Source organism: Lampetra fluviatilis, chromosome 1 (genome assembly GCF_964198595.1).
Source record: "Lampetra fluviatilis chromosome 1, kcLamFluv1.1, whole genome shotgun sequence".
Classification (NCBI taxonomy): domain Eukaryota; kingdom Metazoa; phylum Chordata; class Hyperoartia; order Petromyzontiformes; family Petromyzontidae; genus Lampetra; species Lampetra fluviatilis.
In genome coordinates, this window is record NC_136275.1 from 26,779,308 (window position 1) to 26,851,396 (window position 72,089).

The window sequence follows — 72,089 nt, forward strand, 5'->3', positions numbered from 1 at the left end:
GGTGACTGGGTGGTTGCGTGAGCTGGTGAGTGAATGGGTGAGTGGGCGAGTAAGTGGGTGAGTAGGCGAGTTGGTGGGTGGGTGAGTGGGTGGTTGGATTAGTTGGTGAGTGAAGGGGTGAGTGATTGAGTGAGTGGGTGAGTGAGTGGGTGAGTAGGCGAGTTGGTGGGTGGGTGAGTGGGTGGTTGGATAAGTTGGTGAGTAAAGGGGTGAGTGATTGAGTGAGTGGGTGAGTAGGCGAGTTGGTGGGTGGGTGAGTGGGTGGTTGGATGAGTTGGTGAGTGGGTACGTGAAGGGGTGAGTGATTGAGTCAGTGGGTGCTCAAGTTAGAGGGTGAGTAGGAGGGTGGTTGATTAAGTGGGTGAGTGGTTGAGTGAGTGGGTGGGTGTTTTGGTGGTTGAGTGGGTGAGTGGGTAGGTGAGTGGGTGTATCTGCATTTCACAAACTCTCAGACGGTGCAATCGAATGTCTAAATCACTTCCAATTGATTCTCAAACGGTTGCTCTTCTTTTTGCCGTCAACAAGGTCGGCTGTTGTGCCATCGACTGTCGTGTCAGTGGCTGTTGCGTCATCAGCGGTGGTGTCGTCGCCAGCTGTCACGTCATCGTCGGCTGTCACGCCATGACGTCATCCTGCTTCGGCTTCCGCTCACACGGAACGCGCCTCGGTCAACCGAACATTTGACCGAACATTTCACCAGCAGCGAGATGTTAACTACCTCGACTGGTATGCAGGAGGTCGTGGGCTCGATCCCGACCCTGACGCCTGCTGTATACTTGGAGTTTGCGTGTCTCTCTCTCCGTGGTCGCGTGGATTTTTCTCTGGGTCCTCCGGTTTTCCCCTCCACATTTAGAATCAACATCAACTCGTTTAGAGTATTTTGGCTGCGAAAATATTCGAACGCGACAAGCCACTTCGTTGGGCTATCATTTGTGGCCAGGACGCCTCTGAACAAGAGCTATGTAAGAGCTCAGTGCGCCTTACCTGATAAAAAAATAAGAAAAATGATTTGAACGTACATTTTGAATGCACATTTGACACCGAACCCCACAGTTTCGTCACGTCACCAGTGCGCAACGAACGAGTGGAGCTGTGTGACAGCCGAGCGCGGCTCTGGAGGGATAATTTAAACGCAGCGGTCCCCAACATTTTTGGCACCAGGGACCGGTTTCGTGGAAGACAATTTTTTCACGGACCGGGGGAGGGGGGGTTCATCATTGGGTCTTCCCCCCTTTTCAAAGAAGCTCTCCAGCGACGTTTGTTTTTAAATCTTTTATATTAAGTTCGCTTGCTTGCTTGCGTGCTTGCTTGCGTGCTTGCTTGCGTGCTTGCTTGCTTGCTTACGACCGTGCAAATCTTTCGGTCGTTTTTTAACCCACTTCCCGTGATCCAATCGAGCTGATATTTTCCACACAGACTCGTTGTGCGAGACAATTACTGTTCGTGAAAAAAAATTCCCAAAATTTTACACTTTTTAGGCAAAAAAAAATTATTTTACATATATTCAAATAGAACTCATTCACACTATAAGAGCCCAGAGCGTAACCCCTCCACAGGCCGTGGCGGAGTAGCGCAGTTGGTATCGCCCTCGCTTCCCATGCCCAAGGTCGCGGGATCGATCCCCGTGTCCTCCACAGGCGAATATATTTTTAAATCCTTTATATTAAGTTCGCTGCCACGCATATGAAGGATTTATAGTGAACAACTTTGTTTTTACGGGTTATACTTATTAAATCCATTATATTAAGTTCGCTTGCTTGCTTAGGACCGTGCACATCTTTCGGTCGTTTTTAACCCACTTCCCGTGATCCAATCGAGCTGACATTTTCCACACAGACTCGTTGTGCGTGACAATTAATGTTCGTGAAATTTTTTTCAAAAATCGTACACTTTTTAGGACAAAAATATTATATTTAATTACCAATTGCTTAATGGTGCAATGCAATCATCTGACTCATAGGTGGCAGCCATCTCAAGCCAGAGGACGAGAGGACTCTAGCCGCCACGCATATAAAGGATTTATAGTGAAAAACTTTGTTTTTACTGGTTATACTTATTTACTCATTGTGGCTACTAGGGGTTAGAGCTTGTGGGCTTACCAACACTGAGACAAGTACGCAGTGCGGGAAAGAGGCGCGGATGGAAGCGGTAAATAAAACAATGGGGGCGGGTTCCACGCGCCGGGGGTGGGGGACCCCTGATTTAAACGGAACAACAGGACAAAAAAATATATAAAGGCCTCGATTTTTTTAATGGCGCAATGACGTTACGCCCTGACAATCGCTTCGATTTAAAAAAATAAATACATTATATTTTGGAACGCACTGCGATTATTTACGAGAAGCAAAATCGTCCCAACAAAAAGTACCCCTCCTCCACCCTCCCCCGCCCCCCAAAAAACTAAAATAATCAAAACTTCACCCCCATCACCATCGACTCTCACACCCACCCTCCCCCCACCGCACCACACCCCCACACCCCCACACCCCCACACCCCAATTTCGTTTTTTTTTTTACAAATAAATCATAAAATATTGCCCGGCCTGAGAAATGTTGCGTAGTCAGTGGCGCATCGCGTCGGCCGCTTTATTGTGATTTATACGCTTCAGCTTTATTTTGTAGATAATCCGTCAGAATTTGAGCAAACATCCAAAACAAGTAACTGCATTACAAACCGACAAGCCGTTTGTCCTGCCACTACCAGAGCCTCTCCCCATGCACCCCCCCCCCCAGTGCCGCCCAGTAAGGTGGTGTGGTGGGCGGTGGGGTCCCGGTTAAGCTGGCTCAGATTACGATGTCACGGTAATGACACCGCGCGCGCTCCCTGTTTGACCGTAACAAATGAGCCAATCCCCGCCGCGTTGTAGAATTAAGGTCAAATGCCGCCACGATTCCGTGAGTGGGATGGCGGGGAGGGAGGGAGGGTGAGTGCGGGGGTGTTGTTCTGCACCGCGGAGCGCGGTTGGCGTGTGGATCGGTGGAGTTTTCCGCGCTCTCCCTCGAGGTCACGAGAGGTGACGCGGCCTCTCTCTCTCTCTTCCTCTCTGATCCCGCTGCTCTGAGCCGCAATAACCCTCCCCCACCACCACCACCACCGCCACCACCACCACCCCTCTCGTTGTGGTGGCTGCGGTGGCGTCGTACAGCAGCCGTGTCGCGCAACGCCTTCGTTATCGCAAGAGTAATGGGGATGATTAACGCGGCTCGAACGATGCAGTCGAGGGGTGGTTAAAAACCCGTTGTTTGCTCTTCTTTAACCGGTAACCGCATGGAGAGAAATGGCAATGTAGACGCCACCGTTGGACGTGTTGTAATCCAGAGGTCGCCATGTTCAGTTCCATCTCCCTAGCGTGGCAGTGAAAATATTTGGGAATTTTTTTTTTTAAAATCTACACCCTCCCACGCTCCCGCCTCTCTCCAGCAGTATAGTCGGTCGCGACAAGTCGCGCGCGGTGGGGTAAAGTGTGGGTACTGACCACCCCCTTCACCACCACGTCAGCTCAGCGTTTGACGAGTGGGCCGCGTTCTCTCGATAGCATCCCTCTCGCTACGGCGGCGGCTGTGATGCGGGGCGAGCTGTTGCAGGGTTGCGCCTTTGCCCGTTAACTGAGCAAACGATTTTCGATTTAAAGCTTTCGTGACTGCAGGGATTCATCTTCTTGGTTTTTTTCGGTAAAATCACGTAGAAGGGAAGTAACAAGAAAATAAAAATAAAACATAATAAAATAATTCTCACGACGTTTCGGCTACAACGCAAGCAGCCGTCTTCAGGTGAAGAATGAGACACTGCCAAGCTAGGAGCTTATATATAAGCTGGGTTGGAGGTGGAAGAAGAGCGCCTTAACAAAAGAATGTGCACATTCTTTGATGAGCAAACGATGTCGAACACGCGCATTCGTTTAGCAGCATTCCACTCGAATCGATGAATCGACGATCGCTTCGGGATTTTCGGAACCGGGTAATGGATTCTGCAAAACGGTTACCGGTTAACGACCCTGCTACAGACGGACGGACGGTTTTACGCCACTGCTAAAAGTGCCCGGGCAAATGGAAGAGGTTTACAAAAAGCGAGTTAGTTAATAGGGTCTGCCTACGTAGGGTCCCGGAAAAAAACCCCACAAACATTCCATGAGAATCCGAAGCGCTGGTGGCAATGATAATGGTGCAGCAATTTGCCAGGTGGGTCGCGGCGTTTATGTGCGCGGTGGGACTGAGTCGCGAAAAATAAGTAAATTAATTCAGATTTAGACTTCCGTTTATTCGGGACCCCGGGGTCCCACCATAAGGTGTTCATATACAAAGATACACGTTCAAAAGGCCAACATTCTTTTCACCCTTCCTCCTACGCATATGATGTAATTAATACAACGTAAAAAAAAACAGTCTCTTAACGAGTTAATGATACATTTAAAAAAATCTCATTAATGCAATCTGCAATTCGTGACCAATCAACATTGGACGTGTTAAGTGCCGATCATTTTTAAAGCGCCAAATTGTAAGGGGGGAGGCTGTGGACATGTTTTAATTGGGACCTCATCGCTGTCTTGCTCCGTTGATCACGGGAGGTTTGGGCACAAACTATGTGCGAGAGAGCAATACGCGGATATTTGTACAACGATGCCGCGGCTACACGCACACATGTGTCCGTCTGTTTGTTGAATTGCCATTCTCACATTTGCATTCCGATCGTGCCCTTCGTCATCCACCCATGAGACGAAGCACGACCCGGCTTGGATCTCGAAGGGCGGCGCATTGCCCTCTGCGTTCTAGAACAGCCCCGTGGAAGTAGATCTTACAGAACTGCCTTCCGAGGTCCCATTTATTTGGTTTTCTGCTATAGATGTCCACGTGACACGCCGCTGTGTTGAGCTGTCATTTGTGGCCAGGTCGCTTCTGAAAAAGAAGCTAATAGCTTCGTGGGCTTTACTGTTTAAGATCAAACAAATATTCTTTGGTTCTTTCGGTTAAGTCACGTCTAAAGATAAAATAATAAATTCAATAATAGCATATTACGACGTTTCGATTGCAACACAATCAATCATCATCAGGCATAAAAGAAATAGCAACAAAAATCTAACTAGAAAACTATAGACAGACATACAAGCAGACAGACATCACAAGGCTTGTGTTGCAATCGAAACGTCGTAATATGCTATTATTTAATTTATTATTTTATCTTTAGACGTGACTTAACCGAAAGAACCAAATAATAATTCCTGCAGTCACGAAAGCTCCAAAATTAAGATAAAACAAATAGTTTAGTTGTATTTGTTTTAATATCTTCAAGGTTATTTGTTTTCCTTCCCTATACTTTGCACTCCTATCGCGTTTTTTTTTCTATCGTTTGCTGGCGAAACGTTCTGACCGCGCCTCCTTCCTGGACATCCGTGAAAAGGAGCTTCATAGCTCATCGGATTCCTTCGGTGTAAAGAAATGTTCCGATTCTGAAGTGACCTAGAATCGGCACGCGTAGGGAGCGCAACACTTTGCCACCCAAAACCCGCCTCCGAGAAATGTCCATCGCCTGGCGGTCAAAAGCGATACCTCTGATCCTCGCAGCTGGGATGTATCTCTACTCGTTACACTTGACTTCCCCGTTGAATCACAGACGGACAGATTTAACAGAAACCCTCGCATCCCAGTGCTGTGAACCATGGCGCCACCCGTGCTCCACTCGTTCGTGTGATTTAAGGCCACCCGGTGTTGCGCGGCAGCGTTGTCATATCCCTCCCTATGCGCGCGTGTGCTCTGCGTGGATTAAATGCTGGGCCCGTGCCACCACGCCCGACCGCCTTTGTCGCAAACGTACCCAATATTCACGCGACGCACCGAGCAAAGCTCTCGGTAAAAGGCTGAGTCGACCTAGGGGAGGCCATAGAACCTGTTCAGACATTCGCCAGCGGCGATGGTGGGCCGTGAGCGGGAATCGAACCCGGGTGGCCGAGGTTCTTGGAGCAGTTGCTCCAACCGCTACACGAAGCACATCTTTGGGACTTTTTTGGGGCAAGTATCAAAACGATGAAAAAAAATCAGGAATAGGCTTTTACCCTTTCCGGCCATGAAACAGGAGGTGTTGATATGTTTGAACGCCACGTAGATACCGATTCCAATGCACCAAGTCTGCATCAACCACACGAATTTGTGGCAAAACACGCAAAAACATGATCTGACCGCTCATGCATCGATTGGCCTACACATAGAGACCTCGTCTCAGACCAGAGAACCCCAAAAGGCGGACAGCACACAGGCAGCGCAAGTACCAAAGGTAACAGCTCGGGTTGAGCAGCTATATCGACCCTACCGCTCCCCAGCATCACACACAACGGCAGACTGTAGGGGCAAGTGCCGTTAGCGAGTAGCACCTATTGAAGGCCGGCACGGCGCACGAGGGCGTGCGTGGCCAGCACCACGCCCGGCCGCCTTTGTCTCCCCAGTGGCGATGTTTACACACCGAACCAGGTACTCATTTGAGGCTGAGTCGACCTAGGGGAGGCCAAAGACCGGTTCAGATAATCGTCACTGGTGTTGGCCGTGAGCGGGAATTGAACCCGGGTCGCCAGGTTTCGTGGCGCAGCGCGCTAACCGCTACACTACCGCTCCCCGCACACGCACACACGCACACACGCACGCACATACGCACAGACACGCACACACGCACGCACATACACGCACACACGCACACACACACACGCACACACGCACAAACGCACAGACACGCACACACGCACATACACGCACACACACGTATACACGCACGCACACACACACGCACGCACACACACACACACGCACACACACACACGCGTACACACACGCACACACACACACACGCACACACACACGCGCACACACACGTACACACACACACACACACGTACACACACAAGCGTACACGCACACACACACGCACACACACACGCACACACACACGCACACACACACGCACACACACGTACACACACACACGCACACGCGCACACACGCACACACGCACACCCTTGCCAGGTTGCAATGTCATTGCACATTCATAAGCGAGGGAGAGAACAAATGGAGGGCCCAGCCTTTGTGTGTGTGCATGCATCACGACGTGCCTCTCTGCACGGTCCATTTTTCAAAACTCCTTACGTAATCTGCATAGGCTATGAGGTAATTAATTATGATTAAATCTGCGCGTGTGCGTGACGAGGCGTGGATGACACACACAAAGCCCTTCACGTGGGCTAATGCAATATGCATATATAGTAGACCATTAGCATATACATATCCTATGCATTTTAAGCACGCGGGCATATTTGGGTCTCCCTGGCGACAAAAGTGGGTCAGGCTGTCGGTTGGCCTCCTTTACCTGGTTAAATACAAGGATAGCGAAAAATAACAAATGTTAATACCCCTGAAAAAAAACAAATGTTGGGTCAGATCGCGTACATATGAATGTGTTGTTGAACCTGCCGCCGCACGACACATCGAATTAGTAAGGTTTGTCACGTAGCATCATCGCCTGATGAAGCTAGGACTCGAATTGTAGATGTCGTGGGGTTTTCTCTCCAACACACACAACCGGCGTGTGCTCGACTAGCAACTAAATTGGCCACGTTCTGTTCACGTGGCAAACCTTTACTCATTGGCTGCGTCGGATGGTGGCAGGTTCAGCGACGCATTTATATATTGACGCCATCTAACCCAAACACCTCTATTATGGATAATATTGGTGGCGAAAGTGGACCATTTTAAAATAACAAACCCACGTGAACACCAGTGCGTAGTTGAACCAACATCCAACAAACTTGACCACGACCACTCTGCCGATGAGACACTTCATGTGGAGAGTTGTTATCCCGTATTGAACCAATGCTGCTGAGTAAGCGTGGTAATAGCGAGAAAGGTAAATACATACATATTTGGGATCACTCCAGGAAGGCCTAGTGGCTGGCTAATGGGATGTGTTAAATACGATTAAAATATACATTGCACTTTTCCTTTTATATATACAGTTTGTGTATTAATCGGAATCATCTGCTCGTGTATTGCGTCGATTACATTCTGCACAACGACGCGGGATGATTATTCTGCGTTCTGTACAATCACGCAGTGCTGCTGCTGCAGGGATAGGTGCTCGCTAACAGCACTTGCCCCAACGGCATGTTAAGGCTATACGGGGGATCTTTGTCCTTGGTGCAGGGGATGGAGTGCAACTCTGCTGCGTGCCACGATCAGGGCTCACGTCCTCACGAAATGTGCGCATGTGTACAGTACGTACGAATCGGAGTGCGCGTGCGTTTCCGCGGCCGTAGCGGGCACGGGGGCACGACGTCCGACGTTTCGCTACACTTCCTGGGACCCGAATTCAGAGAGCTGCTGCTTCACCGCAATAACGCTGACAAATGCAACACCTCTGCGGTGGCTTTTGTCGATATTTTCCACCCCCTCCCCACCGCTACCCTCCCAAGCATGGCTTCTTTTCCACTCTGGAGATATTCCCAATTCCGTTTTCGAAAACAATGTTCCCATCAACACGTTAAAATTCCCTTCCCCCACTCCCCCCTCCAGCTGCCGGTGCTCTCGGCTCCCTGTCCTCTCTGTTCAAATCCAAGGCACAAGAACATCCCCTTGACCCTCTGCCTACTACCGATGCCTCCTCCTCCACCTCCTCCTCCTGTCTAAACATAAAGCTGCGTGCGAGTTTTCAGAATTAAAGAAAAAAAATCTGAATATTCATTGACACTGGCGGAATCCGATGAGCTGAAAGCTCCCCCACCCATAGATGTCCAGCAAGGCACGGGCGCGGAAAGTTACAACAACAACAACAACCAACAACAACAACAATCAACAACAACAAGAAACACGATGGTAGTGCAACGTGTAGAGAGATGTGGGCCGCATTCAGACTCGCCCGCATGAAAATCCGAATAACGATCGCGACGCACGGATGCCACCACCACCACCACCTTGTCTCCCAACGACCTTGTCACCCCCCCAATCCCCACCCCCCGTTCCGAACAGAGGGCACCAAGACAAATCTAGAGGCCTAACGCTCGACTGGACGGACGTCTTTCGTTCAGTAATTCGCAGAGCGACCGGCTTTATTATTATTATTTACGTATTTGTTTCCGCATGTCAAAGGGGGGGGGAGGGGGGTGGCGGTGGGGGGAGGGTGCGACAATCTGCTTCAAATTAGCAAAAAAACCAGAGGCTGATGAATTATGAATGCGGCAACACATGACTCGAGTCTCGTGATTAAAATGCGAGGCCACCGCATCTGCACGCTGATGAGCGCCAGATGCAAGAGGCGCGTGTCTCGCCCATCACTCACTCACTCACGGGGGAGCCCCCCGGGCTGAGGGCTCGGAGAGAGAGGAGAGAGAGGGGGTAGAGAGAGAGAGAGAGGGTAGAGAGAGGGGGTGGAGAAAGAGGGGGTAGAGAGAGAGGGGGTAGAGAGAGAGAGAGGTGTAGAGAGAGAGAGGGTAGAGAGAGAGAGGGTAGAGAAAGAGGGGGTAGAGAGAGAGAGGGGGTAGAGAGAGAGAGGGGGTAGAGAGAGAGGGGGTAGAGAGAGAGGGGGTAGAGAGAGAGAGGGGGTGGAGAAAGAGGGGGTAGAGAGAGAGGGGGTAGAGAGAGAGAGAGGTGTAGAGAGAGAGGGGGTAGAGAGAGAGAGGGGGTAGAGAGAGAGGGGGTAGAGAGAGAGAGGGGGTAGAGAGAGAGGGGGTAGAGAGAGAGAGGGGGGTAGAGAGAGAGAGAGGGAAGGGGGTAAGAAGGAGGAGAGTAAAGCGATAAATCTTTCATTTAAAAAGGGGGGGGGGGCACATTAAGCAAAACATTGAAAAAAACAAAAAAAATCGAAATGATGAACGAAGCAAAGTGCCGACTACACCGAGCATCTTCTTGATTCCTCTGATCATAAAAAGAGAGAGAGAGAGGAGAGAGAGAGAGAGGGGAAAAAGCGGGGAGATAAATGAGAGAAAGAACAGAGAGGGGAGATAAAGAAATGAGAGATAGGAGAGAGAGAGAAGCCGCGTCGGCGTTTTTCCCCGGCCGCTGTCGCAAGCCCCGGCACCAGACATAGGTTCGATTCCCACTCCCCCAGCAACTGTGCAAGCAATGCTACAAACCATCGGGGACGAGCGGCGATTAAATAACCTACCCTGCTTGGACACCGCTGAAAACGACTGGACATCTGCGAAAGGGATCTTCGCAGCTCAGCGGATTCCTCCGGTATAAAGAAAGATTCTGATTCTGGAGTAGACCTATAAAATGGTCGCGGAGAAATGTCCATCGCCTGCCGGTCAAAGCGACAACTTTCATCCTCGGAGCTGGAATGTATCTGCACTCGATACACTTGAGATCGTGGTTGAATCACAGACGGACAGATTCAAACCAAATATTCTGATTCTGATGGGTATACACGCTGCTAACAACCTCGGCTGATTTGGTTGCTGAGAACCTGATGTGTATGTGTGTATGTACGCATCAGTATGGTGAGTGTGTGTGTGTGTTCACACGGTATGTTGAGTGTGTGTGTGTACACATCGGTATGGTGAGTGTGTGTGTGTTCACACGGTATGGTGAGTGTGTGTATGTACGCATCAGTATGGTGAGTGTGTGTGTGTTCACACGGTATGGTGAGTGTGTGTGTGTTCACATGGTATGGTGAGTGTGTGTGTGTTCACACGGTATGGTGAGTGTGTGTGTGTTCACAGCGGTATGGTGAGTGTGTGTGTTCACACGGTATGGTGAGTGTGTGTGTTCACATCGGTATGGTGAGTGTGTGTGTTCACATCGGTATGGTGAGTGTGTGTGTGTTCACACGGTATGGTGAGTGTGTGTTCACAGCGGTATGGTGAGTGTGTGTGTGTTCACACAGTATGGTGAGTGTGTGTGTGTTCACACGGTATGGTGAGTGTGTGTGTTCACACGGTATGGTGAGTGTGTGTGTTCACATCGGTATGGTGAGTGTGTGTGTTCACATTGGTATGGTGAGTGTGTGTGTGTGTTCACACTGGTATGGTGAGTATGTGTGTGTTCACATCGGTATGGTGAGTGTGTGTGTGTTCACATCAGTATGGTGAGTGTGTGTGTGTTCACATGGTATGGTGAGTGTGTGTGTGTTCACATGGTATGGTGAGTGTGTGTGTGTTCACATGGTATGGTGAGTGTGTGTGTGTTCACAGCGGTATGGTGAGTGTGTGTGTGTTCACAGCGGTATGGTGAGTGTGTGTGTGTTCACACGGTATGGTGAGTGTGTGTGTGTTCACATCGGTATGGTGAGTGTGTGTGTTCACACGGTATGGTGAGTGTGTGTGTGTTCACAGCGGTATGGTGAGTGTGTGTGTGTGTTCACACGGTATGGTGAGTGTGTGTGTGTTCACATCGGTATGGTGTGTGTGTGTGTACACATCGGTATGGTGAGTGTGTGTATGTACACATCGGTATGGTGAGTGTGTGTGTGTTCACATCGGTATGGTGTGTGTGTGTGTTCACACGGTATGGTGAGTGTGTGTGTGTGTTCACATCGGTATGGTGAGTGTGTGTGTGTATTCACACGGTATGGTGTGTGTGTGTTCACATCGGTATGGTGTGTGTGTATGTACGCATCAGTATGGTGAGTGTGTGTGTGTTCACACGGTATGGTGAGTGTGTGTTCACACGGTATGGTGTGTGTGTTCACATCGGTATGGTGAGTGTGTGTGTGTTCACACGGTATGGTGAGTGTGTGTGTGTTCACATCGGTATAGTGAGTGTGTGTGTTCACACGGTATGGTGAGTGTGTGTGTGTGTTCACACTGGTATGGTGAGTGTGTGTGTGTTCACAGCGGTATGGTGTGTGTGTGTTCACACGCTATGGTGAGTGTGTGTGTGTGTTCACACGGTATGGTGAGTGTGTGTGTTCACACGGTATGGTGAGTGTGTGTGTGTTCACATCGGTATGGTGAGTGTGTGTGTGTGTTCACACTGGTATGGTGAGTGTGTGTGTGTTCCCATCGGTATGGTGAATGTGTGTGTGTGTGTTCACATCGGTATGCTGAGTGTGTGTGTTCACACGGTATGGTGAGTGTGTGTGTGTTCACACGGTATGGTGAGTGTGTGTGTGTTCACATCGGTATGGTGAGTGTGTGTGTTCACACGGTATGGTGAGTGTGTGTGTGTTCACACGGTATGGTGAGTGTGTGTGTGTTCACATCGGTATGGTGAGTGTGTGTGTTCACACGGTATGGTGTGTGTGTGTGTGTACACATCGGTATGGTGAGTGTGTGTGTGTTCCCATCGGTATGGTGAGTGTGTGTGTGTTCACATCGGTATGGTGAGTGTGTGTGTGTGTTCACATCGGTATGGTGAGTGTGTGTGTGTTTACACCGGTATGGTGAGTGTGTGTGTGTACACATCGGTATGGTGAGTGTGTGTGTGTTCACATCAGTATGGTGAGTGTGTGTGTGTTCACATCGGTATGGTGAGTGTGTGTGTTCACATCGGTATGGTGAGTGTGTGTGTGTGTTCACACGGTATGGTGAGTGTGTGTGTGTTCACATCGGTATGGTGTGTGTGTGTGTGTTCACATCGGTATGGTGAGTGTGTGTGTGTGTTCACATCGGTATGGTGAGTGTGTGTGTGTTTACACCGGTATGGTGAGTGTGTGTGTGTGTGTTCACAGCGGTATGGTGAGTGTGTGTGTGTACACATCAGTATGGTGAGTGTGTGTGTGTTCACATCGGTATGGTGAGTGTGTGTGTGTACACATCGGTATGGTGAGTGTGTGTGTTCACACGGTATGGTGAGTGTGTGTGTATACACATCGGTATTGTGAGTGTGTGTGTGTTCACATCGGTATGGTGAGTGTGTGTGTGTACACATCGGTATGGTGAGTGTGTGTGTGTTCACACGGTATGGTGAGTGTGTGTGTGTGTTGACACTGGTATGGTGAGTGTGTGTGTGTGTGTTCACATCAGTATGGTGAGTGTGTGTGTGTTCACATCGGTATGGTGAGTGTGTGTGTGTTCACATCGGTATGGTGAGTGTGTGTGTTCACACGGTATGGTGAGTGTGTGTGTTGACACTGGTATGGTGAGTGTGTGTGTTCACAGCGGTATGGTGAGTGTGTGTGTGTTCACATCAGTATGGTGAGTGTGTGTGTTCACACAGTATGGTGAGTGTGTGTGTTCACACGGTATGGTGAGTGTGTGTGTTCACACGGTATGGTGAGTGTGTGTGTTCACACGGTATGGTGAGTGTGTGTGTTCACACGTTATGGTGAGTGTGTGTGTTCACACGGTATGGTGAGTGTGTGTGTTCACATCGGTATGGTGAGTGTGTATGTTCACACGGTATGGTGAGTGTGTGTGTGTTCACATCAGTATAGTGAGTGTGTGTGTGTTCACATCGGTATGGTGAGTGTGTGTGTTCACACGGTATGGTGAGTGTGTGTGTGTGTTGACACTGGTATGGTGAGTGTGTGTGTTCACACGGTATGGTGAGTGTGTGTGTTCACACGGTATGGTGAGTGTGTGTGTTCACAGCGGTATGGTGAGTGTGTGTGTGTTCATACCAGTATGGTGAGTGTGTGTGTTCACACGGTATGGTGAGTGTGTGTGTTCACACGGTATGGTGAGTGTGTGTGTTCACACAGTATGGTGAGTGTGTGTGTTCACAGCGGTATGGTGAGTGTGTGTGTTCACACGGTATGATGAGTGTGTGTGTGTGTGTTCACATCGGTATGGTGAGTGAGTGTGTGTTCACATCGGTATGGTGAGTGTGTGTGTGTTCACACGGTATGGTGAGTGTGTGTGTGTTCACATCGGTATGGTGAGTGTGTGTGTTCACACGGTATGGTGAGTGTGTGTGTGTTCACACGGTATGGTGAGTGTGTGTGTGTTCACATCGGTATGGTGAGTGTGTGTGTTCACACGGTATGGTGTGTGTGTGTGTGTACACATCGGTATGGTGAGTGTGTGTGTGTTCCCATCGGTATGGTGAGTGTGTGTGTGTGTTCACATCGGTATGGTGAGTGTGTGTGTGTGTTCACATCGGTATGGTGAGTGTGTGTGTGTTTACACCGGTATGGTGAGTGTGTGTGTGTACACATCGGTATGGTGAGTGTGTGTGTTCACATCGGTATGGTGAGTGTGTGTGTGTGTTCACACGGTATGGTGAGTGTGTGTGTGTTCACATCGGTATGGTGTGTGTGTGTGTGTTCACATCGGTATGGTGAGTGTGTGTGTGTGTTCACATCGGTATGGTGAGTGTGTGTGTGTTTACACCGGTATGGTGAGTGTGTGTGTGTGTGTTCACAGCGGTATGGTGAGTGTGTGTGTGTACACTTCAGTATGGTGAGTGTGTGTGTGTTCACATCGGTATGGTGAGTGTGTGTGTGTACACATCGGTATGGTGAGTGTGTGTGTTCACACGGTATGGTGAGTGTGTGTGTATACACATCGGTATTGTGAGTGTGTGTGTGTTCACATCGGTATGGTGAGTGTGTGTGTGTACACATCGGTATGGTGAGTGTGTGTGTGTTCACACGGTATGGTGAGTGTGTGTGTGTGTTGACACTGGTATGGTGAGTGTGTGTGTGTGTGTTCACATCAGTATGGTGACTGTGTGTGTGTTCACATCGGTATGGTGAGTGTGTGTGTGTTCACATCGGTATGGTGAGTGTGTGTGTTCACACGGTATGGTGAGTGTGTGTGTTGACACTGGTATGGTGAGTGTGTGTGTTCACAGCGGTATGGTGAGTGTGTGTGTGTTCACATCAGTATGGTGAGTGTGTGTGTTCACACGGTATGGTGAGTGTGTGTGTTCACACGGTATGGTGAGTGTGTGTGTTCACACGGTAAGGTGAGTGTGTGTGTTCACACGGTATGGTGAGTGTGTGTGTTCACACGGTATGGTGAGTGTGTGTGTTCACACGGTATGGTGAGTGTGTGTGTTCACATCGGTATGGTGAGTGTGTATGTTCACACGGTATGGTGAGTGTGTGTGTGTTCACATCAGTATAGTGAGTGTGTGTGTGTTCACATCGGTATGGTGAGTGTGTGTGTTCACACGGTATGGTGAGTGTGTGTGTGTGTTGACACTGGTATGGTGAGTGTGTGTGTGTTCACACGGTATGGTGAGTGTGTGTGTGTTCACACGGTATGGTGAGTGTGTGTGTGTTCACATCGGTATGGTGAGTGTGTGTGTGTTCACATCGGTATGGTGAGTGTGTGTGTTCACACGGTATGGTGAGTGTGTGTGTTCACATCGGTATGGTGAGTGTGTATGTTCACACGGTATGGTGAGTGTGTGTGTGTTCACATCAGTATAGTGAGTGTGTGTGTGTTCACATCGGTATGGTGAGTGTGTGTGTTCACACGGTATGGTGAGTGTGTGTGTGTGTTGACACTGGTATGGTGAGTGTGTGTGTTCACACGGTATGGTGAGTGTGTGTGTTCACACGGTATGGTGAGTGTCTGTGTTCACAGCGGTATGGTGAGTGTGTGTGTGTTCATACCAGTATGGTGAGTGTGTGTGTTCACACGGTATGGTGAGTGTGTGTGTTCACACGGTATGGTGAGTGTGTGTGTTCACACAGTATGGTGAGTGTGTGTGTTCACAGCGGTATGGTGAGTGTGTGTGTTCACACGGTATGATGAGTGTGTGTGTGTGTGTTCACATCGGTATGGTGAGTGAGTGTGTGTTCACATCGGTATGGTGAGTGTGTGTGTTCACACGGTATGGTGAGTGTGTGTGTGTTCACATCGGTATGGTGAGTGTGTGTGTGTTCACACGGTATGGTGAGTGTGTGTGTGTGTTGACATCGGTATGGTGTGTGTGTGTGTGTTCACATCGGTATGGTGAGTGTGTGTGTGTGTACACATCGGTATGGTGAGTGTGTGTGTGTGTTCACATCGGTATGGTGAGTGTGTGTGTTCACACGGTATGGTGAGTGTGTGTGTGTTCACATCGGTATGGTGAGTGTGTGTGTTCACACGGTATGGTGAGTGTGTGTGTGTGTTGACACTGGTATGGTGAGTGTGTGTGTGTACACATCGGTATGGTGAGTGTGTGTGTTCACATCGTTATGGTGAGTGTGTGTGTTCACACGGTATGGTGAGTGTGTGTGTGTTCACACGGTATGGTGAGTGTGTGTGTGTTCACACGGTATGGTGAGTGTGTGTGTGTTCACATCGGTATGGTGAGTGTGTGTGTGTTCACACGGTATGGTGAGTGTGTGTGTGTTCACACGGTATGGTGAGTGTGTGTGTGTGTTCACATCGGTATGGTGAGTGTGTGTGTGTTCACATCGGTATGGTGAGTGTGTGTGTGTTCACACGGTATGGTGAGTGTGTGTGTGTTCACACGGTATGGTGAGTGTGTGTGTGTTCACATCGGTATGGTGAGTGTGTGTGTGTTCACACGGTATGGTGAGTGTGTGTGTGTTCACACGGTATGGTGAGTGTGTGTTCACACGGTATGGTGAGTGTGTGTGTGTTCACACGGTATGGTGAGTGTGTGTGTGTTCACACAGTATGGTGAGTGTGTGTGTGTTCACACGGTATGGTGAGTGTGTGTGTGTTCACAGCGGTATGGTGAGTGTGTGTGTGTTCACACGGTATGGTGAGTGTGTGTGTGTTCACAGCGGTATGGTGATTGTGTGTGTGTTCACATGGTATGGTGAGTGTGTGTGTGTTCACAGCGGTATGGTGAGTGTGTGTGTGTTCACATCAGTATGGTGAGTGTGTGTGTGTTCACACGGTATGGTGAGTGTGTGTGTGTGTTCACACGGTATGGTGAGTGTGTGTGTGTACACATCGGTATTGTGAGTGTGTGTGTGTTCACATTGGTATGGTGAGTGTGTGTGTGTTCACACGGTATGGTGAGTGTGTGTGTGTACACATCGGTATTGTGAGTGTGTGTGTGTTCACACGGTATGGTGAGTGTGTGTGTGTTCACACGGTATGGTGAGTGTGTGTGTGTTCACACGGTATGGTGAGTGTGTGTGTTCACATCGGTATGTTGAGTGTGTGTGTGTGTGTTCACACGGTATGGTGAGTGTGTTTGTGTTCACACGGTATGGTGAGTGTGTGTGTGTTCACAGCGGTATGGTGAGTGTGTGTGTGTACACATCGGTATGGTGAGTGTGTGTGTGTTCACATCGGTATGGTGAGTGTGTGTGTGTTCACACCGGTATGGTGAGTGTGTGTGTGTGTTCACACCGGTATGGTGAGTGTGTGTGTGTATTCACATCGGTATGGTGAGTGTGTGTGTGTGTGTTCACACCGGTATGGTGAGTGTGTGTGTGTGTTCACATGGTATGGTGAGTGTATGTGTTCACATCGGTATGGTGAGTGTGTGTGTTCACATCGGTATGGTGAGTGTGTGTGTTCACACGGTATGGTGTGTGTGTGTGTTCACACGGTATGGTGAGTGTGTGTGTGTGTTCACATGGTATGGTGAGTGTGTGTGTTCACATCGGTATGGTGTGTGTGTGTGTTCACATCGGTATGGTGAGTGTGTGTGTGTGCTCACACCGGTATGGTGAGTGTGTGTGTGTGTGTTCACACCGGTATGGTGAGTGTGTGTGTTTGTTCACACCGGTATGGTGAGTGTGTGTGTGTGTTCACATGGTATGGTGAGTGTATGTGTTCACATCGGTATGGTGAGTGTGTGTGTTCACACGGTATGGTGTGTGTGTGTGTTCACACGGTATGGTGAGTGTGTGTGTGTGTTCACATGGTATAGTGTGTGTGTGTGTTCACATCGGTATGGTGTGTGTGTGTTCACATCGGTATGGTGAGTGTGTGTGTTTGTTCACACCGGTATGGTGAGTGTGTGTGTGTGTTCACACCGGTATGGTGTGTGTGTGTGTACACATCGGTATGGTGAGTGTGTGTGTGTGTTCACACGGTATGGTGAGTGTGTGTGTGTTCACATCGGTATGGTGTGTGTGTGTGTTCACATCGGTATGGTGAGTGTGTGTGTGTGTTCACATCGGTATGGTGAGTGTGTGTGTGTTTACACCGGTATGGTGAGTGTGTGTGTGTGTTCACAGCGGTATGGTGAGTGTGTGTGTGTACACATCAGTATGGTGAGTGTGTGTGTGTTCGCATCGGTATGGTGAGTGTGTGTGTGTACACATCGGTATGGTGAGTGTGTGTGTTCACACGGTATGGTGAGTGTGTGTGTGTACACATCGGTATTGTGAGTGTGTGTGTGTTCACATCGGTATGGTGAGTGTGTGTGTGTACACATCGGTATGGTGAGTGTGTGTGTGTTCACACGGTATGGTGAGTGTGTGTGTGTGTTGACACTGGTATGGTGAGTGTGTGTGTGTGTGTTCACATCAGTATGGTGAGTGTGTGTGTGTTCACATCGGTATGGTGAGTGTGTGTGTGTTCACATCGGTATGGTGAGTGTGTGTGTTCACACGGTATGGTGTGTGTGTGTGTTCACATCAGTATGGTGAGTGTGTGTGTTCACACGGTATGGTGAGTGTGTGTGTTCACACGGTATGGTGAGTGTGTGTGTTCACACGGTATGGTGAGTGTGTGTGTTCACACGGTATGGTGAGTGTGTGTGTTCACACGGTATGGTGAGTGTGTGTGTTCACACGGTATGGTGAGTGTGTGTGTTCACATCGGTATGGTGAGTGTGTATGTTCACACGGTATGGTGAGTGTGTGTGTGTTCACATCAGTATACTGAGTGTGTGTGTGTTCACATCGGTATGGTGAGTGTGTGTGTTCACACGGTATGGTGAGTGTGTGTGTGTGTTGACACTGGTATGGTGAGTGTGTGTGTGTTCACACGGTATGGTGAGTGTGTGTGTGTTCACACGGTATGGTGAGTGTGTGTGTGTTCACATCGGTATGGTGAGTGTGTGTGTGTTCACATCGGTATGGTGAGTGTGTGTGTTCACACGGTATGGTGAGTGTGTGTGTTCACATCGGTATGGTGAGTGTGTATGTTCACACGGTATGGTGAGTGTGTGTGTGTTCACATCAGTATAGTGAGTGTGTGTGTGTTCACATCGGTATGGTGAGTGTGTGTGTTCACACGGTATGGTGAGTGTGTGTGTGTGTTGACACTGGTATGGTGAGTGTGTGTGTTCACACGGTATGGTGAGTGTGTGTGTTCACACGGTATGGTGAGTGTCTGTGTTCACAGCGGTATGGTGAGTGTGTGTGTGTTCATACCAGTATGGTGAGTGTGTGTGTTCACACGGTATGGTGAGTGTGTGTGTTCACACGGTATGGTGAGTGTGTGTGTTCACACAGTATGGTGAGTGTGTGTGTTCACAGCGGTATGGTGAGTGTGTGTGTTCACACGGTATGATGAGTGTGTGTGTGTGTGTTCACATCGGTATGGTGAGTGAGTGTGTGTTCACATCGGTATGGTGAGTGTGTGTGTTCACACGGTATGGTGAGTGTGTGTGTGTTCACATCGGTATGGTGAGTGTGTGTGTGTTCACACGGTATGGTGAGTGTGTGTGTGTGTTGACATCGGTATGGTGTGTGTGTGTGTGTTCACATCGGTATGGTGAGTGTGTGTGTGTGTACACATCGGTATGGTGAGTGTGTGTGTGTGTTCACATCGGTATGGTGAGTGTGTGTGTTCACACGGTATGGTGAGTGTGTGTGTGTTCACATCGGTATGGTGAGTGTGTGTGTTCACACGGTATGGTGAGTGTGTGTGTGTGTTGACACTGGTATGGTGAGTGTGTGTGTGTACACATCGGTATGGTGAGTGTGTGTGTTCACATCGTTATGGTGAGTGTGTGTGTTCACACGGTATGGTGAGTGTGTGTGTGTTCACACGGTATGGTGAGTGTGTGTGTGTTCACACGGTATGGTGAGTGTGTGTGTGTTCACATCGGTATGGTGAGTGTGTGTGTGTTCACACGGTATGGTGAGTGTGTGTGTGTTCACACGGTATGGTGAGTGTGTGTGTGTGTTCACATCGGTATGGTGAGTGTGTGTGTGTTCACATCGGTATGGTGAGTGTGTGTGTGTTCACACGGTATGGTGAGTGTGTGTGTGTTCACACGGTATGGTGAGTGTGTGTGTGTTCACATCGGTATGGTGAGTGTGTGTGTGTTCACACGGTATGGTGAGTGTGTGTGTGTTCACACGGTATGGTGAGTGTGTGTTCACACGGTATGGTGAGTGTGTGTGTGTTCACACGGTATGGTGAGTGTGTGTGTGTTCACACAGTATGGTGAGTGTGTGTGTGTTCACACGGTATGGTGAGTGTGTGTGTGTTCACAGCGGTATGGTGAGTGTGTGTGTGTTCACACGGTATGGTGAGTGTGTGTGTGTTCACAGCGGTATGGTGATTGTGTGTGTGTTCACATGGTATGGTGAGTGTGTGTGTGTTCACAGCGGTATGGTGAGTGTGTGTGTGTTCACATCGGTATGGTGAGTGTGTGTGTGTTCACACGGTATGGTGAGTGTGTGTGTGTGTTCACACGGTATGGTGAGTGTGTGTGTGTACACATCGGTATTGTGAGTGTGTGTGTGTTCACATTGGTATGGTGAGTGTGTGTGTGTTCACACGGTATGGTGAGTGTGTGTGTGTACACATCGGTATTGTGAGTGTGTGTGTGTTCACACGGTATGGTGAGTGTGTGTGTGTTCACACGGTATGGTGAGTGTGTGTGTGTTCACACGGTATGGTGAGTGTGTGTGTTCACATCGGTATGTTGAGTGTGTGTGTGTGTGTTCACACGGTATGGTGAGTGTGTTTGTGTTCACACGGTATGGTGAGTGTGTGTGTGTTCACAGCGGTATGGTGAGTGTGTGTGTGTACACATCGGTATGGTGAGTGTGTGTGTGTTCACATCGGTATGGTGAGTGTGTGTGTGTTCACACCGGTATGGTGAGTGTGTGTGTGTGTTCACACCGGTATGGTGAGTGTGTGTGTGTATTCACATCGGTATGGTGAGTGTGTGTGTGTGTGTTCACACCGGTATGGTGAGTGTGTGTGTGTGTTCACATGGTATGGTGAGTGTATGTGTTCACATCGGTATGGTGAGTGTGTGTGTTCACATCGGTATGGTGAGTGTGTGTGTTCACACGGTATGGTGTGTGTGTGTGTTCACACGGTATGGTGAGTGTGTGTGTGTGTTCACATGGTATGGTGAGTGTGTGTGTTCACATCGGTATGGTGTGTGTGTGTGTTCACATCGGTATGGTGAGTGTGTGTGTGTGCTCACACCGGTATGGTGAGTGTGTGTGTGTGTGTTCACACCGGTATGGTGAGTGTGTGTGTTTGTTCACACCGGTATGGTGAGTGTGTGTGTGTGTTCACATGGTATGGTGAGTGTATGTGTTCACATCGGTATGGTGAGTGTGTGTGTTCACACGGTATGGTGTGTGTGTGTGTTCACACGGTATGGTGAGTGTGTGTGTGTGTTCACATGGTATAGTGTGTGTGTGTGTTCACATCGGTATGGTGTGTGTGTGTTCACATCGGTATGGTGAGTGTGTGTGTTTGTTCACACCGGTATGGTGAGTGTGTGTGTGTGTTCACACCGGTATGGTGTGTGTGTGTGTACACATCGGTATGGTGAGTGTGTGTGTGTGTTCACACGGTATGGTGAGTGTGTGTGTGTTCACATCGGTATGGTGTGTGTGTGTGTTCACATCGGTATGGTGAGTGTGTGTGTGTGTTCACATCGGTATGGTGAGTGTGTGTGTGTTTACACCGGTATGGTGAGTGTGTGTGTGTGTTCACAGCGGTATGGTGAGTGTGTGTGTGTACACATCAGTATGGTGAGTGTGTGTGTGTTCGCATCGGTATGGTGAGTGTGTGTGTGTACACATCGGTATGGTGAGTGTGTGTGTTCACACGGTATGGTGAGTGTGTGTGTGTACACATCGGTATTGTGAGTGTGTGTGTGTTCACATCGGTATGGTGAGTGTGTGTGTGTACACATCGGTATGGTGAGTGTGTGTGTGTTCACACGGTATGGTGAGTGTGTGTGTGTGTTGACACTGGTATGGTGAGTGTGTGTGTGTGTGTTCACATCAGTATGGTGAGTGTGTGTGTGTTCACATCGGTATGGTGAGTGTGTGTGTGTTCACATCGGTATGGTGAGTGTGTGTGTTCACACGGTATGGTGTGTGTGTGTGTTCACATCAGTATGGTGAGTGTGTGTGTTCACACGGTATGGTGAGTGTGTGTGTTCACACGGTATGGTGAGTGTGTGTGTTCACACGGTATGGTGAGTGTGTGTGTTCACACGGTATGGTGAGTGTGTGTGTTCACACGGTATGGTGAGTGTGTGTGTTCACACGGTATGGTGAGTGTGTGTGTTCACATCGGTATGGTGAGTGTGTATGTTCACACGGTATGGTGAGTGTGTGTGTGTTCACATCAGTATACTGAGTGTGTGTGTGTTCACATCGGTATGGTGAGTGTGTGTGTTCACACGGTATGGTGAGTGTGTGTGTGTGTTGACACTGGTATGGTGAGTGTGTGTGTGTTCACACGGTATGGTGAGTGTGTGTGTGTTCACACGGTATGGTGAGTGTGTGTGTGTTCACATCGGTATGGTGAGTGTGTGTGTGTTCACATCGGTATGGTGAGTGTGTGTGTTCACACGGTATGGTGAGTGTGTGTGTTCACATCGGTATGGTGAGTGTGTATGTTCACACGGTATGGTGAGTGTGTGTGTGTTCACATCAGTATAGTGAGTGTGTGTGTGTTCACATCGGTATGGTGAGTGTGTGTGTTCACACGGTATGGTGAGTGTGTGTGTGTGTTGACACTGGTATGGTGAGTGTGTGTGTTCACACGGTATGGTGAGTGTGTGTGTTCACACGGTATGGTGAGTGTCTGTGTTCACAGCGGTATGGTGAGTGTGTGTGTGTTCATACCAGTATGGTGAGTGTGTGTGTTCACACGGTATGGTGAGTGTGTGTGTTCACACGGTATGGTGAGTGTGTGTGTTCACACAGTATGGTGAGTGTGTGTGTTCACAGCGGTATGGTGAGTGTGTGTGTTCACACGGTATGATGAGTGTGTGTGTGTGTGTTCACATCGGTATGGTGAGTGAGTGTGTGTTCACATCGGTATGGTGAGTGTGTGTGTTCACACGGTATGGTGAGTGTGTGTGTGTTCACATCGGTATGGTGAGTGTGTGTGTGTTCACACGGTATGGTGAGTGTGTGTGTGTGTTGACATCGGTATGGTGTGTGTGTGTGTGTTCACATCGGTATGGTGAGTGTGTGTGTGTGTACACATCGGTATGGTGAGTGTGTGTGTGTGTTCACATCGGTATGGTGAGTGTGTGTGTTCACACGGTATGGTGAGTGTGTGTGTGTTCACATCGGTATGGTGAGTGTGTGTGTTCACACGGTATGGTGAGTGTGTGTGTGTGTTGACACTGGTATGGTGAGTGTGTGTGTGTACACATCGGTATGGTGAGTGTGTGTGTTCACATCGTTATGGTGAGTGTGTGTGTTCACACGGTATGGTGAGTGTGTGTGTGTTCACACGGTATGGTGAGTGTGTGTGTGTTCACACGGTATGGTGAGTGTGTGTGTGTTCACATCGGTATGGTGAGTGTGTGTGTGTTCACACGGTATGGTGAGTGTGTGTGTGTTCACACGGTATGGTGAGTGTGTGTGTGTGTTCACATCGGTATGGTGAGTGTGTGTGTGTTCACATCGGTATGGTGAGTGTGTGTGTGTTCACACGGTATGGTGAGTGTGTGTGTGTTCACACGGTATGGTGAGTGTGTGTGTGTTCACATCGGTATGGTGAGTGTGTGTGTGTTCACACGGTATGGTGAGTGTGTGTGTGTTCACACGGTATGGTGAGTGTGTGTTCACACGGTATGGTGAGTGTGTGTGTGTTCACACGGTATGGTGAGTGTGTGTGTGTTCACACAGTATGGTGAGTGTGTGTGTGTTCACACGGTATGGTGAGTGTGTGTGTGTTCACAGCGGTATGGTGAGTGTGTGTGTGTTCACACGGTATGGTGAGTGTGTGTGTGTTCACAGCGGTATGGTGATTGTGTGTGTGTTCACATGGTATGGTGAGTGTGTGTGTGTTCACAGCGGTATGGTGAGTGTGTGTGTGTTCACATCGGTATGGTGAGTGTGTGTGTGTTCACACGGTATGGTGAGTGTGTGTGTGTGTTCACACGGTATGGTGAGTGTGTGTGTGTACACATCGGTATTGTGAGTGTGTGTGTGTTCACATTGGTATGGTGAGTGTGTGTGTGTTCACACGGTATGGTGAGTGTGTGTGTGTACACATCGGTATTGTGAGTGTGTGTGTGTTCACACGGTATGGTGAGTGTGTGTGTGTTCACACGGTATGGTGAGTGTGTGTGTGTTCACACGGTATGGTGAGTGTGTGTGTTCACATCGGTATGTTGAGTGTGTGTGTGTGTGTTCACACGGTATGGTGAGTGTGTTTGTGTTCACACGGTATGGTGAGTGTGTGTGTGTTCACAGCGGTATGGTGAGTGTGTGTGTGTACACATCGGTATGGTGAGTGTGTGTGTGTTCACATCGGTATGGTGAGTGTGTGTGTGTTCACACCGGTATGGTGAGTGTGTGTGTGTTCACACCGGTATGGTGAGTGTGTGTGTGTGTTCACATGGTATGGTGAGTGTGTGTGTTCACATCGGTATGGTGAGTGTGTGTGTTCACACGGTATGGTGTTTGTGTGTGTTCACATCGGTATGGTGAGTGTGTGTGTTCACACGGTATGGTGAGTGTGTGTGTGTGTTCACATGGTATGGTGAGTGTGTGTGTTCACATCGGTATGGTGAGTGTGTGTGTTCACACGGTATGGTGTGTGTGTTCACATCGGTATGGTGAGTGTGTGTGTTTGTTCACACCGGTATGGTGAGTGTGTGTGTGTGTTCACATTGGTCTGGTGAGTGTGTGTGTGTGTTCACACGGTATGGTGAGTGTGTGTGTGTGTTCACACCGGTATGGTGAGTGTGTGTGTGTGTTCACATGGTATGTTGAGTGTGTGTGTTCACATCTGTATGGTGTGTGTGTGTGTGTTCACATCGGTATGGTGAGTGTGTGTGTTTGTTCACACCGGTATGGTGAGTGTGTGTGTGTTCACACCGGTATGGTGAGTGTGTGTGTGTGTTCACACCGGTATGGTGAGTGTGTGTTTGTTCACACGGTATGGTGAGTGTGTGTGTGTTCACACGGTATGGTGAGTGTGTTCACACGGTATGGTGAGTGTGTGTGTGTACACATCGGTATTGTGAGTGTGTGTGTGTTCACACGGTATGGTGAGTGTGTGTGTGTTCACATCGGTATGGTGAGTGTGTGTGTGTGTGTTCACACGGTATGGTGAGTGTGTGTGTGTTCACACGGTATGGTGAGTGTGTGTGTGTTTACAGCGGTATGGTGAGTGTGTGTGTGTACACATCGGTATGGTGAGTGTGTGTTCACACGGTATGGTGAGTGTGTGTGTGTTCACACGGTATGGTGAGTGTGTGTGTGTTCACAGCGGTATGGTGAGTGTGTGTGTGTACACATCGGTATGGTGAGTGTGTGTGTGTGTACACATCGGTATGGTGAGTGTGTGTGTTCACACGGTATGGTGAGTGTGTGTGTGTGTTCACACCGGTATGGTGAGTGTGTGTACACACCGGTATGGTGAGTGTGTGTGTGTGTTCACACCGGTATGGTGAGTGTGTGTGTGTGTTCACATCGGTATGGTGAGTGTGTGTGTGTGTTCACACCGGTATGGTGAGTGTGTGTGTGTTCACCCGGTATGGTGAGTGTGTGTGTGTTCACACGGTATGGTGAGTGTGTGTGTGTTCACACGGTATGGTGAGTGTGTGTGTGTACACATCGGTATTGTGAGTGTGTGTGTGTTCACACGGTATGGTGAGTGTGTGTGTGTTCACACGGTATGGTGAGTGTGTGTGTGTTCACAGCGGTATGGTGAGTGTGTGTGTGTACACATCGGTATGGTGAGTGTGTGTGTGTTCACACGGTATGGTGAGTGTGTGTGTGTTCACACGGTATGGTGAGTGTGTGTGTGTGTACACATCTGTATGGTGAGTGTGTGTGTTCACACGGTATGGTGAGTGTGTGTGTGGGTTCCCATCGGTATGGTGAGTGTGTGTGTGTACACACCGGTATGGTGAGTGTGTGTGTGTGTTCACACCGGTATGGTGAGTGTGTGTGTGTATTCACATCGGTATGGTGAGTGTGTGTGTGTGTGTTCACACCGGTATGGTGAGTGTGTGTGTGTGTTCACATGGTATGGTGAGTGTATGTGTTCACATCGGTATGGTGAGTGTGTGTGTTCACATCGGTATGGTGAGTGTGTGTGTTCACACGGTATGGTGTGTGTGTGTGTTCACACGGTATGGTGAGTGTGTGTGTGTGTTCACATGGTATGGTGAGTGTGTGTGTTCACATCGGTATGGTGTGTGTGTGTGTTCACATCGGTATGGTGAGTGTGTGTGTGTGCTCACACCGGTATGGTGAGTGTGTGTGTGTGTGTTCACACCGGTATGGTGAGTGTGTGTGTTTGTTCACACCGGTATGGTGAGTGTGTGTGTGTGTTCACATGGTATGGTGAGTGTATGTGTTCACATCGGTATGGTGAGTGTGTGTGTTCACACGGTATGGTGTGTGTGTGTGTTCACACGGTATGGTGAGTGTGTGTGTGTGTTCACATGGTATAGTGTGTGTGTGTGTTCACATCGGTATGGTGTGTGTGTGTTCACATCGGTATGGTGAGTGTGTGTGTTTGTTCACACCGGTATGGTGAGTGTGTGTGTGTGTTCACACCGGTATGGTGTGTGTGTGTGTACACATCGGTATGGTGAGTGTGTGTGTGTGTTCACACGGTATGGTGAGTGTGTGTGTGTTCACATCGGTATGGTGTGTGTGTGTGTTCACATCGGTATGGTGAGTGTGTGTGTGTGTTCACATCGGTATGGTGAGTGTGTGTGTGTTTACACCGGTATGGTGAGTGTGTGTGTGTGTTCACAGCGGTATGGTGAGTGTGTGTGTGTACACATCAGTATGGTGAGTGTGTGTGTGTTCGCATCGGTATGGTGAGTGTGTGTGTGTACACATCGGTATGGTGAGTGTGTGTGTTCACACGGTATGGTGAGTGTGTGTGTGTACACATCGGTATTGTGAGTGTGTGTGTGTTCACATCGGTATGGTGAGTGTGTGTGTGTACACATCGGTATGGTGAGTGTGTGTGTGTTCACACGGTATGGTGAGTGTGTGTGTGTGTTGACACTGGTATGGTGAGTGTGTGTGTGTGTGTTCACATCAGTATGGTGAGTGTGTGTGTGTTCACATCGGTATGGTGAGTGTGTGTGTGTTCACATCGGTATGGTGAGTGTGTGTGTTCACACGGTATGGTGTGTGTGTGTGTTCACATCAGTATGGTGAGTGTGTGTGTTCACACGGTATGGTGAGTGTGTGTGTTCACACGGTATGGTGAGTGTGTGTGTTCACACGGTATGGTGAGTGTGTGTGTTCACACGGTATGGTGAGTGTGTGTGTTCACACGGTATGGTGAGTGTGTGTGTTCACACGGTATGGTGAGTGTGTGTGTTCACATCGGTATGGTGAGTGTGTATGTTCACACGGTATGGTGAGTGTGTGTGTGTTCACATCAGTATACTGAGTGTGTGTGTGTTCACATCGGTATGGTGAGTGTGTGTGTTCACACGGTATGGTGAGTGTGTGTGTGTGTTGACACTGGTATGGTGAGTGTGTGTGTGTTCACACGGTATGGTGAGTGTGTGTGTGTTCACACGGTATGGTGAGTGTGTGTGTGTTCACATCGGTATGGTGAGTGTGTGTGTGTTCACATCGGTATGGTGAGTGTGTGTGTGTGTTCACACCGGTATGTTGAGTGTGTGTGTGTTCACACGGTATGGTGAGTGTGTGTGTGTGTTCACATGGTATGGTGAGTGTGTGTGTGTTCACAGCGGTATGGTGAGTGTGTGTGTGTACACATCGGTATGGTGAGTGTGTGTGTGTTCACACGGTATGGTGAGTGTGTGTTTGTTCACATCGGTATGGTGAGTGTGTGTGTTCACACGGTATGGTGTGTGTGTGTGTGTTCACACCGGTATGGTGAGTGTGTGTACACATCGGTATGGTGAGTGTGTGTGTGTGTTCACAGCGGTATGGTGAGTGTGTGTGTGTGTTCACACCGGTATGGTGAGTGTGTGTGTGTTCACACCGGTATGGTGAGTGTGTGTGTGTTCACAGCGGTATGGTGAGTGTGTGTGTGTGTTCACACCGGTATGGTGAGTGTGTGTGTTCACACGGTATGGTGAGTGTGTGTGTGTGTTCACATGGTATGGTGAGTGTGTGTGTTCACATCGGTATGGTGTGTGTGTGTGTTCACATCGGTATGGTGAGTGTGTGTGTGTGTTCACACCGGTATGGTGAGTGTGTGTACACATCGGTATGGTGAGTGTGTGTGTGTGTTCACACCGGTATGGTGAGTGTGTGTGTGTGTTCACACCGGTATGGTGAGTGTGTGTGTGTGTTCACATGGTATGGTGAGTGTATGTGTTCACATCGGTATGGTGAGTGTGTGTGTTCACATCGGTATGGTGAGTGTGTGTGTTCACACGGTATGGTGTGTGTGTGTGTTCACACGGTATGGTGAGTGTGTGTGTGTGTTCACATGGTATGGTGAGTGTGTGTGTTCACATCGGTATGGTGTGTGTGTGTGTTCACATCGGTATGGTGAGTGTGTGTGTTTGTTCACACCGGTATGGTGAGTGTGTGTGTGTGTTCACACCGGTATGGTGAGTGTGTGTGTGTGTACACATCGGTATGGTGAGTGTGTGTGTGTGTTCACACCGGTATGGTGAGTGTGTGTGTGTGTGTTCACACCGGTATGGTGAGTGTGTGTGTGTGTGTTCACACCGGTATGGTGAGTGTGTGTGTGTGTTCACATGGTATGGTGTGTGTGTGTGTTCACATCGGTATGGTGAGTGTGTGTGTTCACACGGTATGGTGTGTGTGTGTGTTCACACGGTATGGTGAGTGTGTGTGTGTGTTCACATGGTATGGTGAGTGTATGTGTTCACATCGGTATGGTGAGTGTGTGTGTGTGTTCACATGGTATGGTGAGTGTGTGTGTTCACACGGTATGGTGTGTGTGTGTGTTCACACGGTATGGTGAGTGTGTGTGTGTGTTCACATGGTATAGTGTGTGTGTGTGTTCACATCGGTATGGTGTGTGTGTGTGTTCACATCGGTATGGTGTGTGTGTGTGTTCACATCGGTATGGTGTGTGTGTTTGTTCACACCGGTATGGTGAGTGTGTGTGTTCACACCGGTATGGTGAGTGTGTGTGTTTGTTCACACCGGTATGGTGAGTGTGTGTGTGTGTTCACACCGGTATGGTGAGTGTGTGTGTGTGTTCACACCGGTATGGTGAGTGTGTGTGTGTTCACACGGTATGGTGAGTGTGTGTGTGTGTTCACACCGGTATGGTGAGTGTGTGTGTGTTCACGCGGTATGGTGAGTGTGTGTGTGTGTGTTCACACCGGTATCGTGAGTGTGTGTGTTTGTTCACACCGGTATGGTGAGTGTGTGTGTGTGTTCACACCGGTATGGTGAGTGTGTGTGTGTGTTCACACCGGTATGGTGAGTGTGTGTGTGTGTTGACATGGTATGGTGAGTGTGTGTGTGTTCACACCGGTATGGTGAGTGTGTGTGTGTGTACACATCGGTATGGTGAGTGTGTGTGTGTGTTGACATGGTATGGTGAGTGTGTGTGTGTGTACACATCGGTATGGTGAGTGTGTGTGTGTGTTCACACCGGTATGGTGCTGGTCACACCACCCTTATGTGGCCTAATTAGTTGCTTTCTGTCAGTGCTCGCCTAGCCGCCGGCCCTCTGTCGGAGGGAGCGGTGGGGTGTCAATACCTCGTGCGACATCTTGTCCCGTGCCACCAGGTGAAAGCAGCAGCGCTCCTGGTGACAATCCCCACGCTGCTTCACCTGGCAGCAAGCGAGCGACACCGATCCGCGCAGCTTTTTGTCTGGGGGGGGGGGGAAGGTACGGGGGCGGGGGGAGGGGGGTCACGGGTCCAACAAGTCACAAAGGTCAAGAGGTCACTCCTCCAAGAAGTCACAGAGGTCACGAGGTCACTCCTATAAGAAGTCACAGAGGTCACGAGGTCACTCCTATAAGGAGTCACAGAAGTCACGAGGTCACTCCTCCAAGAAGTCAGAGGTCAAAAGTAAACTCCTCCAAGAAGTCAAAGGTCACTGCTCCAAGAAGTCGCAGAGGTCACGAGGTCACTCCTATAAGGAGTCACAGAAGTCACGAGGTCACTCCTCCAAGAAGTCAGAGGTCAAGAGGTCAAAGGTCACTGCTCCAAGAAGTCGCAGAGGTCACACCTCCAACACTTCACAAAGGTCACGAGGTCACTCCTCCAAGAAGTCACAGAGGTCACGAGGTCACGAGGTCACACCTCTAATAGGTCACAGAAGTCAAGAGTTCACTCCCCCAAGAAGTCAGAGGTCAAGAGGTCACTCCAAGAAGCCACAGAGGTCACGAGGGGGTAGGTGGCCAGCACCACGCTCGGCTTCCTTTGACTCCCCAGTGGCGACGTTTACACACCGCGCCAGGTACTCATTTGAGGCTGAGTCGACCTGGGGGAGGCCCAGGACCGGTTCAGATAATCGTCACTGGTCTTGGCCGTGAGTGAGAATCGAGCCTGGGTCACCGGGTTTGTAGCGCAGCGTAGCGCTAACCGCTGCACTACCGCTGCACTACCGCTGCACTACCGCTGCACTACCGCTTCCCTTCACACACACACACACACACGACGCCCAGACAGGTAATAAAGATCCCCCGTATAGCCTTACCAGGCTGTTGTGGCAAGTGCTGTTAGCGAGCACCTATGAAGGCCAGAACGGTACACGAGGGGGTGGGGGGCCAGCACCACGCTCGGCTTCCTTTGACTCCCCAGTGGCGACGTTTACACACCGCGCCAGGTACTCATTTGAGGCTGAGTCGACCTGGGGGAGGCCCAGGACCGGTTCAAATAATCGTCACTGGTGTTTGCCGTGAGCGGGAATCGAACCCGGGTCGCCAAGTTCGTAGTGCAGCGCGCTAACCACTGCACCACCGCTCCCCACAGGTAATATATATCCTCATACACACACATCATACCAATGTGCTATACACCTCGACTTCTAGATGCCAGTACAAATAGTGGATTCTTGCAGCTATTCTTGCAGCTATCTGCGTGAAGATATGAGTGTTATGCCCCTCGTGCGTCTGGGTTTCCCCCAGATTACACAAACCTTCCTCAGTCACGGATTTGGACGAATATTCCAATTCATCATCCCTCCTGAAAATGAAAGCTATCAACTTTTTATTTTTATTTCACCAGGTGAGGCGCGCTCAGCTATACAGCCTTTACTCAGAAGCGACCTGTCCACAAATGAGAGCTCAACGAAGTGGCTAATGTGGACATTTATGTCAGCCAAATACTGTAAATACATGTTTCTATTTGTCAAGGGAAAAATCGGAAGACCCAGAAAAAAATACACGTGACCACGGGGAGAGAGACATGCAAGCTCCAAATATACAGCCGGGATCGAACCCACGGCCTCCTGTATAGGAGGCGAGGTAGTTAACATTGCATCGTTATAACAACTTCACTGCACAGTTACAATATAGCCAAACTCGACACACACTTTGCCCACACACACCACACACACGCACTATGAAAGCGCACAACACAGCGCGCGCACAACTCTTTACATAATAAAAATGGCACGGCTTATCCGTGGCCAAAAGACAACCCGTTTTTATAATGCCACGTTTTGTGAGTGTAACAAAAAAATATATATTGTTATCGTAAAACAAAAATCACGGGAAATTATTACAGCGCTTGCAATTATAGGGGAGCCGTAAACGAGTTAGCTGGCTCAATATATGGCTCTGAAGTGGATCGAATAACCGTAAGAGGTGAAATGCTCAGCGCTTAACGATCATCTTCCGATATTCAATATTCCAACAGAGACATCCACCCCCCTCTCCGCCACATCCGCCCCCCCCCCAACCCCTCCTCCCCTTGAGTGACTTCGAAATAACTCTGGCGGTCACTCAAAATAAAATCTCAAAACCTCCTCCCCCGTCGCCTCGGGGGACTCATCACCAACCGACGTACCGTGATACCTCTACCTCGCATTCTCCTACCCCACCACCACCACCACCACGCTTCCCCACTCCCCCCCTCCCCGTCCTGCGATCTAAAGGCTGCCTGGCTAATTAAGCCCCCTCGCTGCCGTCGTAAAGAAAGCAGACGGAAAGAAATTCGAGCGTAAATCCTCCACCCCCCCCCACACACACACACACACACCCGTCCTAGACGCTGCCTTTGTGTTTGGTGGGCGGCTCATGGATCAAGGTGATAATGAAAACCATGAATTAGGGTTGTTCTGTGGCTCCCCGCGAATCACGAGGGGGGTGGGGGCTGGAACCCTCCTCGCGCCGTAAATCGCCGCACAGAAAGGACCTCTAAGACGCCATCGCGCCTAATGACTTTGCTTGCCAGCATTTTGGTCCGAAGTTTTATTCCCCCCCCAACACCCATTTCCTCCCCCCCCCACCCCCAGCCACACCTTCGTTTAAAGGTTAATGATCTTTCCAAAATTCTATTTCTGCCAAGCCATGAAGGTCACCCACCCTCGCCACCGACCGAGCTCACTTCTCGGCAAATTTTGGCCGCTCCGACAATTTGTTCGAAAGCCGCCCATCCCAATTCAGGGTCCTCTCTAATGTCAGGAGCTCTCAAGATGTCAACGGGTCTGAGATGCCAACTCGCCTGTAAGGGTTGGCCTTGCCCTGGACGGTGTGTGCAGTGTACAAGGTGTATCCCTCGCTCCTCTGTGCGGTCGTAGTAGTAGTAGTAGTAGATGCGTTCCAAAACAAGGGGGACCACGCAAAGCGAAACACGCACGAGGAGACAGCTGCCTACCGAGTAGCGCGCACAGTACACACACAGTACATATATAGTACACACACAGTACATATATAGTACACACAGTACACCCAGTACACCCAATACACACAGTAGATATATAGTATGCACACAGTACACGCAGTACACGCAGTACATCCAGTACACACACAGTACACACAGTACATATATAGTACACACACAGTACACATAATATACATATAGTACACACACAGTACACACACAGTACACAATACACACACAGTACACACACGGTACACAGAGTACACACAGTACACACAGTACGCACAGTACACAGTACACACACAGTACACATAATACACACACAGTACACACACACAGTACACACACAGTACACACACACAGTACACACACAGTACACACACACAGTACACACAGTACACACAGTACACCCACACACAGTACACACACACAGTACACACACACAGTACACACACACAGAACACACACAGTACACACACACAGTACACACACAGTACACACAGTACACACAGTACACCCACACACAGTACACACACACAGTACACACACAGTACACACACAGTACACACAGTACACCCACACACAGTACACACAGTACACACACACAGTACACACACACAGTACACACACAGTACACACAGTACACCCACACACAGTACACACACACAGTACACACACACAGTACACACACAGTACACACACAGTACACATAATACACACACAGTACACACACAGTACACACACACAGTACACACACACACACAGTACACACACAGTACACACACAGTACACACAATACACACACAGTACACACACACACTACACACACAGTACACACACACAGTACACACACAGTACACACAGTACACATATAGTACACACACAGTACACACACACAGTACACACACAGTACACACACACAGTACACACACAGTACACACACAGTACACACACACACAGTACACACACAGTACACACACACAGTACACACACAGTACACACAGTACACATATAGTACACACACAGTATACATAATACACACACAGTACACACACAGTACACACACACAGTACACACACAGTACACACAATACACACACAGTACACACACAGTACACACACATTATACATAATACACACACAGTACACACACAGTACACACAATACACACACAGTACACACACAGTACACACACACAGTACACACACACACAATGTTGCCCCACGTCCGACCGCATAGCCGCATGCAGAGTGAATTGAACCCGCATAGTGGAGCGAATTTTAGGTAGAAATAGGTTCGCCACATGCACAGTACAGGGCGAAATCGAATAAACCGAACCCCCACAGACGCTATATGTACATATATATATTAAATAAAGACGTATTATGAAATTAAACTGGTTTGGTCTCCACAACAGATAACGATGTCCCAGCAAACGCGGCGTTGTGTTCCCTGGCATCGTTAATTGCCACGGTGGAGGCGAGTTCGGTGGGTTCACATTGTACGTTTCGCCGCTCCCCCAATATGCCTGGAGACCTTTTTTTTTCTTCTTTCACGACGTGAATTCTTATCAGGGCCCCCATGGTGAATAGTGCAGCCTGGCGACTATTATTCAATTGGAATCAGGCGTCGAGATTGTTGAGGTTATTCTGCCGCTGTGGATTTCCACGTTAACGGGCCACTTCCCGGTGCTCGCGTTTGTGGGGCAGCTCACTTCTGAATAAGAAGTTAATTTTGATTTAAAGCTTTCGTGACTGCAGGGATTCATATTATTTGTTCTTTCGGTAAAGTCACGTAGAAGGGAAATAAAATAAAAAAAAATTTAAATATAAAAAAAACAATAAAAAAATAACAAAATTTTTTTTGGTGCTTTCGGTAAAGTCACGTAGAAGGGAAGTAATAAAATAATAAAAATAAAACATAATAAAATAATTCTCAGACCTGTTCTCCACCTGAGGACGGCTACTTGCGTTGTGGCCGAAACGTCGTGAGAATTATTTTATTATGTTTTATTTTTATTATTTTATTATTTCCATTCTACGTGACTTTACCGAAAGAACCAAGAAGATGAATCCCTGCAGTCACGAAAGCTTTAAATCGAATATTAAAATATAGTTTAGTTTTACTTGTATATATATTTTACAGTGACTTGTTTACCTTTGCTATGCGTTGCACTTCTATCGTGTTTTTTTTCATTTTTGTTGTTGGAACGTTCTGACCTCATTCCCCTTTACTGGACATCTGTGAACAAGTAAACCCGTAAAAACAAAGTTTTTCACTATAAATCCTCTATATGCGTGGCATCGGGGCAGCTAGACTCCTCTCGTCCTCTGGCTTGAGATGGCTGCCACCTATGGGTCAGATGATTGTCTGGCAGCATTAAACAAGTGGTAATTAAATATTCATATTTTTTCCCTAAACAGTGTAAAATTTTGGAATTTTTTTTCACGAAAATGCATTGCCACGCACAACGAGTCTGTGTGCAAAATGTCACATCGATTGGATCACTGGAAGTCGGTTAAAAAACGACCGAAAGATTTGCACGGTCCTAAGCAAGCAAGCGAACTTAATATAAAGGATTTAAAAAAGAGCCCATTGGATTCCTCCAGCAGTCTACATAAATATTCTGATGATTCACTTATATCTCTCTGCCATGTCTACTTGTGCTGTACGAAAAACAGGCCACTTGCACACCTATTACACTGGTCAACAAAAAAAAATTCTGGCCTGGACTTTTGCAGCTGTTTTAGACTAATTTCAGGGTGGTGATTCCAAATCTGATCTCAGATTTGCTCTATCACATCTCATTTTATGCTATCGGCATACCCCATTTTCATTGATTTTAACCGAAATTAACTCTGTCACTTATGATTGCAAGTTGTTGCGAGTCAGTGACTGCTTTAGTGTTAAAATATGGTGCTGTATTTTAGGATGGTGTGTTTATAATATCATTTTATGTAGATATCCACATTTATTTAATATTTTTCTTCTTTTATTGAAAATGCAATATTTGATATCTCAAAAATCTGATGTGATAGACAAAAACTGATGCCAGATTTGGATTCAGCACCCCAAAATTACCTTAAAACCGTTGTAATACCTTATGCAAGAAAAAGTGTGTTGACCAGTGTTATACACATCGCTTTCATTTCAAGGCTGCAGTGATATTGACTAATGTGGTGGTGATGGTGATGATGGTAGTGGTGAAGGTAACGACGTTGGGTTTAAGAATCGCGGGAAGTTTGTCGATATTTGTCGGGAGTTTATTCTAGATTTGAAGCTTTCGTGACTGCAAGGAATCATCTTTTTAGGTTTTTTCGGTAAAGTCACGTAGAAAGTAAAATAAAATAAAAACAAAAATCACGACGTTTCGGAGGCAACACAAGTCTCCGTCATCACCTGATGACGGAGACTTGTGTTGCCTCCGAAACGTCGTGATTTTTGTTTTTATTTTATTTTACTTTCTACGTGACTTTACCGAAAAAACCTAAGAAGATGTCGGGAGTTTGCCCGTTCCTCGTTCCGTTTCCCCGCGATGACAATGAATGGAACCGCCACTCAGAAGCTGACAAGTTCAATCCAGGTCCGTGGCTCAACTCAGCCCATCATACCCCCAGGAGGATCAATAACAATTTACACTTTTTTTTAATACACGAATCAAAGCTGAAAGTAATTCGTGCCGTGCGATCTTCAACCTCTCTCAGGCCCGTCGCCTGAAACGTCTCCAATTGTACACTTTTCCACTCTAGCCGACAGTGCCATTTGGCGAACGCGTTGAGAGAGTGTTTGTTGTTGATTCTAGATTTGAAGCTTTCGTGACTGCAAGGATTCATATTCTTAGGGTTTTTTCGGTAAAGTCACGTAGGTAAAACGACGTTTCGGAGGCAACACAAGCTTCCGTCTTCAGGTGGAACCGTCACAGCACGCTTGCTGTAAAGAGTCTTTACTTGATACAGCAATCGTGCTGTGACGGTTCCACCTGAAGACGGAAGCTTGTGTTGCCTCCGAAACGTCGTGATTTTTATTTTATTTTTATTTTACATTAATTTAATTTTTTTACCTACGTGACTTTACCGAAAAAACCTAAGAATATGTTTGTTGTTGCTCATTGCGCTTGTGCAACCATTGCCAAAGCAGCAGCAGCAGCAACATCACCAAATAATTTATCATGATAAATAAATCAACTTGACAGAACATTCGCACACTCAGCGTCTCCCCCCCACCCCCCATTGTATGCACCCGACGTCTGTGACCACCACCCCGGGCGTGTGTGTGTGGGTGTGTGGGTGGGTGGGTGTGTGGGTGTGTGTGTGGGTGGGTGTGTGGGTGTGTGGGTGTGTGGGTGTGTGGGTGTGTGTGTGGGTGGGTGTGTGGGTGTGTGTGTGGGTGGGTGTGTGGGTGTGTGGGTGTGTGTGTGGGTGTGTGGGTGGGTGTGTGGGTGTGTGTGTGGGTGGGTGTGTGGGTGTGTGTGTGGGTAGGTGTGTGTGTGGGTGGGTGTGTGGGTGTGTGGGTGTGTGTGGGTGGGTGGGTGTGTGTGTGGGTGTGTGGGTGGGTGTGTGGGTGGGTGTGTGGGTGGGTGGGTGGGTGTGTGGGTGTGTGTGTGGGTGTGGGTGTGTGGGTGTGTGTGTGGGTGTGTGTGTGGGTGTGTGGGCGGGTGGAGCACAACAAGCTGAAGAGACACCGCCGCCGACGGGACATGGTGCAGACAGCAGACGCAGCGCACCCCCCCACACAACACGTGGGGGAGGGGGGGGTGAGAGGTCACGATCGGGACCTCTCACCCCCCCCCCACACAACACGTGGGGGGGGGGGGGGGTGAGAGGTCACGATCGGGACCTCTCACCCCCCCCCCCACCACGTGTTGTGTGGGGGGGGGGGGTGAGAGGTCACGATCGGGACCCGGGCAGGAGGCATCCTCGTTCGCAGGGAGTGCGGCGTGGTACAGCGTGGTACAGGGTGGTACAGGGTGGTGCAGGGTGGTACAGGGTGGTGCAGGGTGGTACAGGGTGGTACAGGGTGGTGCAGGGTGGTGCAGGGTGGTACAGGGTGGTACAGGGTGGTGCAGGGTGGTCCAGGGTGGTGCAGGGTGGTACAGGGTGGTGCAGGGTGGTACAGGGTAGTGCAGGGTGATGGTACAGGGTGGTGCAGGGTGGTACAGGGTGGTGCTGGGTGGTGCAGGGTGGTACAGGGTGGTACAGGGTAGTGCAGGGTGGTGGTACAGGGTGGTACAGGGTGGTACAGGGTGGTGCAGGGTGGTCCAGGGTGGTGCAGGGTGGTACAGGGTGGTGCAGGGTGGTACAGGGTAGTGCAGGGTGGTACAGGGTGGTGCTGGGTGGTGCAGGGTGGTACAGGGTGGTACAGGGTAGTGCAGGGTGGTGGTACAGGGTGGTACAGGGTGGTGCAGGGTGGTCCAGGGTGGTGCAGGGTGGTACAGGGTGGTGCAGGGTGGTACAGGGTAGTGCAGGGTGGTGGTACAGGGTGGTGCAGGGTGGTGCAGGGTGGTACAGGGTGGTGCAGGGTGGTACAGGGTGGTACAGGGTAGTGCAGGGTGGTGCAGGGTGGTGCAGGGTGGTGGTGCAGGGTGGTACAGGGTGGTGCAGGGTGGTGCAGGGTGGTACAGGATGGTACAGGGTAGTGCAGGGTGGTGCAGGGTGGTGCACGGTGGTGGTGCAGGGTGGTACAGGGTGGTGCAGGGTGGTGCAGGGTGGTACAGGGTGGTGCAGGGTGGTGCAGGGTGGTGCAGGGTGGTGGTGCAGGGTGGTACAGGGTGGTGCAGGGTGGTACAGGGTGGTACAGGGTGGTGCAGGGTGGTGCAGGGTGGTGGTGCAGGGTGGTACAGGGTGGTACAGGGTGGTGCAGGGTGGTACAGGGTGGTGCAGGGTGGTGCAGGGTAGTCCAGGGTGGTGCAGGGTGGTGCAGGGTGGTGGTGCAGGGTGGTACAGGGTGGTGCAGGGTGGTGCAGGGTGGTACAGGATGGTACAGGGTAGTGCAGGGTGGTGCAGGGTGGTGCACGGTGGTGGTGCAGGGTGGTACAGGGTGGTGCAGGGTGGTGCAGGGTGGTACAGGGTGGTGCAGGGTGGTGCAGGGTGGTGCAGGGTGGTGGTGCAGGGTGGTACAGGGTGGTGCAGGGTGGTACAGGGTGGTACAGGGTGGTGCAGGGTGGTGCAGGGTGGTGGTGCAGGGTGGTACAGGGTGGTACAGGGTGGTGCAGGGTGGTACAGGGTGGTGCAGGGTGGTGCAGGGTAGTCCAGGGTGGTGCAGGGGGTACCTTTCTTGTCGCCGTACAAGCGCAGCTCCCGCGCGGTGAGGACACAGAAAGCGTTCAGCGCTTGGTCCACGTCCCCGCGGCCCGCGTCTGTGGAGCAAGCGCGAGTTCGCTTGAGTGTCGCGGCCGGTCGCTCGTCCCCTAATGCGGGCCCCCTTCACTCATTGTCAAGACAACGACGACGAAGGCACCGAGTCTGCATTGACCATACTTGCTTGTGGAAAATAAATTAACGGGTAAAAGCAAAGTTTTTCACTATAAATCCTTTATATGCCTGGCGGCTAGAGTCCTCTCGTCCTCTGGCTTGAGATGGCTGCCACCCATGGGTCAGATGATTGCCCGCCACCATTAAGCAATTGGTAATTAAATAGAATTTATTTTTTCCTAAAAAGTGTAAAGTTATGGAAAAAAATTTTCACGAAAATTTTTTGTCACGCACAACGAGTCTGTGTGCAAAATGTCAGCTCGATTGGATCACGGGAAGTGGGTTAAAAAACGACCGAAAGATTTGCACGGTCGTAAGCGCGCAAGCAAGCAAGCAAGTGAACTTAATATCAAGGATTTAACAAAATAAAAAAGTTACCCAAATACGCTTTGATCCGTGTACGCAATCTCCTTGGAACTGATTGGCCTACACCAGAGACAAGCTGGACATACTCTCTGCTTCTTTCGGTAAAGTGACGTAGATAGAAAAAAATAACAAAAGAATACACGACGTCTCGGTCACAACACATGATCAGCAGATCATTTTCTCACCTGAAGACGGACGTATCGTCGTGTTTTCTTTTGTTATTTTTAAATCTTTTATATTAAGTTCACTTGCTTGCTTAGGACCGTGCAAATATTTCGGTCGTTTTTTAACCCACTTCCCGTGATCCAATCGAGCTGACATTTTCCACACAGACTCGTTGTGCGTGACAATTAATGTTCGTGAATTTTTTTTCTCCAAAATTTTACACTTCTTAGGAAAAATAAATTATATTTAATTACCAATTGCTTAATGGTGCAATGCAATCATCTGACCCATAGGTGGCAGCCATCTCAAGCCAGAGGACGAGAGGACTCTAGCCGCCACGCATATAAAGGATTTATAGTGAAAAACTTTGTTTTTACGGGTTATACTTGTTTCTAGCTCCGTGACTTCACCCAAAGAGCCAGAGAGAGAGTGAGGATTCCTGCAGTCACGAAAGCGTCAAATCAAGACTGAACCTCTATATATATTGTCCCATAAGCACGCGCGGTTAATGTGGCGTCTGTTTGGTGTTTGAACATCTTGAACACCTGCCGTAATTCACACTCGAGACCCATCATCCTCATCTCTCGCTTCTCTTGCGCCTGGTGAAAACAAACAAGTCCAACTCGCTTTCGCGTCAAAAGGAGATCCGAAATAAACCCCTCGTGGGCCCCCCTCTGCTCAGAATCCACCAAACGCCAAAGAGACTGCGAGAGGAGCACGCGGATCAGGGAACAAACCCCACTCCGCGAGGAAATGTAACGAAGGCGGCCACGGCATCAACGCACGCTCAGATTTCGGCGCCCCTGCGGCCGTCTGGAACGCTCTTCCCTTCCGATATTAGGAAGCGTCTGGAGCTATGCACTTTTAAATGATCTCCATTGAAAACAACATTTACTTAGAAGCGCTTGTGTGTTCACCTTGTTGTCCTTACCCACGCACCTCCGATTAGCACGTACGGTGCGAAAAAAGTTTAACACACGTACATATTTCTTCACGTACACACATATATATATACAAACATACGTACGGACCGGATGCATCGTGGCTAGAAGGAGGCGATGGCCGACGGTCGAGACTAGTGGGCGAATGGCAGCCAAAGCATGGAACGCGCGGTGATCACCGCAGAGATGCAGCACATGAGATCGATTCACGTGTAGATGGATGGGGGGGGGGGGGGTGCTGAAGTATGAAAGAACCGAGGTTGGTAGTCGTTCATCCAGCATGGCTGTCGATGATGACGACGATGATGATGATTATAATGACGATGCATAATTTTTTTGGTTGAACGTGCCAATTCGTGTGCTGGACTATGAACGAATTGGAATGTTTTGTTTAGGTGTTAGGGTTAGATCGCGTAAATACAAATGGGTTGTTGAACCTGCCATCACCCGACACATCCAATTAGTAAGGTTTATTACGCATCATCATCATCAGCATCGCCTGATGAAGCTGATTGTCATCACCAGCGAAACGTCACAGTAATAGAATTGTAAATGTCGTGGGTTTACTCTCCAACACAGCGGTGCGCTCAACTAGTAACTAAATTGGCCACGTTCTGTTTATGTGACAAACCTTGCTGATTGGCTATGTCGGGTGGTGGCGGGTCTAACGACACATCCATATTTACGCGATCTAACCCCTAACAAAAAAACACCTCTACGATGGATAATATTGCTCGTGAAAGCCGACCACGTGCTTATAATGCCGACGGTTTGCACAAGACGCTGTCAGCTGTCAGATGCGAACGCACCAAAAGCGTGGCTAGCTATGCGAATGCGTGGACGTAAAAGAAGAAAAAAAAACACATTCGGATTGGTGTCAATACCTTGAGTAGCGTGCCTCTGGTGCCCAATTTGAAGTTAACGTCCCGTGAACGAAACGGATTTCGTTTTTTTTTTTTTGGACCACAGAGGTCACTGCCCCCAAGATTCCACCAACGCTCGCTTTGATTGCTCCGCGTCTCCCTTCGGCTGCCCTTGCAGGGGTTTAACCACCGCGCGATGAAGAATTCTGACACCCCCCCCACCTCTCCCGTCTCAAACACCGATTATATATTTATTAATTCGTTGCTGTTGCACAAATGAAAAATAGAACGCGGTAATTGTCGCTCCCAACGTTACAAATCGTTACACGCTGCCTCGAGCCATCTTTATACTTGTACGTCTGGATACAATTAATAAATATTAATATCACATTAACAACCTTTATGAATTATGCAGGGGCGGGGTGCGGCGGGGAACACGGCGGGACATTAGTGACAAATTGATGGGCGTCCGTGCGTGTGCGTTCGTGCGTGCGTGTGTGCGAGCGTGCGAGCGTGAGTGAGCGACTGAGACCCACGTGGTCCCATAACTTCGTCATTTGTGAAGAGCGGCATCACCGCGGGCTCAAAGCGCGAGGCTGGCGAATGATAGCGCTAGGGCCGCCGGGTTTGAAGATTGAAGGCGGTGGGTTTGAGAGACGCTCTTAGTGTCACAGCCGCTGATGCCGATTTTTTGTTTTGCTTTATGAAGAAAAATGTTACGATGAAAAAAATCCCTCCAGCTCCCAGGCTGTGTAGATGTGTGTTTACTTATTTGTGATGGTTCCGCTGTGCGGTTACCTCTCTTCTTCACTTCCAAATATCCTTCCTTGATGGCGTTTTCATGGCTGGGAGCACCTGGAGAACGAGGCAGACCCACCGAGGATTAATCGTGGCTACTTCAGAATCAGGGATCTTTATTTAGATTGCAGCAGGAGGAATCCGATAATCTACAAAGCTCTTTTTCACCGGATCTCCAGCATGGGCTGGTCACTTAACGCCGCCAGAGAGAAACGTCACGGCAACATCATAGCCACCGAACCGCGGTCGTCAGAGCAACAACAACAACTACGACGACGAAAACGCCACGGTGGCTAGGAGATGTTCACCACCTCGCCCGGTATACAGAAAGTCGTGGGTTCGATCCCGACCCTGACGCCTGCTGTATATTTAGAATGTGCGTGTCTCTCTCTCTCTCCCCCCGTAGACGCGTGGCATTTTCGCCGGGGTAACTCTCCACATTTAGAAACACGCGTTTAGAGCATTTGGCTGCTATGAATTCCCACGCGATGGACAGTCACTTTGCTGAGCGTCCATTTGTGTCCAGGTCGATTCTGAAAAAGAGCCACGTAGCTCAGTGGGCCTTACCTGTCGATCATGTTCAGCGGCAATATCGCCACGATCGCTGGGCATGTAACGACATTGCACTACGCAACCCACGGAGATCCGATGATGAATTCTCAAGATTTGCGGTCACGATTCGATTCACCGATCACCTCCCGTTTCCGTTGTCTGCCCACTTCGTTTGGTTCGTTAGAACGGTTTTTGCTCGATGCACAGCGAACAAAAGGTGACATTTTCATGACATTGTATGTAATTACCAGCGAAACGTCGTATTCAAATCGTCAATGTTGTGGATGTACTCTCCAACACACCGATGGCCTGAAGTAGTTTGTTCACGTGACAAACCTTACTGGCTGTGTCGGGTGGTGTGAAGGGTTACGACACATTTATACTTACGCGATCTAACCCAAAAACCTTTATCATGAATAATACTGGTCGCGAAAGCCTACGTGTTAAACTGATTTGCATATCATTTGCATACTATTTCCATACGGTGTAAATCAAGTTTCCCTGGGCGCCCAATGCGATGCATTGATCACGAGCCTCTTATCGACGGAATGGCACAAACGTTAAAATAAAATGAAAAAAATACTAACAGCGGTGTTCCGCTGGAGCGACCGGTCTACTGCCATAGTAACGTGGAAATTCCACAACTGGCTCAAACTTTGCCCAGAAATTTGTTCTTCACGTCAACGGGGCAAAGCGTCGACTGACTTTTGACTCAGACAAGGTTTCTGTGCTTACAGGTTCCCCCTGCCCCCCCCCCCCCCAGCGAAAATGAACATTCATTGCCCCAATTTTTTTTTTACATGTTTAACACCTAGGCTTTCGCGACCAATATTATCAATGAGAGCTTTTTGGGTGAGATCGCATGAATATACAAATGTGTCGTTAAACCCGCCACCAATGTCACTCTCGAATTGCCACGTTCTGTTAACGTGTCAAACATTGATAATTGGTTGTGTCGGGTGGTGACGGGTTTAACGACGCATTTATATTTACGCGATATAACCCAACCCCCCCCCCCTCTCTGTTATGGGTGTTTACCTGTGGCCAAAATAAAAAAAACCCAATCTTAACTCTGACAGAAACAAGCCGCATGCCGATTGCGTTTGTGGGTTGCAATTAATTGCACGGGGCATTCCGCCAACCGCTTCCGCTTGAGTTTTTATTACATTTTAACGGCTTTACGATGCTTGTTTTTTTTATCTGCAAGGCGTGATGTGGCATTGATTCGGACGGAGGGAGGGTGGGTGGGGGGTGCGGGGGAGGTTGCGGTTGAACAGCCGTTTTTTGATATTTAACGTTGATAACCGATTTAAGCGGGATTGGGTCGTATCGATGCGTCGGTATAAGCACGAAGCAGCTGTCTGCGCGCAATAACCCATCGATGGAAATCAATCTTTACGATTGTCCACCGGCTCGCACTGATAGTCCCTTATCACAGGCCTGCCCCCCCCCCACGCCACCGACTAGAAGCTGAGGCCAACTTCTACATATTGTCAAATCGAACACGCGCGTAGGGCTTTCGCGACCGCTATTATGATCCGTACGTGGTTTTTGTTGTTGTTGTTGTGGCTCAGAACGCCGCGTGAGTGAAATGTGTTTTGTGTCGTCGGCCCTCCACCACCACCCGACGCTGACAATCAATCAAGTCACGCGCACCACGGGAGAACTTCATCACTCTGGCTGTATCGAGTGGAAGAGGGTCACACACACACACACGCGCAACGTGGCATTGACGAGAGGTCACCACCGACTGACTCCATCGCGTCGCTTGGAAACTCGTGCACACGAGCGGTTCCACCGTCAACAGTTCAAGCAGCTCCACCTTGTGGGGGAAGTCGACGGCGATTGTCGCGAGAGACTTTCCCTGGTCATAGCAACGTGCAGTTTCCACCAGCAGATCAGGAAGACTTTGCTGGCTTTTTAAATCCTTTATATTAAGTTCACTTGCTTGCTTGCTTGCGCGCTTACGACCGTGCAAATCTTTCGGTCGTTTTTTTAACCCACTTCCCGTGATCCAATCGAGCTGACATTTTGCACACAGACTCGTTGTGCGTGACAATTTATTTTCGTGAAAATTTTTTTCCATAACTTTACACTTTTTAGGAATTTTAAAAATATATTTAATTACCAATTGCTTAATGGTGGCAGGCAATCATCGGACCCATAGGTGGCAGCCATCTCAAGCCAGAGGACGAGAGGACTTTATCCGCCACGCATATTAAGGATTTATAGTGAAAAACTTTGTTTTTACGGGTTAATTTTTTTAGTTTACTGATTTCATATTGTGTGGGCTAGCTACTGACGTCATCACACACACAGTCACGGGTGGGGGCTACTCACGTGATCTCACAGTCACGCGGGGGGGGGGGGTGTGGGCTCGCTACTCACGTGATCACACACACACAGTCACGGGGGGTGGGGGCTAGCTACTGACGTCATCACACACACACAGTCACGTGGGGGGTGTGGGCTAGCTACTGACGTCATCACACACACACAGTCACGTGGGGGGTGGGGGCTAGCTACTGACGTCATCACACACACACAGTCACGTGGGGGGTGGGGGCTAGCTACTGACGCCATCACACACACACAGTCACGTGGGGGGTGTGTGGGCTAGCTGCTGACGTCATCACACACACACAGTCACGGGGGGGTGGGGGTGGGCTAGCTACTGACGTCATCACACACACACAGTCACGTGGGGGGTGTGTGGGCTAGCTACTGACGTCATCACACACACAGTCACGCGGGGGGGGGGGGGGTAGCTACTGACGTCACCACACACACACAGTCACGGGGTGGGCGAGCTACTGACGTCATCACACACACACAGTCACGGGGGGGGGGGAGTGTGGGCTAGCTACTGACGTCATCACACACACAGTCACGTGGCTGGTGCGGGCCGCGGCAAACGACAGCCGCCGATCACAGAGGCACGAATCTGTCCAGGAGCTCCCCCAGTCCCATCCGAGTAGCCAACCCGCTCGATCTCTGCCTATCACGTGGCCTGGAGGCGAGGTTTAGAACTCCCCTCCCCGCCAGGAGGTGCCGTGCCCCGCCTCGCCAGCAGAGAGCAGCACGGCAACAAGGATCGGCTCGGGATCGAGCGTTGCCTCCTCGCACGCGTTGACTTCATTAAATTCTTTATTTTAAGTTCGCTTGCTTGCGTGCTTGCTTGCGCGCTTACGACCGTGCAAATCTTTCGGTCGTTTTTTAACCCACTTCCCGTGATCCAATCGAGCTGACATTTTGCACACAGACTCGTTGTGCGTGACAATTAATGTTCGTGAAAGAAAAAAATTCCAAAATTTTACACTGTTTAGGGAAAAATAAATAAATATGTAATTACCAATTGCTTAATGGTGGCAGGCAATCATCTGACCCATAGGTGGCAGCCATCTCAAGCCAGAGGACGAGAGGACTCTAGCCGCCACGCATATAAAGGATTTATAGTGAAAAACTTTGTTTTTACGGGTTAATTTTTTCGGATACTCCGGTCTCCTCCCACGTGTTAAACGATCGGCAATTGTCCGATGGCACCTGGATACACAGAGAACCGCGGAGCTTGGACAATTGTTGGTAGCGACGGGGTCCGGCTGTTGCTGCTGCTGCTGCCTTAGCAACTTGTCTGTGGTCCCTCCTCCTGACGCCTCTGAGTCGTCCTCTCTCCTTCTATCTGAGTCGTCCTCTCTAAGTCGTCCTCTCTCTCTCTGAGTCGTCCTCTCTGAGTTGACCTCTCTCTCTCTCTGAGTTGTCCTCTCTGAGTTGACCTCTCTGAGTCGTCCTCTCTTTCTGAGTCGTTCTCTCTCCTTCTCTCTGAGTCGTCCTCTCTAAGTCGTCCCCTCTCTCTCTGAGTCGTCCTCTCTGAGTTGACCTCTCTCTGAGTCGTCCTCTCTGAGTTGACCTCTCTGAGTCGTCCTCTTTCTCTGAGTCGTCCTCTCTGAGTCGTTCTCTCGCCTTCTCTCTGAGTCGTCCTCTCTGAGTCGTCCTCTCTTTCTCTCTAAGTCATCCTCTCTCTCTCTCTCTGAGTCGTCCTCTCTTTCTTTCTCTGTCTCTACGGACACTGTCCAGTGGCGGCACGTTACAATTTAACATCATCACCATCATCACCACCATCACCATCATCACCATCACCACCATCACCACCACCATCACCACCACCACCATCACCACCACCATCACCACCACCATCACCACCACCACCATCACCACCACCATCACCACCACCATCACCACCACCATCACCACCACCACCACCATCACCATCATCACCACCACCATCACCACCACCATCACCACCACCACCATCACCACCACCATCACCACCACCATCACCACCACCACCACCATCACCATCATCACCACCACCATCACCACCACCATCACCACCATCACCACCACCATCACCACCACCATCACCACCATCATCACCACCATCACCACCACCATCACCACCATCACCACCACCATCACCACCATCACCACCACCATCACCACCATCACCACCACCATCACCACCATCACCACCACCATCACCACCATCACCACCACCATCACCACCATCACCATCACCATCATCACCATCACCACCATCACCACCACCATCACCACCACCACCACCATCACCACCATCACCACCACCATCACCACCACCATCACCACCACCACCATCACCACCACCATCACCACCATCACCACCACCATCACCACCATCACCACCACCATCACCACCATCACCACCACCATCACCACCATCACCACCACCATCACCACCATCACCACCACCATCACCACCATCACCACCACCATCACCACCATCACCACCACCATCACCATCACTACCATCACCACCACCATCACCATCACCACCACCATCACCACCATCACCACCACCATCACCACCACCATCACCACCATCACCACCACCATCACCACCACCATCACCACCATCACCATCACCACCATCACCACCACCATCACCACCATCACCACCACCATCACCACCACCATCATCACCACCACCATCACTACCATCACCACCACCATCACTACCATCACCACCACCATCACCACCATTCCTCTCTTCGGAGATGGGGCGAGGATCAGGCGTGTCCGAGCCAAGCCGAGCATCCGTAGCGCGCTGTGGTCAAGTTCCACGTTCGCTACAGCCGCGCTGTGTGGCCGCGTGGAGGAGGAGGTTGTTGTTGTTGTTGTTTTACTGGTAGGAACGAAGTGAACCAGCCTACAATAGATGATATCGTCCGTCCGATGTCCGATTAGGTGTAGCAACATTGCCCCCTACTGCAAACACTTGGCAGGACCCTACAAAAACCTTTACACTCAGTGAGGCTTTCCTGGCTAAACAAGTGTAATAATATTTTCTTGGTTCTTTCGGTAAAGTCACGTAGAAGGGAAGTAATAAAATAATAAAATTATAAAATAATTAAAATCAAACATAATAAAATTATTATGTTTTATTTTTATTATTTTATTACTTCCCTTCTACGTGACTTTACCGAAAGAACCAAGAAGATGAATCCCTGAAGTCACGAAAGCTTTAAATAAAATAAAAAGTGTAATAATACATTATGTTTATATTCTTTAGTTATTCGTTCCTACCAGCCCACCCCGCAGGGTCCTGTTACACAACCGTTTGTTCCTCGCCGTGTCCAGTTGATCGCGGCGACTGCTGAGAACTACGGGTAGCAGCAGCGGTAGCAGCGGTAGCTGTGGTAGCCGTGGCGGTGTCTGCGGCAGCTCCCGACGCTTTGTTCGTGTAATTGATGGGACGAGGTCTCCGTTGCGTGGCTAATGCGCGTCGCTGATGAATCACCGCACAGAGCAGCCGCCGTGAGACACGCGCAGATTTCAACGCACCCGCCGCTCTCAAGAGACGCACACACACACATCCTCCTCCTCCCTACCCCGTGTCGCCTTAACGGCGCTGTTAGCGAGCACCTGTGAAGGCCGGCACGGCACACGAAGGGGCGGGTGGCCAACACCAGGCGCGGCCGAGTTGTGCGATGTTTGCACACCGCACCGGGTACTCATTTGAGGTTGAGTGGACCTAGGAGAAGACCACGACCGGTTCAAACAATCGTCGCTGGGTTGTTGGTGACCTCGAAAGGCAATCGAACTCGGGTCTCCGGGTTCGTAGCGTAGCGGTTCGCTAACCATTGCGCCACCGCTCCCCACACCGGCCCCACACACACAGCCTCTCTCGCTCTCAATCACACACTCACAACTCCACACAAAGACAAAGACCCCCCCGTATAGCCTGGAACAGACTGTCGGGGCAAGTGCTGTTAGCGAGCACCTATGAAGGCCGGCACGGCACACGAGGGGGATTGTGGCCAGCACCGCGCCCGACCGCCTTTGTGTCCCGAGTTGTGCGATGTTTACACACCGCGCCAGGGCACTCATTTGAGGCTGAGTCGACCTAGAGGAGGCCCAGGTCCGGTTCAGATAAATCGTCACCGGGTGTTGGCTGTGAGCGGGTCTCCAACTCGGTCCTCCGGGTTCGTAGCGGAGCGTAGCGCTAACCGTTCCACCACCACTCCCAACCTTCGCCCGCGCGACCCGATTAAAATTCAGGCAATATTCACCACCAGAGCTCGGCGGTCCGCGGAATATTTAAGAAGGGGAGTGGGGTGGAGTGGGGGGGGGGCTTTCATCCTCATGAAGTGCAAGAAAAACCAGAGAGAGACGGGACTGCTCGCGACATAAACACGCACGAGCTACGGAAGGGTCGTTACATCGCCGGTATGAGATCACGTTCGATCGAGGGGGCCCCGATTAGAGTTATGAATTTCGTGTTCATACATACAGGCGCTTAGTTTCTCACGCGATATACACAGACACACACACACACGTTTCCTCCCGGCACGCTGCTATGTACTAATAGGCTGGCTTTTGAGTAACAACTGCTTCTCGGCGTAAGGCACTACTACCACCACTCGGGTACAGGGTACGACCCACATCCATATTGATAACAATCACATCATTGCACCCTAACATTCTATAAAAAGAGGCGGCGTTATACTAAAAAGGGACTTGTATAGATCTATAAAACGGGAGACGCATGTCGCCTGGTGCTGACATCATTCACGGGACAGAGTTCCGGACCGTTCCGTGTGAAACTAAAAAGGAAACCCCCAAGTCGGGTTTGTGCTGCACTGGGGGTCATCAACAGTTGCGTGGCGAGTCAAGCCACTGCCACTCAGCGGGTGATCTTTTCACGGAGCAATGCTGAATTACACCACCACCATCACCGCCATCACCGGCACACCGCTCGTTGGACACTTTGACAGTTCTGGCGACTGTGATTCCTTCTCCACCGATAATTGTTTTTTTACCCTTCTATCTGGAAACAAAACTGACACCTTTTTTTACAAGGAGTCATGTTTACATAGACCACAATACCTGCAGTCATAATGCAAACAAAAAACATAACTTTGATAATGTATGCACTGTCCTTGAAGCTGATTGGTCCACATCCGAGACAGCTTTCCTTAGACTTTACACCATTGGAACCTCATTTGCCAGTAAAAAATATGATAATTGGTTTTTTACCCTTCTATCTGGCAACAAACTGACGGGGGGGGAGGGCGGATGGTGAAGATGCGAAATCACACGACTGGACGGATCTCTCGGAAAGTTGTTAAGCAATTAAATGTCCGCGCGCGTGGCTTTTAGAAGCGGAAGAGTTAAAAAACAAAACAGCGGTGCATTCTTTCGCAGGAAAAAAAAACAAATTCCAGAGCAAATTACTCATGCGTGCGTGCACGAGTGAACGCAAAGGCAAATATCCACCGGATAGCCTGCACAGGCTGTTGGGGCAAGTGCTGTTGGGGCAAGTGCCGTGAAGAGCCGCTCCGGGCACACAACAGGGTGGGGAAGGTGGCCAGCACCACGCCTGGCCGTCTTTGTCTCCCTAGTAGCGATGTTTACACACTGGCACCAGGTACTCGTCATTGGAGGCTGAGTCGACCTAGGGGAGGCCCTGGGATATGGTGAAAATGTTCGCCACTGTAATTGGTGAATCGTGAACGGGGAATCGATTGTCGCGCAGTGCGCTAACCAATGCACCACCGCTCTCCACCAGCATAGGCTAAATAAGACAAAGGTCCTCTGTATAGCCTTTAAGGCGGACTGTTGGGGCAAGTGCACTTCCAGGCCCCAAAACGCAGCACCTAAGCTCAGGTCCCACTGGAAACTGAAATGAACATTTTATTTGACCAGGTAAGGCACCACTGAGCCACATAACTCTTTTTCAAAAGCGACCTGACCACAAATGGTAGCTCAACGAAGAGGCCTATCGCATGGAAATGTACAGCAGCAACACACTCTCGTCGCATGTTGATAATTATACATGCGGAGGGAGGAGGGGGGGACCGGATAACCCGTAGACAAATCCACGCGACCACTGGGACAGAGAGAGGCATGCGAACTCCAAATACACAACAGGCGTCAGGGTCGGGATCGAACTCCACGACCTCCTGCACATCAGGCGAGGTAGTTAACAGCTCGCCTCCGCGCCGCGAATTTGCTGCTACAACAGACCACGTCACGTATAAAGATACCCGATGGTCAGGAGAGATATACTCACCGGGCCCTTGAGCCCCCCCCCCCTCACCCTGCGTCTTACCTAACACTGGCATGGCTCAGCCGCGTGGAGTCATCAGCCTTGTTATTTAAACTGCCTCCAACTCAGCCGTCACAAAGTGTGGGTTTGCCGATTCGTGGCGATCATTGTTACGGGAGACATCAGCCGACACACGCGGAGAAGGTTTGCCGAGTGGGATGACGGTTAGCGCCAGGAGGCCTTCATCCGGCAGTGGATGGTGGTGGCGATGATGATGATGATGGCGATCGTGACGATGAAACAATCGTGCAAATATCACGTGTGCGAGAATCCCCAATCTGCAGGTACACTTGGTGGCCAGTAGATGACAGTACAGCGAGTAGGTCAATTGGGTGTATGTCTCATTTTTTAAATCCTTTATATTAAGTTCGCTTGCTTGCTTGCGTGCTTGCTTGCTTACGACTGTGCAAATCTTTCGGTCGTATTTAACCCACTTCCCGTGATCCAATCGATCTGACATTTTGCACACAGACTCGTTGTGCGTGACAATTAATTTTCGTGAAAATTTTTTTCCAAAATTTTACACTGTTTAGGGAAATTTTTTAAAATATTTAATTACCAATTGCTTAATGCTGGCAGACAATCATCTGACCCATAGGTGGCAGCCATCTCAAGCCAGAGGACGAGAGGACTCTAGCCGCCACGCATATAAAGGATTTATAGTGAAAAACTTTGTTTTTACCGGTTACTTTTTATCCGTGTCTTCCCACACGGACAAAAAAATACACCCAATAAGGAATTGGCCAACGATTCCAAAAGTAGTAACCTTCATTAAAGGGACACTCCGTCGTCGTCCCTGTCGCTATCCAGGCAGCCAGCCAGCCAGCAAAACTTTCGTCTCATTTTGCATGATGACTGACGCCTGCAAAAAAAATCTCAACCGGCATAATTCGGGGTTGTTTGGACGGCATTTGCGTCGGCCGACAGACCACGTTCCTTCACAGGGATCGCGACTCAAACAGCAAGATCATCGCACAGGCAAAACCATCCCCTCGTGTGCAAGTCGACCGCAAGCAGTTTCCCTCGGCTAGTGCAATTGTCACGAAGTTGCACGTTCCGACGCTCGCCTTCGACTTAATAATACGTTGCCAGCAAATCGGTAAATCTCCGCAGCAGCTACAGGAGTAGCTTTAAACAGCAGACGCCTAGGGCCTGTTTTAACACTCGCAGACAAAAATGCAGACACATAAGCAAAGGCCATAAAGTGGGACGCTGACCGTTGCGTTCCAGATGGCCGCCAGTAAAATGTCTCCCTGTCAAGAATGATTGACACTTCTCCAGGCTTTTTTTGCAGAGGTGGGCTCTCTCTCTCTCTCCCTCTCTCTACATCTCTCCCCGTCTCTCTCCTTCCCTCTCTCTCCATCTCTCCCCGTCTCTCTCTCTCTCTCTCTCCCTCCCTCTCTTTTTTACGATCAGAGGAAACAAGAAGATGTTCGGTGTAATCGGCACTTTGCTTCGTTCATCATTTCGTATTTTTTCAATGCTTTGCTTTATGTGCCCCCCCCCCTCCTGTCTAAATGAAAGATTTCACGAAAGATGTCACGCACTGCTCTCCTCCTTCTTACCCCTTCCCTCTCTCTCTACCCCCTCTCTCTACCCCCCCCCCTCTCTCTCTACCCCCTCTCTCTACCCCCTCTCTCCCTACCCCATCTCTCTACCCCCCCCTCTCTCTCTACCCCCTCTCTCTACCCCCTATCTTTACCCCCCCTCTCTACCCCCTCTCTCTACCCCCGCTCTCTCTACCCCCTCTCTCTACCCCCTCTCTCTACCCCCCTCTCTCTTAACCACCTCTCTCTACCCCCTCTCTCTACCCCCTCTCTCTCTACCCCCTCTCTCTCTACCCCCTCTCTCTTCCAAACGGACAAGAGCCACACCTCCCCCCGATGAATATAGCCAGGAATATAACACCGCGTTGCCCATAAGGAATTTGTAATATTTGAAATTTCACTTAAGAAAAGTTTGTTTTGGATGAAATGCTCATTTACAAAACAAAACACAGTAAGGAATCTGAATGACGTCATTTGTGAAACTATTTGATTTTATTGGCTCTGTAGTTTTGGTGGAGGATTATGGTTAATAACAAAACATCTCACATTTATACCATGCATAAACTAACTGAAAATAAACAAAATTCGAATCATAGTTTCTACTTATTTGCGATTTTCACAATGGTTGTAACTTTTTAAAATCTTCAATAATGTTCTTGCGTATGATTGCAGCAGCAGCGGCAACAATATGTGGTAGGATATTGACGCCCACGTGGAATTCTTCTCCTCGCCAGGACGAAAGGGCTTCAGAAGGGAGATAAGTTCGTGTCGTGTCACTTCTTCCGAAGCCCTCCCTTGACTGATTGACGTCGACATTGGCCCTAAAGTTGGCTCCTGAACCGTATAACTGAACTAAACGATTTATTTTATTTGATTCTACTAAGGAAGGCCCACTGAGCTGGATAACTATTTTTTCAGAAGCGACCTGGCGATCACAAATGGTAGCTCACACGAAGTGGCTCATGACGTGGAAATCCATAGCAGCCAAATGCTCGAAACTGCTTGTTGATTCTAGATTTGACGCTTTCGTGACTGCTGCAAGGATTCATACTCTTAGACTTGTTTCGGTAAAGTCACGTAGGTAAAACATTAAAATAAAATTAATAGAAGTAATAATATAAATAAAGTAATAAATCACGACGTTTCGGAGGCAACACAAGTCTCCGTCATCAAGTGGGACCGTCACAGCTAAAACTACTGCATCAAGTGAGGAAAAAATCCAAAAGACCAGCCCTTAAATAGGGAGGGAGAACAATCCACGCAATCACGGATGAGAGAGAGAGCGCATGCAAGCTCCAAATATGCAACAGGCTTCATGGTCGGAATCGAACCCACGACCTCCTGTACACCAGGCGAGGTAGTTAACATCTCGCGACCGCGCCATAGACGGGGAATAGTTATTTGATTACTCCAAATACGATTCGATAAATAAAAACAGCTGAAAACAACCCATGTACGATCATCTTTGTATTTTTAAATCCTTTATAATAAGTTCGCTTGCTTGCTTGCTTGCACGCTTACGACCGTGAAAATCTTTCGGTCGTGTTTTAACCCACTTCCCGTGATCCAATCCAGCAGACATTTTCCACACAGACTCGTTGTGCGTGACAATTTATTTTCGTGAAAATATTTTTCCAAAATTTTACACTGTTTAGGGAAAAAAATTTCAATATTTAATTACCAATTGCTTAATGGTGGCAGACAATCATCTGACCCATAGGTGGCAGCCATCTCAAGCCAGAGGACGAGAGGACTCTAGCCGCCACGCATATAAAGGATGTAGAGTGAAAAACTTTGTTTTTACGGGTTAATTTTTTTTTAATCGCTGCACACAGCACGGCACGAGTTGTCTGCGGCGGGCGAGCGAATGACGCGTGCGGGTTTTGTCGCTGGAAAGTAAGTCAGACGTAATTAACTGCGAGCCAATTAATCAATGACGAAAATCAATGCGTGATTTACAATGCCACGTGCTTTGCCCGTCACTGCCCGTTAACGCCGACACTGCCCGACGGTTAGACTGCCCCCAGGCACGAGAATGTGGAATTGCCAACACTTAACCCAGGGGTCGGCAACCTACGGCTCCGGAGCCGCATGCGGCTCTTTATGGGCTGCTTCTTGACGATATGTACGTGAGTACAGTGTGTACTCAGATGCATTGCGGCTCTTGAAATACTGAATTTTGTACCGAATTGGAAAGAAATGGCTCTTCTTGTTATTTTGGTTGCCGACCCCTGACCTATCCTGTCAAAGCAACACGAGCTCAGTAACTCTCCGTGGCTCATTGTAAGGAAGTGGCTGTTTTGAGCCTCTCTGATTTCCTGTCGTATGAATCACACACGCGCGCGCGCCAATCATCGTCGAGGAATTGTCCTCACATCTCGATGACAAAGACGCGCAGTGAGGCTGTCGTGGCTGAGTGATGAGCAGACGGACGGGGTCTGGGTGGTGCTGATCCGCGAGTGGTGTGGCGAGCGAACACCGAGGGGGTGACATCTCTGAACCGTGATTTGTCGCGACGTTTTTTTTTTTTACAAGCCAGCCCGCTAGGGGGCAGTGCAAGCCAAGCGTTTTCTTCATACCGAACGGTTTCTCCGCGGGTTCAATTGAGCCTTGATGGGGGGACCCCGGGGTCCCGAATAAACGAAAGTCAAAATCTCAATAAAAAATTTTTTTTTGGCGATTCCGTTTCACCGCGCACACAAACGCAGCGGCGAGGACGAACGCGCAGAAGAAACAAAACGTTGAAACGTTGATTAGCGCATCGCGTAGAGCTCGTCGAGAGGAAGAGATCGCCGAGTCGTTCGCTTTCAACAGACATAAAACGACGTCGCAACGCAGTTGATGCGAGAGCCGGGGGCTTATGGGACCCCGGGGTCACGCCATAAGGTTCAATTGATGGACCTCGCCGCGTTCCGGTGCCAATAACACTGTGCTGTGGCCTTCATAGGGTGCCACGGTGGCCAGATGGTATCTCTCTCGCCTGGTATGCAGGAGGTCGTGGGTTCGATCCCGACCCCCTGACGCTTGCTGCTGTATATTTGGAGTGTGCGTGTCTCTCTCTCATCATCATCACGGTGACTAGGAGATGTTAACTACCTCGCCTGGTATGCAGGAGGTCGTGGGTTCGATCCCGACCCCCTGACGCCTGCTGCTGTATATGTGGAGTTTGCGTGTCTCTCTCCCCGTGGTCGCGTTGATTTTTCTCTGGGTCATCCGGGGTTTCCCTCCACATTTAGAATCGATGTACTGTGCAACAGTACAACTCGCATTTAGAGCATTTGGCTGCTATATACATTGCCAGACGGCATAAGCCACTGCATCCAGTTATCATGGTGTGGCCACGTCGTTTCTGCAAAAGAGCTACAGAGCTGAGTTTGCCTTAAGTAAAACAGGTCCCTGCGGGGTGGGCTGGTAGGAACGAACAAATACGATACAAAGGGAGAATTTGAGGCCTAGTTCTAGGCTTTAGGCCGCTGTGAGTTAATGTTTAATTTAAATGTTTTAATTAAAAACTCTCTCAGGGAATTATAAGGGAATGTTACACTTGTTTAGCCAGGAAAGCCTCACTGAGTCTAAAGGTTTTTGTAGGGTCCTGCCAAGTGTTTGCAGTAGGGGGCGATGTTGCTACACATCGGACGGACGATATAATCTATTGTAGGCTGGTTCACTTCGTTCCTAGCAGTAAAAAAAAGATATAGTTTAGTTTTCATAGTAAAACATATATAATCGGCGACGTTTCGGGCAATGGCCCCTTTTCTTCATCGCACGTACATAGAGAGGCCAGGCAGCAGGAACGAATGAACGATTCGAGTTGGAGACTGAATCCGCGAACACCAATGGGGCCCTGAACAGAATTAAAGTCAATAAATATTTGCCGGATGAACGCTTGTCAAATTGGGCTCGTGATTAGTCGCCGATCGCTACCTCCAATATTGAGTGAAAGTAAAAAAAACATTAGCGGGCCATTTAAAATTTGGCGGCGAGTGGAGACCGCGACCTCTGAACTCGAGTCTCATTTGAGGCGGCTGTGAAAGAGCCGCCGTGATTGGTTACGCGGAGAACGAGAGAGAGAGAGGTGTGTCGCGTCTGGACCAAGCAGCGTCCAAGGTTGCTCTCCTCCCCAGCAGGTGCTCTCATCATCCCCCGATGCTCGAGATCGTGATGAACTTTCTCTTTCTCTCTCGTGCGACTTGCGGGGTTGTACCGCTCGCCGCTCGCCGTTTCGCCGCACTCGCCATGAGCCTTTTTTGCAAGCTACGCGCAGCGAAACGTCGGACGTACGGACGACGTCAGCCAAGAATATCCTTCACAGTCTACCCCAGCAGGCAAAGGGCGGTCGCTCCCCTCTCCTTCGCTGCCTCGAGCTTCTCGAACTCGGCCTTGCCTGGCCCTTCCACGATGCACCCTGCAAACTCACCTGTTCGGGAACTTCAGATGCCTCGCCTCTTCTGCCTCTCATCAGCAAGGGTGGCGCTCCAGTTAGCGCACTTCTAGGACTCCCCTTTGGTCGACTCAGCCTCAAGCAAGTACCTTGCGCGGCGTGTAAACATCAGCACTGGGGAGACAAAGGCGGCCGGGCGTGGCGTTCACCACGCCACCCCCCCCCATCCTCCTCCTCGCCCTCCCCCCCGTTGTGCCGTGTTGGTCGGACGACCAAGATGCTCGATCACAGCACCTGCCCCAATGCTCTAGTCTGTTCGGGCTACACGGGGGATTATTTTTTTTGTCACCGTAAGATGATTGTCTGTTGTTGGATGGTTGGGGCGAAGGGGGCGAGGGAGTCTACAAAACGCAGAAGTCTCCGTCTGGCCATTACAATTTGTCGATGCGGTTTAACGCCTCGTAGGCTTTTCGCGACCAAATCTCATCCATAATAAAGGCCCTTTTGCGTGGGTTTTATCGCGTAAATATGAATGTGTCGGAAAGCCCCACATCACCCGACACAGCCACTTGGCAAGGTTTGTCGCGTGAACGACACGTGCCATATCAGTTTTGACTTCGGCACACCGGTGTGCTTTGTCGGGTGGTGGTGGGTTTCACGACACATTCGTATTGACGCGGCTTCTCTTTGGAACCAAAGCCCGTGGCTGGCCACGTTGGCGGCCGAGGCAAGTAAGAAGGTGCGATGCTTCCGCTAAGCTAGAATTAAACGATGAACTATGTATTGATTTATTTATTTACCAGCTAAGGCTCTAGCTATGCGGCCCTTTTTACAGAAGCGACCCGGTCACAAATGATAGCTCGAACGAAGTGGTTCATCATCTCGTGGAAACGTATAGCGGCCACACACCCTAAACGCGTGATGTTGATTCTAAACGTGGAGGGGAAAACACCGGAAGACCCGGAGAAAAATCCACGCAAATTCCAAACATACAACAGCAGGCGTTCAGGGTCGCGATCGAACCTACGACCTCCTGTATACCAGGCGAGGTAGTTAACATCTCCTAGCCACCGCGTTACCCACCTGCCCACCTCTACTCTCTCTGTACCCCTTGCTACGATGCAAGGGCTGGATGGTTCCGGTGAAGGCGATTACGCTCAGCCGAGGAGGTTTCGGCGTGGCCACGGTGTCTCTCCTCCTCTCTCCTCGTGCTCTTCCCACCTTGCGAGCTTCAAAGGCCGAAATCCAATTACCCTCCTCGGCGTGGTCTCCCCCACCACGCGGAGCGCGCGGTGATTGATGCCGCATGCGATCGCCACCGCTCTGCAGCTGCAATTCATTGCTCACGCACAGCTCGCCAAAGCTGAGCGCAGCACAAGTGGCTGTCTGCTGATAGCTGTGGATGACGTGGTGGGGCGGGAGAGGTGAGAAGTGGGGGGGGTGTTTTGGGCGCCACGGTGGATATGAGATGTTCACTACCTCGCCAGGTACGCAGGAGGTCTCGTGGGTTCGATCCGGACCCTGACGCCTGCTGTATATTTAAAAGTTTGCGCGTTATAAATATCGATTTATAGCTTTCGTGACTGCAGGGATTCATCTTCTTGGTTCTTTCGGTAAAGTCACGTAGAAGGGAAAGAATAAAAAATAAAATAATAAAAATAAAACATAATAAAATAAATCTCACGACGTTTCGGCCACAACGCAAGCAGCCGTCCTCAGGTGAAGAACAGGGCTGTCGGAAAGACAGTGTCTGAATGAACACCACTAGGCTTGGAAGCGTATATTTAAGCTGGGTTGGAGGGGGAAGAGCGCCTTGACAAAGGAATTTGCATATCAAGAATGTAGCATATTTATGGGAAATACAAATATGGGATTAGTCACTACTTGTGAAATGCGTAGGAGGTGGGCGGGGGGTTTTCAAAGTCATATTATGCCCGTGCATTATGCAGGATTAGCAGCATCAAAGGGAGGGAGTAGCGTTAGCATTAATAAAGGGAAGGAATGTTAATAGGTTACGATTTGCGTGTTATCTCTCTCCCCGTGGCTGCGTGGATTGTTCTCGGGGTCGTCCGGTGTTTCTCCCCAACACTTAGAATCAACGTCACGCGTTCAGAATATTTGCCTGCTGCTATACATTTCCGCGTGATAGGTCACTTCGCGTAAGCAATCATTTGAGGCCAGGTTTGCTTCTGACGGTGCAGATCGCGTTGCCACCGTTGCTGCCCCTAAATGTTTCCCAGCGCATCCCCGTGACCTTACGCGATGCAGAGTTGAGCGGCATGGTGTGGCTTGTCACAAGAAGCCACGTGGCCTCGCATTGACCCCCCCCCACCCCCTCCTCCTCCCTCCCTCCCTCCCCACCACAAACCGCTACTCTCACTAGCCTGAGCATATATAGAAGGCAGGTCATGGGTATTACGGGAGTAGTCAGGAGGCACGGGTCAGGCCACTTGCCCGGCTCACGCAGGAGCAAGCGATGGAGCACAACAGGCGAGATGAGACCGCTGCTCAACCAGCTATATTTGCCGCGTGATGAATGGGGTTGCTGGGCCGATGGGACAGCTGATTACAAGAGGTGACGTGCTAACCGAGGGCTTGGCCAGCACTGGGGGAGAGAGGTTAAATAAATAGAATTAGCGGTGGGGAGGGGGAGGGGGTAGATCTGCGCGGAGGGTGAAGAATGAAAGAAATCAGGCAGCGCAAGACGACGACGTCCGAGACGCTGCGAACGCACGGGCAGGCAAAGGCAAAAGATCCCCGTGTAGCCTTAACAGACTGTTGGGGCAAGTGCTGTTAGCGAGCAGCGCCAGTGAAAGCCGGCACGGCACACGAGGGGGCTGTGGCTGGCCAGCACCACGCCCGGCCGCCTTTGTCACCCGAGTGGCAATGTTATTTTTTTTTTTACCGCACATCGTACTGGGTACTCAATTGAGGCTGAGTCGACCTAGATCGGAACCGGTTCAGATATCGTCACTGGGTGTTGGCCGTGAGCGGGAATCGAACTCGGTGTCGCCGGGTTCGTAGCGCATCATCACGGTGGCTATGAGATGTTAACTACCTCGCAAGGTATACAGGAGGCCGTGGGTTCGATCCCGGCCCCTGACGCCTGCTGCTGTATATTTGGAGTTTGCGTGTCTCTCTCTCATCACCATCACGGTGGCTAGGAGATGTTAACTACCTCGCCTGGTGTACAGGAGGCCGTGGGTTCCATCCAGACCCTGACGCCTGCTGCTGTATATTTGGAGTTTGCGTGTCTCTCTCTCATCATCATCACGGTGGCTAGGAGATGTTAACTACCTCGCCTGGTGTACAGGAGGTCGTGGGTTCCATCCAGACCCTGACGCCTGCTGCTGAATATTTGGAGTTTGCGTGTCTCTCTCTCATCACCATCACGGTGGCTAGGAGATGTTAACTACCTCGCCTGGTGTACAGGAGGCCGTGGGTTCGATCCCGACCCCTGACGCCTGCTGCTGTATATTTGGAGTTTGCGTGTCTCTCTCTCTCACCCTCCCTCCCCCCGTGGTCGCGTGGATTCTTCTCCGGGCCATTGTATCCCTTCCACATTTGGAATCGACAACACGCGCTTGGAGCAGTTGGTGGCTAAACGTTTCCACGCCATGAGCTGCTTTGTTTGAGCTGTCGTTTGTGGCCAGGTGGCTTCTAAAAAAACTACTTTCGCTGAGTTTTTAGTTTACCTCTGTACCTCGCACCCTCTGCAACGGCTTCAGTGCCGTTGCTGCCACCTATTGGAGGTCCCCTTAAGGGTCGTGACCCGATTTAATTATTACATTTTAATAACAAATTAATAACTGTACTACGCTTAAATTTAGATTTAAAGCTTTCGTGACTGCAGGGATTCATATGCTTGGTTCTTTTGGTAAAGTCACGTAGAAGGGAGATAACAAAATAATAAAAATAAAACATAATAAAATGATACAATTCTCACGACGTTTTGGCCACAACGCAAACAGCCGTCCTCAGGTGAAGAACAGGTCTGTCGGAAAGACAGCGTCGTCAGAATTTTATTATTAAATAATAAAAAATAAATACAAAACAATAAAAATTCTCACGACGTTTCTGTTGCAACACAAGCAAATTTTCTTGCTGTGGATTTCACACCTGATGATGATTGCTTGTGTTGCAGTCGAAACGTCGTGATCATTTTTATTGTTTTATATTTATATTATTATTTTATTATTTCCCTTCCACGTGACTTTACCGAAAGAACCAAGAATATGTACTACGCTTGTTCGCGTTGTCCGTCTGGAACGCGTCGAGGTTAGCACAATTGGCTACGTAGTGCGCCAAAGAAGTTCAACACACGTCCAAAAGAATCGGGTGTTGGACGCCGTCGGTCTCCCCGTTCTTTCTGACGAATGGAAACCGTGACGTCACGTCGTGCCCTCTCGCTTCTGACAAACGGAGAGCAGAAAAGGGCCGCGCGCGTCCAATCAGCTCGGTCGCATTCGCCGTGTTAACGACCTCGCCTGGTGTCCGGGAAGTCGTCGTGGGTTCGATCCCGACCCTGACGACGCATGCTGCGTGTTTGGAGTTGTGCGTGTCTCTCTCTCTTTCCCCGTGGTCGCGTGGAATTTTTCACCGCTTTCCCCCCCCCCCCCCACATTTTCGAAACATTCGTATTTGGCTGCTCGAAATTTCCACGTGCTCATCAGCCCCTTCGCTGAGCCATCATTTCAAGGCGGTAATTGTAATATATATATTGGGGGGACACACATCCCCCCTCAATATATATATTATCCCCCCCCAATATTCAAATATGCTCAAAATGTCCCCCCCCCCCAATGTATTTCTATAAAATAGATTTCTGTTTATATGATTGTGGTTATGGTTGTACTTTATTAATCCCTAATCTCTGCCATGACATACAATGAAACAAGAAAAGGTAAAAAAGAAAAATACAGAGCAATGTAATACAATACACTATTCGACATTATTGTAATTTAAAAAAAAAAGTCCATCCCGTGTGTTAGTGAATTTTGTAAAATATTTTAGGCAGGAAATTCGTTTTCAAATTTATATTTTTTTCTGGGGGGGGGGACCCCCAGACCCCCTTGAAGATTTGCCCCCCCCCCCAATGTTGACTCCATGGCTACGGCCTTGCATCATTTGTGAATGCCTTACCTCGTAAAATACAACATCGTTTAAATCTTTAAAAAAAGAGTTTCTTGAAAGTTCGTTTCATTCTGCTGTACGAGTCTAATCCGTGTGTGTGTGTCCATCACCCGAGCGCTTATTCTCCGTGTAGATTGTGTTGCTTTCTTCTCATTCATATTTGTATCGATTAAATGCACGGTAATTGAGATACAATCGTAAATAATTGTAACTTCTTTTCGGCCTATATATATATGCGAAAAATTAATATTTCCCTATAAAATAACGAGTTAATGAAATCGTCACTCTCTACAGATTCGCCATCCTTTTTTCCGGAGAAGTTCCGTCGGGTTCCTGCTCTTTAAAATTCTTGCTGTTGTTCTGTTCCTGAATGGAACATTCAGTACGCAAGGCACAGTCGTTCGAGTGTGGCTACGCCACCCAAGCGATGGACCCATATCGTGTACCACTGTGGTCTCCGTCCCTTCACCGTTTGAGGAGGTCGTGGTGGTACAGCAAAACGACACGAACTCTCTCTCTCTCTCTGCCGAAGCCCTCCCATCATGGCCAGTTGCATTACCTCGACACTGGCATCTAGCGCTGAGCACCATCTTGCTGTACTGCCATTAAACGCAAAGATAGAATGTTACAATTGTTCTTACGCTTGTTTATCCGGGAATGGCTCGCCGAGTCTCAACATCTTTTTTCAGGAGGGTCCCGCCACGTTTTTCACAGTAGGGGGCGATGTTGGTGCTACAGCTGCTGCTGCTGTTGTGTGCGATGTTGCGTGAGTGTGGCAGTGAGCAGGGCATACGAGGGGGTGGGTGGGTGCAGCTACTAATGCTACGGGCCCCGCACTTTCAAGTGCCCCGCGCTAAATGCTTTCAAAGCTACCAATTCCGGTCCGGTGATTCTGCACTTGCTCTATTACTATAGTACTATACTGCCTTCAATTCTTACGAACGACTGGGTGTTTAAGGTTAGCGATTTGTCGCATTATCTGGCTGTATGGCAAATGAAATAAGTATAACCCGTAAAAACTAAGTTTTTCACTATAAATCCTTTATATGCGTGGCGGCTAGAGTCCTCTCGTCCTCTGGCTTGAGATGGCTGCCACCTATGGGTCAGATGATTGCATTGCACCATTAAGCAATTGGTAATTAAATATAATATTTTTGTCCTAAAAAGTGTAAAATTTAGGAAAATTTTTTTCACGAACATTAATTGTCACGCACAACGAGTCTGTGTGGAAAATGTCAGCTCGATTGGATCACGGGAAGTGGGTTAAAAAACGACCGAAAGATTTGCACGGTCCTAAGCAAGCAAGCGAACTTAATATAAAGGATTTAAAAATACAATTACTTTACGATCTAAGTTCAAATTGTTTTATATTCATATATATATTTTTATACAGGGCTCCTTTATAACATATGCTACAGGCCCCGCGTGAGGTTAATCAGGCACTGGGTGGGTGGCCAGCACCACGCCCGACCGCCTTTGTCTCCCTAGAGGCGATGTTTACTATACACCGCACCAGATACCCATTTGAGGCCGAGTCCACCTAGGGGAGGCCCAGGATCGGTTCAGATAATAGTCACTGGTTATTGACCGTGAGTGGGAATCGAACTCGGGTCGCCGGGTTCTGAACATAGCGTGCTCACCGCTACACTACCGCTCCCCACACTCACGCACATGCAAACTCTCTCTCACAAACACAATGGGAAATCAGGGGGAGAACATACAAACTCCAAACAGAGAAGGACGCCCGATTGGGGAATCTAACCGAGGGACTTGTTGCTGTGAGGCATGACTGTTACTGCTACGCCACCAAACATTGGTACGTGACGGCGGTGTGGCGATTATTCGATTCATCTCGATCATTCAACCTCACGATACATATACTTCGATATTTACCCACATTTCGTCCTTGATGTCCGCAGTTGGGTTTACGTGACGTGCCTGTTATTATTCACGTTGACTGCTTGAGCAATTTACCGAGTGGGTTTTTTTTCGTTCAACAATTCCATTTTCGAAGCCTCGCGTTTTTTTATTATTATTTCAAGACCAGGGTACGATTGATGCAACGCTCTCGGCGGAGCCAACACTGGCATCAACTTCCCACTGTACACGAAGCAGTTCTCCCTCCTTCAGCTCCCTCCGTTCCTTTCTCTTCACCTCCCCTCGCCCCTCCACTCATTCCCGACCCTCTCCTGTAGCCCTTTCGCGACCCTTAAGTCGTGTGCCCTCCACCGCCGTCAGAAATATAATTTAGATTCGAAACTCCAATTGAAACCCAGCCGGCAACCTTGGCATTATTGACGAAGTTCCCACAGAGTTTGACGACAATGCAAGTGCCGCCCACCTCCTTATACCCACCGGGCTGTCGAGGCGTGTCTCCCGCTCCAGGGATCGTAGAGCGGGGGCCTCGTCATCGTCCATCCGTTTCCAGCCACGACATTTCCACGTTGCTATGGCCGAGCCACTCTGCCTATAGGACACTGATCGGTCGACTGCCGTCTGAGAGACAAACACATCATAGGTGACGTGTTTGGACATGGATAAGGACTATTCGCCCGAAACGTTGCCTATTAAGTTTTTTTTTAAATTTTAGGCCGCATTTAATCTAAGAGACGGGTACCATCTCATCGCACAAAGCGGTACTTATTGAATCCACCACGGAAAGCACGATTGGCGCTACGCGTACTATATATACACACAGTATCGCATTTGAACTCTGGATGATAACAACAACAACAACACAACCGCCTCCACCATCCCCGTTCTCCAGCCGTGCTCAGTGCCGCGAGAGGCTCGATTTAGCCGCGTTATGAACTCAAATTGTCATCTATTGGGCCTCGGCAAAGTGCCTCCACTTTCCCCACGTGGTCACAAGCGGGAGGCGGTCGAGTAAGATGTAAAGGCGGCGTGGCGTTGCACTTCAGAGGGCTTCTCATGGGAAATTCCGGCATGTGGAATTCATTCCGCTGCTTCCCCCCTCCCCCCTCCTCCTCTGTGTGGCCTGACGCTTTGCTAGAGTACAGCAATGCTCTGGAAGCCCCAAAGGCTCGGCGGATATAAATAAAACTATCGTGTAGGAGCGATCGTTTCTGGGAGCGAATCATCCTCGGCGCATTCCCGGTCTTCATCACATCAGTGCTCGCGAAGTTCAGCGGTGGTGGGGGGGAGGGTGGGGGTTTGAGCCGAGATAAGTGATTGGATTGGACGGCCTGCAATGCACACGCGGCTCGTCATAGTGGGGGGGGAGGGGCGGCGCGACTGTGACGGCGCGACTGTGACGGCGAGGTCACGTGGTGGGCAGCAGAGGGCAGCATTGTTGTTTGTAGTCCTCTTCTTGGTTCTTTCGGTAAAGTCACGTAGAAGGGAAGTAATAAAATAATAAAACATAATAAAATAATTCTCACGACGTTTCGTTTTGTAGCCGAAACGTCGTGAGAATTATTTTATTATGTTTTATTTTTATTATTTTACTACTTCCCTTCTACGTGACTTTACCGAAAGAACCAAGAAGATGAATCCCTGCTGTCACGAAAGCTTTCAATCGAAGTTTGTAGTCCTGTTACGGCAGCGGACCACAACATTTTTGGCACCAGGGACCGGTTTCGTGGAAGACAATTTTTTCACGGACCAGGGTGGGGGGGGGGGTCATTGGGTCTTCCCCCCTTTTCAAAGAAGCTCTCCAGCGACGTTAGTTTTTTTTAACTCACGTTGGCTACTAGGGGCTAGAGCTTGTCGCTCACCAAGTGCGCAGTGCAGGAAAGAGACGCGGATGGAAGTGGTCAACAGAGGTGGGACAAAGTCATTGTTATGCAAGTCCAAGTCGAGTCGCAAGTCATCAAATTCATGACTCGAGTCTGACTCGAGTCCAAGTCACATGACTCGAGTCCACATCTCATAGGTGGGACAAAGTCATTGTTATGCAAGTCCAAGTCGAGTCGCAAGTCATCAAATTCATGACTCGAGTCTGACTCGAGTCCAAGTCACATGACTCGAGTCCACACCTCTGGTGGTGAATAATAAAACAATTGGGGGCTGCCAACACACGCGGACTCACCGCTCTCCCCTCCTGCTGCTGTACGGCCTGGTTGCTAACAGCTAACAGCCCGGGGGTTGGGGACCTCTGCTGTACGGCGCTGTATTAAAGTCCTCGTCTGACGGGCTAGATGCGTGTCCCGAAAAGTGCCGCGTTAAATGACGCGCTAGCGACAAACGGCCGGGCGAGATGCGGCCGTGCCACGCATACAACGGGTGGCGGGACAAAATGGCCGACGGTTACGCAGCCGCGTCACGGGGGCTGTATCACACCGCTCGGCCACGCAGCCCAAGAAAGTAGTTCGTCGTCGACCGCTCACAAACCGCGTTGTAACGGGGGGGTTGGGTGCGTTCTGCGTTATAACGCGTTATAGCCACGCACGCGTCTGCGTGAAGCCGCCATTCACCAGAGGTGGGACAAAGTCATTGTTATGCAAGTCCAAGTCGAGTCGCAAGTCATCAAATTCATGACTCGAGTCTGACTCGAGTCCAAGTCACATGACTCGAGTCCACACCTCTGCCATTCACAGAGGACTTTCCGTAGAAGCTTCTATTCGACCACGCACGTGCATGTTCCTTGTTGTCACCGGCCCGCAACTGACCATGGTGGTGAAGTATGGTCAACTTCTTGGTTCTTTCGGTAAATTCACGTAGAAGGGAAGTAATAAAATAATAAGAATAAAACATAATAAAACAATTCTCACGACGTTTCGGCCACAACGCAAGCAGCCGTCCTCAGGTGAAGAATTTCTCAGGTGAAGAATTTCTTCACCTGAGGACGGCTGCTTGCGTTGTGGCCGAAACGTCGTGAGAATTGTTTTATTATGTTTTATTTTTATTATTTTATTACTTCCCTTCTACGTGACTTTACCGAAAGAACCAAGAAGATGAATCCCTGCAGTCACGAAAGCTTTAAATCGAAAAAACAAGTATGGTCAAATTAACCCGCCTGCCGACTCGCCCACGTAATCCACGTGCACAGAGCAATGGACGCCTGCTAAAGGGCACGGACGGTGATACATTTAAACGTGAGATTGAAAGCCCCTCTCCCTCTCTCCCCCCTCTTAATGCAAACATGAGGTCATTAAAGTGGGGGGGGGGGGGGGTCACCGCATATCCACACCCCCAGTGTGAACTGAACTCCATGACGAGAGTGTAAGTGACAGATCTGGGGTCAATTGCCATTGTAGTCGCGTTGCCATTCGTAATGAAATTCAACCACAGCGTGACAACAACAACAGCACCACGTGCTTTTGATTACAGCCAACGCGGGCTGCGAGCTGCTGCTGCTGCTGTGTGATTATACATCGCCATCAACCAGAGGTGTGGACTCGAGTCATGTGACTTGGACTCGAGTCAGACTCGAGTCATGAATTTGATGACTTGCGACTCGACTTGGACTTGCATAACAATGACTTTGTCCCACCTATGAGATGTGGACTCGAGTCATGTGACTTGGACTCGAGTCAGACTCGAGTCATGAATTTGATGACTTGCGACTCGACTTGGACTTGCATAACAATGACTTTGTCCCACCTATGAGATGTGGACTCGAGTCATGTGACTTGGACTCGAGTCAGACTCGAGTCATGAATTTGATGACTTGCGACTCGACTTGGACTTGCATAACAATGACTTTGTCCCACCTCTGCCATCAACCCATAAGGTTTAACCCCGTATTCTTGTACAGGCAAATTGAGTTTTTCAGGTCCATACGGCGTGCAGCCGTTTCAATGCGAGCAAAATTTGTTTTTGTGCCTATTTGTTTGCTCTTTAAATTTCGATTTAAAGCTTTCATGACTGCAGGGATTCATCTTCTCGGTTCTTTCGGTAAAGTCATCACGTAGAAAGGAAGTAATAATATAATAAAAATAAAACATAATAAAATAATTCTCACGACGTTTCGGCCACAACGCAAGCAGCCGTCCTCAGGCGAAGAACAGCGCCTGTCGGAAAGACAGCGTCTGAATTGTATTATTATTTCCCTTCTACGTGACTTTACTATTTGTTTGCGTTTCTCCCTTGTGATGCGACTTTGTAGGACGATCGTTGAGATGTTTAAGGGGGGCACGGGGGTGAACATTAAGGTCTGAGTTGGTCTGTAATAGGTTAGGGCACCGATAAGGGGTTGATCATGATTGACCCCTGACTCTGTCCCGTACGAGATAACAGTGTCAGGCTGTCAGGCTGTCGACAGCAAGCGACCTCTGCTGTGCGTGAATCTGCCCGAAGGAAGGAAGGAAGATAGGGATGGCGATGTAGCGGATCGCTCTCTTCAGCTGAACGTGAGCGCCTCTCTTTGCATTGGAGGGGGGGCACGGGGTGGGAGTGGGTGGGTGGGGGTCACGAGCCGCCGCTGACCAATCACGACTCTCGGTTGCGAAGAGACAGCGGCACAACAATGTTTTTTTTTGGGGGGGGGAGACTGCTTCTCCACGAGGTTGATGGGTGAACGCTGCAGACACATACACACACACACCCCAGTCAACGTGGAACGCTGAGCCAACGTTGCCCCAACGTTGGCATGTTTACCGGGCAAGAAGGCACGCTTTGACAGAAGTCAGGCTCAGGCAAAACTCGTGGGGATTACACTGCGAAGGGCAAACACTGGACAGAATGAAACTGGCCAAACGGCCTCAGAAATATAATCCCTGGAGAGTGACCGAATGAACCAACATCTATAGATGTGGGGGGATGGGGGGGAGGTTTATTTTGGTTTACTCTGCAGAACATCACTGGGAATTGTCCATCCACCAACGCGCAGCGCTCCCCCCCCCCTTCTCACTTCGCTTATCGAGTGATTCTGCACAGAGCCACAGACAAAGCAGCCCGTGCCGTGACCCATCCTGTACGGCGTTCAGCGTTTGCACGAAGTTTGAACAACATCGGCTACGTCACACCCCGCCCCCCTCCCCTCCGTATCCCTCCTCTTCTGCCTGCCCCCCCCTCCCCCGCTTTAAACGAGAACACGCCACAAGGTTGCGTCAACACTCAGACCGGGAGCTTCAGATTTGTAACCTAAACGACCACGCGAGCCATTTGCAACGCCAGCTGTCGCATATCTTCATCGCCTGCTCGCACGCCGGGGCAATAATGACTGCGTTCGTGTCGATGTTTCTGTAACTTAATGCTAAGAAGGTTGCCTTTAAAAAAAGAACGTGTTGTTTACCCGAGTGAACGTCCGCTACACGGATGTATTTGGTTTCGCGTTGATGTATGTTTGAGAGGCTGCTCCAGGGGCTCGACGCTGCATCACCGAGGAGCAGCGTCTGTTCTCACAGTGGGCGTGGTCACACAGAGTCACGTGATCTCCTGGTGGCTTGAGCTGATGTAGATATGTAGATGCTGTATATACAGTGAGGGAAAAAAGTATTTGATCCCCTGCTGATTTTGTACGTTTGCCCACTGACAAAGAAATGATCAGTCTATAATTTTTATGGTAGGTTTATTTGAACAGTGAGAGACAGAATAACAACAAAACAATCCAAAAAAACGCATGTCAAAAATGTTATAAATTGATTTGCATTTTAATGAGGGAAATGACTATCAGTGGCCAAACGTACAAAATCAGCAGGGGATCAAATACTTTTTTCCCTCACTGTAGATGATTAGGTATTGGGACTCAGAGTGGCGGGGGAGGGGGGACACACACAAACACAGAAGTCACGTGATTTACTAGAGGCTTGAGCTCATTCGGATATCGAGATCGCTTTAGTTATTTTCGTGACCGAGGTCTTCTCCTGCAAATGAGGACGATGCCGGCACTGCAGCCCGCCAGTCCATACACCGAACATTGGGGGCAAGCTGACTCAGAGCCCTCATCAAAAACAAATTTACGTGACCTCCAACTGACCTCTCAGCATAGGCGTTCTCATTTAGGACGATTCCGCGAGAACAGGGATGGGGTGGAGGTGGGGCTGGAGGGGGGGGCGGCCGCCACACCGCACCATCGCTTCCAGGCTAAATGGGATCGATCAAACAATACAGGCGCTCGTGTATGAGCCATCTGCTCATGCATACGACCAATTAGCCCTGGATGCAATCAATCTTGCCAGATATCGTATGCTAAGCAGGGGTCGAGCGTGGTTACTGCTTGGGTGCGAGGTCGCCTGGGTGTTCCGGGTGCTTTGTGGGCTGTAAACTGATTCCAAATGTGATCTCAGATTTGCTCTATCACATCTCATTTTTAAATCGTTTATATTAAGTTCACTTGCTTGCTTGCTTGCGCGCTTACGACCGTGCAAATCTTTCGGTCGTTTTTTAACCCACTTCCCGTGATCCAATCGAGCTGACATTTTGCACACAGACTCGTTGTGCGTGACAATTTATTTTCGTGAAATTTTTTGTTCCATAACTTTACACTTTTTAGGAAAAAAATTTATATTTAATTACCAATGGCTTAATGGTGGCAGGCAATCATCTGACCCATAGGTGGCAGCCATCTCAAGCCAGAGGACGAGAGGACTCTAGCCGCCACGCATTTAAAGGATTTATAGTGAAAAACTTTGTTTTTACGATTTTACCCGAAATTAACTCTGTCACTTATGATTGCAAGTTGTTGCGAGTCAGTGACTGCTTTAGTGTTAAAATATGGCGCTGTATTTTTAGGATAGTGTGTTTATCATATGATTTTATGTAGATATCCACATTTATTTAATATTTTTCTTCTGCAGTTTATATTGAAAATGCAATATTTTATATCTCAAAAACCTGATGTGATAGACAAAAACTGATACCAGATTTGGAATCAGCACCCCAAAATTACATTCAAACCGTTGGAATACCTCATGCCAGAAAAAGTGTGTTGACCAGTGTAAGGATATTCTTTAGAAGCAACCTGGCCACACAAGGTCTCACAACGAAGTGGCTTCATCGTACGGACATTTATTGAAGTCAGTCGCTCTAAACGAGTGACGTCGATTCAAAATGCGCAGGAGAAGAAACAAAAACATCCACGCGACCACGGCGGGAGAGAGAGAGAGAGAGACATGCAAACACCAAATACTGTATACAGCGGGCGTCAGAGTTGGGATCGAACACGTGACCTCCTGCGTACCAGGCGAGTTGGTTAACATCTCGCCAGCAAGGACACGCAGTGACGGCAGTGTTGCAATTGATTGAATCCACCTGTGGGGAGCGCTCACTGTTACCTCCTCGCTTTCACGTCAAACTCATCGAGTTGGACCCTGCTGATGAAGAGACCAGAGCAGAGGTCGCAAACGGGTTTTGATTTCTTACCCGTACC